Here is a 72,089-nt window from a genome sequence, read left to right as displayed (position 1 = left end):
CCTGGCAGGGGATTTCAATATTAACATTCTATGTCCAACAAACACCTTAGTATCTGATTATTTATCCGTTTTGCAATCTTATGGTTTCACGTCAACGGTGATTGCCCCGACAAGAGAGGAAACATTGAATGTCCGTTTTGTAACGTCTTGCTTAGACAATATTGCGGTTCGAATGCCTAATCATTCTTATTTGAAGTAGTAGCTTAGCGCAACAAAACACGGGCACAAGGAAGACAGACAAGGACAAGCGCTACTCACAACTGTATAATGGAAGGAATGATAGTGCATATATATATATATATATATATATATCCTCTTGTCACACATGTGCCTACCAAGCAGAAGAGAAGCCGGTACATGCACATCAAAGGCGGTTGCGCAAGAAGTTAAATTCGGCATCCAGTAATGTGATGGAAGGCTCACTCACACATCTATCTCTATTCTTCTTGATAAAGAAGGCCTCAAGAGCGAGCCTGGAAGACGCGTTGCCGCTCCTGCCAAGAATAATTGTCGCAGAAAATCGAGCGTCGCAACCACACGCGGTAACATGAGCCACCAAATGTGCGCCCTTATCCTCTTTTTTCTTTAGTTTTTGCGCATGTTCCCTTAAACGGTCATTCACACAACGCTCAGTTTGACCAATGTAGAGCTGCCCACAAGGGTGCAAGGGAATTGCATAAACAACCCCTCTGGAGCACTCAACAAAGGGCTTCTCATGCCTCGTGCGGCAGCCCCGCCTGCTCTTACAGCAAACTTGAGTACACAGCTTCGAAAGCTTGTTGGGCGCAGAGAAAACCAGAGGAATACCATGATGGTTAGCAACCTTTTTAAGGTTCTGTGACACCTTGTGTACATAGGGAATAACCTCTGGTCTTACCTTCGGTCGTTCGACCTCTGCGCTCGCCCTTCGTGCTCCAAGCTTTACTTTTTGCAGAAGAGACTCTACTATAGCATTGACGACCGTCAAAGGGAAACCAGCTGCCAAAAGGCGTCCAACTTGGTTCGTAAACCTAGACCGCATTTGGTGTGCGCACGATTTCAGCAAAGCCGATTCCAAACAAAGACTACCAACTGCTCGCTTCACCACATTAGAGTGTGCGGAATCGTACGGCAGCAATTGCTTCATGGCTCGCCATTCATAGGACCAGCAGACGTGGCCAACTTCAAAAGACAGTTTTAAATCTAAGAACTGCAGGCCTGTGTCGTCAAGAAGTTCATGGGTAAAAACAAGCCCTTGACCTTGGTTGTTAAGAGCTTCTTGTTGGGCTAGTTGGTCGTCGAAATATGGACGACCAACTAGCCCAACAGTCAACTCTCCTAATCATTCGCTCAATTCTTGTGTTATCACTCGTAGATTATCTGACCACTATGCTGTCGCTTGCCGTGTATACCTAAGTGTATCGTTCATTGGCACGCAGTATTCAAGTGATAAGGTCAGAACCACGTCAGAATGTCAGATTAAGCTTGTGGATCAAAAGAAACTTGACGTCTCATTGTGAATTTTACCTGGTCTTCGTTGAATGACGGTAGGCCCCCAGACCAAGTGTACGATAGCTTTTGTGAGCGTCTAGCACATTTTGAACGGCACTGAATATTTTTCAGGAATAAAAAATGCAGGAAAAGCTATCCCTGGATTAGTTCCGATAATGTGGAAACCATATCTCACAGGGATTGGCTTTGGAAAAATAGTAAACGCACCCGTAACAATAAAGACCTCCAATTAGAATATAAGATTGCAAGAAATAAAGTAGTTGCTCTTCTCCGCCCTGCAAAACGTCGCTTTTTCTCACACAAATTTAATCAATCGTCCAAAAGTGCTAGCAAAACGTGGTCGCTGATAAACCATCTCAGAGGGAAATCCGGGACTGTGAAATCTGTGATAGAACATGTTCTCGGAAACACTGTCGAAACAGCTGACCTGTTCAATCATTTCTTCAGTCAGGCTTCAACACAGGCGTTTGGTGATTCTTTGACAGCATCTGCATTTTTAGCGCGGCTTTCGAAATCTTACCTTGCCCGGATCATTTTCAGTTTTCGAACGAATAAACCACCTGGAGTAGACGGAATATCTGTAAGCTTGCTGAGAAGAAACTTTGAGGCGCTTTCAGATATTGTGCTTTTCATGTTAAATGGCTTCCTAGATACTGCAACTCTTCCGCAAAATCTAAGAACAGCTTTAGTTAAACCACTCCGTAAGGCAGGAAAGAAATGTATTATTGAAAACTACCGCCCTATATCCATTTTGCCCGTATTATCTCAGGTTATAGAAAAATTTTTGCTTGAGGTCATGACTTCTTTCATTCAAAAGTTTTCAATTTTGTCTGACCGACAATTTGGTTTCGTGCAAGGCCGGGGTACATTTTCGCTCCTGGAATAATTTGCAGATGATTTGTATTCTGCTTTTGAGCACTATCTTTTTAGCTGTGCTTTGTCTCTCGACGTATCCAAAGCCTTTGATTCAGTTTGCCATGACATATTACTTTGCAAATTATATCTTACTGGTTTTAGGGGCCCCTTCTATGCTCTACTTCAAAACTATCCATGGTAGAGTGTATAAGCGCGACTGTACGAGGACGTAGAAAGAAACAGATACACGGACACAGCGCTTCACACAAGAGGCGCTGTGTCTGTATAACTGTTTCTTTCTACGTCCTCGTACAGTCGCGCTTATACACTCTACCATGGATTCTAACCAACTAGCCCGCCAACGTGTTTTAACCACGTTCAAAACTGTCTCACCGACAGGTTAGAAATGGTTGTTATAGGTACCAAATACTATAGCAAGAAATTATCCCTTGGTGCTGGTGTCCCTCAAGGGTCAATTTTATCGCCTCTTCTCGTTAACATATTTGTGAACGATTTCATTTCAGTAATCCCAAATGGTAAATTGTATCAGTATGCGGACGATATCGTCCTTCTAACAAAGCATGTTGATTACAAAAAGGCGGTTGAATATCCGCAGCAATCGGTGCATGAAGCTATGGCCTGATTTTTTAAAAACAAACTTTCCGTCAATCAAAGAAAGACAAAAATTATATGCTTTAAAAATCCCCTGAAGATTGGAACCACGCTCATTCCAGTGTATCTTCGTACCCAAGACTGCTTATGCTGTAAGTGTACTCCTGTCTAAAATACAAACTCAATTAAGTATCTTGGCATTCATTTCGATAGTGACTTACGTGGTATAATCACGGGGCGCATGTACGCTCCAAACGAAGATCTGTTGCATGCTCACTCTTTAACATTAAAAGCTTGGTGCCGTTTCAGACTAAAAAAATGATAGTGCATTCCCTTGCTTACAGCACCTTAAGGTATGGTATAACGATTTTCGCTTTCTGCTCCCAAAGTTGGCAGGAAAGATTTGATAACCTCTTAATAAATACATTAAAAAGTGTGGCGTATAATCGCGTGACACCGTGAAACAAAGATAATTTTCATGATCTCGCTTTCCCGCCCTTTCAATCTTTATTGATTTCTACGGTTGTGCTGCACCATTTCTGGACGGGTGAATTTAAGCAACCGCACGACTCCCTGCGACCGCTGCGCGAAGAAGTGCGCTTCGTTGTACCGCGCGTATCTACTAGATACGGAGCAGCAGGACGGTGTGTGTATGTCCCCAAGGTGTTTAATAATTTGTCACACGACTATTTTTCTGTGGACTCTCGGTGTAAATTGAAAAGTCTATTGAACATATAATACAGATGTATGTACTTATTTTCCTGTTGTTTGTCGCAGTTTAGCTGTGATTACTCTATGCTTTTGCTTCGATGCCTTGGACACCTGATCTACGTTTATCACTCTCATTTGCTTCCCCTTTCTTTGTTGGGTTTAAATTTGTACACGTATACTGCAATCACATCGCTTAGCTGACGATGCCGGGCCACGTCACACCATTGGCTTAGATTGGTTTTGCTGTACTGATTATCTTAATGCTTAATGCTTAGTGCTTAATGAAGATTATTATTATTATTATTATTATTATTATTATTATTATTATTATTATTATTATTATTATTATTATTATTATTATTATTAGGGAAACAACAAAACTTTCTTGAAACGTGTGCTGTTGTGAACACCAACACATATGTTCACTTTGTGATTAATCTGCAATTCTGTTTTCAGCAAAAGCTGGGCTTTAAGGAAAAGTTGAGCGCACGCAAGACGAACAAGAACGTCGAAAAGACAACACAGCTCAGATGTCAATCCTTCTGAAGCTAGGCTTTGTTTGCATCACTTAGTTTAATCCCGTGAGGGGACGCATGGTCGTATCCAAAACATTCTTTATTAAAATTCAAGCATCAGACTGCAGTAATCTTTATACACGTTACTGTATAAATATGCAATATATATATATATATATATATATATATATATATACAACACTTAAGGCAATACAAACAGCATAAAATGCAGTAGTACACATATGAAAATTACCAACTGTAATTTCAAAACTGTTGTCTATAGGGAGCGCTGTCAACTAAATCAGCTATAAGCGATTGCCATCGGAATAAAGGTCAGTTCCGTGGTTCCCCGTCAATGCATAGTCTTGTCTTATCATTGGGCGCTTCGCGTCACTACAAAAACATTATTTGAACATATTTTCGTTAAAGGTAAGACAAGCAAGGATGACACCAAATAAACGTGGCACTATCAAAAGCAACAAAAATACAGTTCTTTATAAGCACGCTAAATATCACAAGAAGAACAAACAAGAGACGAACGAAGATTTCCATATCTTGAATTACACTGCTCAGCGTTTCATTTGCAACGTGGTGGCTGGGAGGCGACACAACGAACTTATTGGAACTGTTCATGTATAGCGCAAACAGTGCTCTTTTAAAATGGCATCTCTCGCGCCTTCGCTTTGGCGAAATCAAATATTGTCTGTTCGAAGGATAGATCGCGGACGAGGTCACTTTCCATGGACATGATAGCAAGCGACTTCACCTTGTCGTCAAAGAGGCTCGAACGAAGGCGATTTTTTATCAACGACAACTTGGGAAAGAATCGTTTGGTCTCACAGTTTGCCACGGGTATACTTAAGTACATTCGCAAAGCAATAGAAAGGTTCGGAAACACATCAATGAGCTTTCTTTCGTGCAGCAACTTCATTATTCCCAGGGGAGTCGTGTCCTGGCACACAGAGTTGGGCAGAAAGTTCGTAAACAACGGTTTCAGCGGAAAATGCAGGCTCCAAGACATTTTTGTAGGTTTTCACCAACTTCTCAGCCTGCTGTGCCAGAGAGGCCTCGCTCCCAACTTCCGTTAGCAATTTTAAAAATCCGAACCTTTCGCAAAGTTCAGTGTTACTCAAGATGATGCGTTTGCCCTGATGCTGATAACATTGATTGGTACTTAGCGTGCGTGCTCTGTCTTCGAAGGTATCAAAGAGAGGTCGCAAATAATTAACAAAACCTTCTAGAGAGCTCAGCAGGTCTACAGCAGTTGAAACGTCTAGACCTGGTTTCTGAAGAGCTATGCTCGTTTTGTCAAAGCGCTCCAAGATTTCACTCCAGAAAATCGCCATGAATGCAGCCTCTAGTTTTGTCATTTTCTTGAAGAGAGAGTGCGCTTCGTTCCTAGTGTCACCGTTTTCTTTCTCGTTCTTTGCTGTAGCTTCAAGGCAACACAAGGCTGCATTGAAATTTTTCACAAGGGCCTTACATGATAAGAAGAAAGGGGGTTAACCGAGGGGCCCAATTTTATTAGTCACATCATGGGAAGCCAGCAAACATTGACACCAAGGACAATATTGGCGAAATTACTTTTGCTTAATAAATGAAATAAAGAAACGATAAATTATTGTAAATTAAAGTGGATGAAAAAACAACTTGCTGCAGGTGGGAACCGAACCCACAACCTTCGCAGTTCGCAGTGCGATATTCTACCAATTGAGCTACCGTGGCGCTGTTTCCCCATCCACTTTCTTGGGCATTTACGTGCTCTAGTAGAACCCTGGAAGTGTTAGCCAGCGCCACCACTCACCGACCTTAGGGCGGACGTGGAACGTCCTTCTTGGAAGGACGTTCCACGTCCGCTACATCTTTGGCTACATTGCCGAGATTGTAACTGCACGCCAGAGTTTGATGAATGCCCGATATTGTACAGGCATAAGAATGAAGATACGCGTCTTATAGTAGAGGCATGGCATATCTATAATAGTGGAAGTGCGTGCGTCAGTCAGCCTTCGATTACTTTACATAGGAAAGAGATTAAGGGCCTTAACAGTTATCTCTCACGTAGACCGGCACGTGTACCCGACTGATACCTGATGTTACCATGCCTGAGCGTGCGCAGATGAGTTTTGTGTCTTTCTTTTTTCGCCACAGCGCACCCTTCAGTTGATAGCCGGCGTTCGTGTTGTCCACTTCCCTACTCTTGTGTCCTGTCTGCACGCCTAACTTCTTTTTTTGCATAATGAGCCCTTACCAACTAGCTCATCTTTCGGTCGTTCCAACTTCTTCCAGTGACAACATTGGCTGCAGCGCATTTAAGTCACCATATGCGTCCACCGCGCTGGGGCACGACACCTTTTCGGACATGGAGTGCTCAGCCGTGCTTACGTTTCAGGTGTCCCTTCTTCTGGCATTGCCTGCTGCCTTGTGCGCAGCTGATCCGTTTATCTGGATGCAGCCACCGGACCGCTTCACGAATTGGACGCAACTGCCAGCCTTGGATGATACTGACTTCATCTGCTGGCAACCGGGATCATCAAAGCCAACTTCTTCGACCGACAACATTGGCTGCACTGCATTTAAGTCACCATCTGCGTCCGCCGCGCTAGGGCGCGACACCCTTCCGGACACGGAGTGGTCAGCCGGGCTCATGTTTAAGGTGTCCCTTCTTCTGGCGTTGCCTGCTGCCTTGTTGCCAACTGACCCGTTTATCTGGATGCAGCCAACGGACCACTTCACGATTTGGAAGCAACTGCCAGCCTTGGATGATACTCACTTCATCTGCTGGCAACCGTGATAATCAAAGCCAACTTCTTCGACTGACAACACTGGCTACACCGCATTTAGGTGACCATCTGCGGCCGCCGCGCTTGGGCACGTCACCTTTTCGGACATGGAGCGCTCAGCCGTGCTTACGTTTCAGGTGTCCCTTCGTCTGGCGTTGCCTGCTGCCTTGTGCGCAACTGATCCGTTTATCTGGATGCAGCCACCGGACCGCTTCACGAATTGGACGCAACTGTCAGTCTTGGATGATACTGACTTCATCTGCTGGCAACCGGGATCATCAAAGCCAACTTCTTCGACCGACAACATTGGCTGCACTGCATTTAAGTCACCATCTGCGTATCTGCGTCCGCCGCGCTAAGGCCCGACACCCTTCCGGACACGGAGTGGTCAGCCGGGCTCATGTTTAAGGTGTCCCTTCTTCTGGCGTTGCCTGCTGCCTTGTTGCCAACTGACCCGTTTATCTGGATGCAGCCAACGGACCACTTCACGATTTGGAAGCAACTGCCAGCCTTGGATGATACTCACTTCATCTGTTAACCGGGATCATCAAAACCAACTCCTTCGACTGAGAACATTGGCTGCACCGCATTTAAGCGACCATCTGCATGCGCCGCGTTGGGGGCACGACACCGTTTCGGACATGGAGTGCGGAGCCGTGCTCACGTTTCAGGTGTCCCTTCTTCTGGCGTTGCCTGCTGCCCTGTGCGTAACTGACCCGTTTATCTGGATTCAGCCGACGGACCACTTCACGATTTGGAAGTAACTGCCAGCCTTGGATGATACTCACTTCATCTGCTGGCAACCGGGATCATCAAAGCCAACTTCTTCGACCGACAACATTGGCTGCACTGCATTTAAGTCACCATCTGCGTATCTGCGTCCGCCGCGCTAAGGCCCGACACCCTTCCGGACACGGAGTGGTCAGCCGGGCTCATGTTTAAGGTGTCCCTTCTTCTGGCGTTGCCTGCTGCCTTGTTGCCAACTGACCCGTTTATCTGGATGCAGCCACCGGACCGCTTCACGAATTGGACGCAACTGTCAGTCTTGGATGATACTGACTTCATCTGCTGGCAACCGGGATCATCAAAGCCAACTTCTTCGACCGACAACATTGGCTGCACTGCATTTAAGTCACCATCTGCGTACAGAGGCTAGAAGGTTTTCCTAGTGTCGTGAACGGCCGCCATTACAAAGGGCCCCAGTGAAACCAGTTTGGATGCACTGCGTAGGTGGCGCTGCAGCTACCAGGCGAGTGGCTTTGGCCGCGCTGTTCTATGCGCGCCGTTCGCCCAGCCAGTCGGCAAGTGCGCGCCGGCTGGGATTTGTGCGTGATTTGTTTGTGCCTCTCGATGCACGTGTGATAATGAGGACAAAAAAGGTCGCACGTGTTTCGTGCCGCTCTGCAAAGGTGGCTACTAGACGTCGAAAGAAAAAGTGTCGTTCCGCGACCCGTCCGACTCTCATCGGTTGCAAGAATGGGCTCGAAACATAACGCGAGATGACAAGGCTCTCGACGAAACCTGTGGCGTGTGCTCAAGGCATTTCGACGAATGCTACGTTCAAAGGACGAGATAAATTGCTACTTTGTCCCGGCTGTTCGATTGAGCCTCTCTCACCTGGCCAACATACACAGTATGGAAAAGCGTACTTCTCGAAAACCTGCACTGTGACGACGTCCGATATGCAATACTTGCCTACGACGCAAATACTCAAGAAAGCTTATCTTGAACCAGTTCAGCAGGCAGCATAAGAAACGACTAGCGACTTTGAAACAAATAAATGCAAGGAAGCGAAAATCCCTAGACTTACTCCGCCCTCCCCCCCCCCCCCCCCCAAAAAAAAAAACTTTCAATAACACCGTCAAAGACCTCTGGGCACTCACGCAGTCCATGCCAACTATTCTGCTGCTTTCCGAAACCAGGCAAAGAGATTTTTCTTAAATCGTGTATAAACCAGTTAGAAATTTGTTTACTTTGTTCTTTTTTGTCAAGTGAACATATTTGTCATGTGAACATTTTTTTTTATTGTCGTATAGGAGATCCAGTTAGGATTCCTTGCTTTGTTTTTTCTTTTCTTGGTCAAGTGAATATGTTTGTAGGTATTTTACATAATTAATCAGATTGATTTGAATGCACAGTCTATGTATATTGCTGTATGTGAATTGTTATAATCTTCCTGTAAAAAAATATTGTACTTCGCAACTTACCATGTCGACACTGTGCCTGCGTGAATTCAGGGTGTCTAGGGCCTAGTCAGGTGACCACGTGTGTCACCTTTAGCCCTCTTCACCCGGACAACTGTATATTGTCTAAATTTCAATAAAGTCAAAGGAGAAAATCGGAGGCCTTCTTCCAAAGCAGCGCCTTGGTGTGAACGCATGTTTCGAGGCAGCTTCCAGAAAGTCAACCCAGGGCATGCGGTTCGATCAGCTGTGGGTGTTGGAATGTATCCTCATGCGGATGAGGAGCCCACAGCTCCTGATCCGCATTTGCAAAGGGACAACGTCAGAAACATCGACATGACAGAACGGTTTGTAAAACTAATGGAAAGACTAATTTTTATAATGTCGTCTAGAATCCCATCAAAAGGCCTTCGTGCTGATTCAAGGAAGTGCACAGTTTTTGATTGAGTTTATTGTTTTTCTCAACGAATGAGAGGAATATGCTGCACAGCATGGTGACGGCTTTTTAAGTGCAGGAACTGCCCTTGGGCTGCGTGTAAGGCTGCAAAGCACCCTGCCGCTTGTAAAATACCTGACCACGTCCCTGCAGTACAAGTACTTGTTGACCGCAAACCTAAACCAAGACAGGATGGAGAATGTATTTGGTATTGCGTGCCAGTGCTTCGGTTGCAATCATCATCCAATAGTGGGGCAGTTTTTGATAATTATCAACAACCTGGCTTTCTACAGCCTCTCAAAGCCTCCAAAAGGAGCAAAGGTACCTGCAGTAGTAGTTATTGCCCTCTTGCAACCATCTTACGTCCCCAAAGAAAAAAAATGCTCGAATAACTGAACTTGTCGGTAATTTACTGGATGGCGGAAACTTGGCTTCTGCAGCATGCACAGCTGCTCGAGGAGCACAGCAGCCTGAGCGATCCTCAGGGCTGTGTAGACAAAAAAAAAACTGACAGCAGACTAATTTTTTTTATGTAGCTGGGTATGTTGTCAGAAAAATCCTTAAAAGATTTCCTTGCCCTGAATGTGCAACTTGTTTCAGCACTTTTTCTTTGCAAGCCGAGTTAAACAACAATGCCTCGCTTACTCGAAATTTTGACCATGGAGGCTTAGTTTATCCATTAAGGCCAATTGAACAGCTCATAGCAAAGCTTGAGGACGCATTTACGGTGTTTTTCAGTCACAATAAGCTACATGCAGATAGCATGGTCAGCTTTCTGCATTTTCTTCAGGGATGTGAGCTTCAAGGTGTGAGCTGCGAGGAGCATGGACGTCGAATTATGACAGAAGTGATAAAGTTTTACGCCTTGACTAGGATGCATTTTCTTGTAAAGTCAGTAAACAAAGAGCGCAGCGATAAAAGAAAAAAGCTGCTGAAAATGAGGCGCTGTCGGTAGCCTCGCACAGGGCACTTCGCACAAGGAAAGGCATTAGTATATTGTTGCCATGGAACCTTGTGTAATAAAGACATTCCACCCTGCAATTTGTCCCGCTTCATTTTCTCGTTTCAGTATCATGTACAAGCTGTGTTTTTACGCTTCTTTACGGCGCAGTAGGTCGGGCCCGACGTGACGCTTGCATTTGCTCCTGCCGCCGCACGCTGTCGGTGTTACAGCTAGTCCGGGTCGAATCTAAATGACAAGAGAACCTGTGCCAGAGTTTGCACTGTCTTCAGCACTTTAAAGCCTTGTCAAGGCAGTGACAGCAGCACACACACGATCAACCGACTGAACCAGGGAGCACTACCCCCATAAGGGCTTCTTGCGCCCGCCCGCGCGCCAGCGGGCGGTAGCGCCATCTGCCTTGCGCATAGCAAATTATTTCAGCTGCGCCGGCTCGGTCGTGACACTAGGAAAACCTTCTAGCCTCTATAATCTGCGTCCGCCGCGCTAAGGCCCGACACCCTTCCGGACACGGAGTGGTCAGCCGGGCTCATGTTTAAGGTGTCCCTTCTTCTGGCGTTGCCTGCTGCCTTGTTGCCAACTGACCCGTTTATCTGGATGCAGCCAACGGGCCACTTCACGATTTGGAAGCAACTGCCAGCCTTGGATGATACTCACTTCATCTGTTAACCGGGATCATCAAAACCAACTCCTTCGACTGAGAACATTGGCTGCACCGCATTTAAGCGACCATCTGCATGCGCCGCGTTGGGGCACGACACCGTTTCGGACACGAAGTGCTCAGCCGTGCTCACGTTTAAGGTGTCCCTTCTACTCGAGTTGCCTGCTGCCCTGTGCGAAACTGACCCGTTTATCTGGCCGCAGCCACCGGACCGCTTCACGAATTGGACACAACTGCCACCCTTGGATGATACTCACTTCATCGGCTGGCGAACAGGATCATCAAAGCCAACTTCTTCGATTGGCAACATTCGCTGCACGACATTTAAGTGACCATCTGCATCCGCCGCGCTGGGGCACCACACCTTTTCGGACATGGAGCGCTCAGCCGAGCTTACAGTTCAGGTGTCCTTTCCTCTGGCGTAGCCTGCTGCCCCGCGCGCAAGTGACCCTTTTAACTAGAAGCAGCCACCGGGTCGGTTCAGGAATTTGACGCAACTACCAGCCTTGGATGATTCTCACTTAATCTGCTGGCAGCCGGGATCGTGAAAGCCAACTTCTTCGACTGACAACATTGGCTGCAGCGAATTTAAGTGATCATCTGCATCCGCCGCGCTGGGGCACGACACCTTTTCTGACATGGAGGGCTCAGCCGTACTCACGTTTGAGGTGTCCCTTCTTCTGGCGTTGCCTGCTGCCATGTGCGCAACTGACCCGTTTATCTGGAAGCAGCCACCGGACCGCTTCACCTGTCTCATTAGCAACGGCGCGCGGTCGATTTTTTCGCCCTCTGTGGCCATTTCTCTAACATGAGAGTGCGCGGGGCCAGGTAACACGAGTAGCGAAGTACATTTCGGCTACATTTCTTTTGCGCTCTGCGCACACGCAGAGCGATCTTGCGGCAAACAAAGAAGACCCCCTCCTCGCAATGTACAGCACTGCCCCGACACGTGGCGGACCACTCGCCCCATGATTAAGGTCCCTCTGTAATTTTCAAGGTAGCGACATTAGAATCACTGGAAAAAATTTTTTCCTGTGACTCTAAGTGACATTAAAGTCCCTTGATGATTTGAAAGTAGCGACACTCTTTGAACTCTGCCGCCGCCGCGCGACCTCCTCGCCTCCTCCTCGCCCCATGTGCGTTCCCCCGCGGTAACCAATTTTGCCCCCGTTTTTCTGCACGACGATTGGTCTCCCTGCCGTTGCCCTTGGAAACGCGCGGATCTTGAGTTTTGCTTGTGTTTTTCTTTTTCGTTCGCGCCATTTTCCTCCTCAGCACGGCTGGCTCGGCGCTTTAGCTCGGCGTAGCGAACGTTGTACGCCGTGTTTCCTGCTATATGTGCTAGCGCTATGCAGGGCTGTTGCATATATAACTGCAGCAAGAAGCCTGAAGATGGTTATGCCGTTTTTATGATACCACAAGGAAAGCGTGACGGCTTGCGCAGGAAGCAGTGGCTGCATGACAATGGCCGAAAGAACTTTGTTCCGACAAAGAACAGCGTTGTTTGCGAGCTGAGGCGTCTTTCTTATAGCTCGTAGCAAAGCATCCCGTAATGCTGCATTTTTTTTTCATTCTTCCGCTCACCACGCTCACCACGCTCATAAACGCTCACCAGCGTTTATGTTGCGGTTGTCCTCAGTATGCTTAATATTCCCCTCACACGTCGCGAACTGTTGTTATTCACTCGGAAGTGCAGCCTTATAGATTGTGCTTTGCGCCCTGAAAAAATTAGTAGCAAGTATACCCGTTTTATTGCAGGTGATGAGCGTTAGCTAGTCAACATTGAGTTTTTTTGAAGTTTTAAGGCGAGAGCCTTGAGATCTCTGTTTCAAGGTCGCCTTGTAAACTGGAGGTATCACGTGACCCAAGGAAGGCCAGAGGTGACCCAAATCATGTCCGCGCCTGCATAAGAGAATGATGGCCCAAGTTAATTAATGAATCATTAGTGATTGACATAAAATGGATTAGGGAGGATTAATGATTAGCGTGTATTAAAGAAGATTAAGGTGTATTAGAGTGCCTTAAGAAGGATTAAGATGCATGAATAAGGATTAAGGTGGATGGAGGAGTATTAAGGCCGATTAATGTGGATTAAGGTGAATTATGGTTGCTAAAGGAGAATTAAGACCGATTAAGGTGGATTAGGGACCATAGAGCTGGATTAGGTTTGATAGAGGTGGATTAGGGTGTATTAAGGTACATTGGGACTATTAAGCAGGATTAAGGAGGAGGATGGAGGATTAAGACGGATTATAATGGATCGCGGTTGATAAAGGAGGATTAAGAACGTATATGGTAGGTAAGGTGCATTAGGGGCGATGTAGATTGATTAGGTTGTATTAAGGTGGATTGGGAGTATTAGGCTGGATTAAGGTTGATGAAGGAGCGTTAAGGTGGATTAGGGTGGACTAAGGTGAATAAGGGTTCATTGAGTATTAAGCCCGATTAGTCTACCATAATCCCCCTAATGCACATTAATCCACCGAATCCACATTCATCGACCTTAATCCTCCTTCATTCACTTTAATCCACCATAATCCACGAGTCCGCCCTAATGAACCCTAATCCAATGTCATCGACCTTAATCTGCTCTAACTCTCCTTAATGCACTTTAATCCTCCTTAACCAACGCTACTACTTCCTCATCCACTTTAATCCACCCTAATCCGCTATAATCGTCCTTAATTCACCTTAATCCACATTCATCTACTTTAGTCCACCCTTATCCTCTTTAATTCACTTTAGCCCACCATAATCCTCCTTAATGCACCTTAATCCTTCCTAATCCATCCTCATCCTTCTTCATGCACTTTAATCCACCCTAATCCACTATAATCGTCCTTAATGCACCTCAACACATCTTCATCCAGCCTAACCCACCTTCATCGAATTTAATCCAACCTTGTCCTCCTTTATGCACCGTAATCCACTTTCATCAACTTTAATCCACCTTAACCCTCCTTAATACACCGGAATTCATCTTAATCCAATCCTAATCAATCATTACTTTGCTAATCATTAATCATCTCCTATGCGCGGCTGCACATGCTTTGGTTCGCTTCCCGCCTTCCTTCGGTCACGTGATATTTTCTGTAGCCCACAACGGGACCTTGATACAGAGGTCTAAGGCTTTCGCTTAATAAGCCACACACAAAGGGATGTGTCACAAGCAATACTATATCAGACGCACGAAATAAAGCATCTCATCATGCGGCAGAAAAATTGTCTGGAGTATAGAACTCGCCTCAAAAGCTCCTTTTACATCGGTATACCCCGTTCATGCGGCTTTAGGAAAAAACCAACCTCGTCATAAATGTTGCCTCTAGCATTATTGATGCTGCTGTTAGCATCTCTCAAAATTTTCAACCCCACTGGGGCGCGCAACTGGCCCAAAATAACACGCCTCCATAGAATTCTGCGGCCCGTCCGCGGTAGCCAAGGAGGAATAGCGTGCCGTGCGCAGCCGGCGGGCGAGGAGAATCGAGGAGGAAAGCGCCGTGAGGAGGAGAGTGTCGCTACTTTCAAACATCAAGGGGCTTTAAGCGACATCTGCCGCGCGCGCCACCTAGGAAATTCCTGTAGCAGACGTCGCCCACGCCTAACTGCGGCGCCGCGGCATTCGTGAGGTGAAAAAAATATCTCCACACGGGCGGAAAATAAAACCTCCCTGTGCCTGACTGTGGTGAAAAACGAAGCAAGGGCCCGAATTGCTGAATCTAGTCCTTTAATTTCAAATGAGCGCTGAAAGAAAAACGCTCAAGAGAGCGGAATGAGGGCTTGATCGCCTCGATTCCGCATATTTACATTTCGTTCGTTTGCGCTCAATCACGGGGCGAGCCTTGGCGATTGCTTGCGCTTAATCCCGCTTGCCCTGTTAATTATTTTGCTTGTAAGTGTGCTGCGTGCATAGCGGTTACTTTGAACGAAGAATTCGTGTAAAAAAGAAGGCTGACAGCCGCTTGGACCGAAAAACTTTCTTCATAATGTCGCTGAAACGTTCGACCCCCACGGTAACTAAACATCTTGTGTATGTGTGCGCGGAAACGAGTGCGCCAACAGTCTTCTTGACGCTGAGTGTGTCTGTCGTGTACCGATTACATGACGACTGTTGTGTCTTGCGGTTCAATGCTACGAGGCAGTGCAACTGTCGTGACATTCTGAAGCGGTGGTATCGTGTCAGCGAGTCTCTTCGATCGTGTTCGGGCTGCCAGAGCGATCTAATCTCGCGGCACACCAACGTCGAGCGTAGTGTGTGAGCGTGTGTGAATGCGGTTGACTGTTCTCGTGAACCGTGCGACGTCGCCACGTAAACTCGAATCATGACGCGCATTGTTGTGTTTATGCCTGTTCGCCTCCGTGCACCGCTAAAGCCCCGTAAGAATTAGGGCGCCCTTATACGAAACGCAAGCGAATTGGCCTAGCTATTACCGCACTGTCTGTTGCTGGCAATCCGTGTATCGGTTCTGGCGTTTTTCGGATGTTAATTTGCAGTTGTGTGTTTTTTCATCAGTAAATGGCTTCGCCGATTATTGAAACATCTTCGAGTGTAAGTGAAACTTGGAAGGAACGAGCTCGCAGCTGTATGTAATCTACCTTGATATATTGTATTACACATTGTTATTTGATGGCCGATAGCAGTGGATATGCAGAATTTGTTTTCAAAAGTAGAGTAATGCAGGCACTTAGGAATATATTTATTCACATATGCAATGCACCTTAAAATATACAGAATTGGAAATGACTTTTTGGACATATTGTGAAGCGCAGTTAATAACGCGTGCACAAACAAAGGAAAGTACAAAGGTAGAATTCGCTACTGAAATTTTCTGAAATTGCGCACGTAACGCAATGCGGATATTAATCAGCGAGTTAATGCGCTTCTGGCCCGCTATTTACTTGCATGCTAGGTCATCCTGCACTTGCTAAGTCAACGGGATCATAATTCACTAAAATCAATAATCTCCACAAACTGCGGCCGTCAATATTCATGCGCGAAAATAAAATACTATCGCAGCTCTGCACACACACGTGTATAGTTTCTCTCGCACCTTCGTATCGCTCTACGTTACTTTCCTAGCATAGTCGATGAGTTACCGACAGTTCAGTCTTTCCGTCCAATTCTATGCGACCACATTTATCTTCTGGTTAGGCTTTGTTTGCCGCGCGGGATGCAAAATAACTTCTTACCGTCCTCCGTCTGATCTCGGCACCCACCCGCACAGCAACAAGGCATTTCGCTCCTTCGCATCCTAGCTCATACTGAGCTATTCAGCGGGCTCATAACGAACTAAAATAAATATTCACCACAAACTTCGGCCATCAACATTCATGCACAGAGTGAAATGCTATCACAGCTCGACACACGCACGTGTATACTTTCTATCGCACCTTCGTATCGCTCTACGTTACTTGCCACTCGCATAGTCGTGCAGTTAGCGACGGTTCAAAGTCCTTCCGTTAAATTCTGTTCAACCATACTTTTCTTTTGGTTAGGTTCTGGTTGCAACGCGGGATGCAAAATAACTTCTTGCCATCCTTCGTCCGGTTTCGGCACCCAACCGCACAGCAACAAGGCATTTCGGCCCTCCCGGAACGAAATTATCGCAGCAATGTGCTTAGCACAATGCGCGAAACGCCCATTGTGCAACTCGCGGCGCGCAGGAACTTTCATGGCGGCAAAGGGGCGGAGCAAGTTCACATGTCACCGTTCAGCCTATCTCTGGCGTCGTCGGCTGGATCGGCTGGCCTGTCGATACTTTGAAATTATTAAGGGACTTTACCCATGATCGCGTCCGCCTTCATGGCGCGTCGCGGCCCGGCTGTCCGTGCCGATCCCGACGATTGTCTCGCGTAGATTGTTTTGAGTGGGTGGTACGAACGCAGTGCGATAACGCTATCGCGTTCCACTCTTGAAGGCGAAACTTAAGCGTCCTCCAATTTTTCTTTCGGAACGGGGCAGCCTGCGGCTATTCAGAAGAACGTTCAGTTTGGTTCGGCATATTAATGAATCTTCAACGTGTGCACGTCACTTTGATGCGGCGAGTTTTTGTGGTTTTGTGACACCGCGTGACAGGCAGGTGAGGTGGGTGCAGCCCGAAAACTTTTGACCAATAGCCAAGGGCTAATGGAGAAAAGCGTCGAATCAGATATAACTATTTTTCTTTTGCTCAGTAAAATCGTGCATAATCAGCGTGTACACGTCAAATCAGATGGGGAGCTATCGCAGTTTTCGTGACATCGCGTGACACACAGGGGAAATGGGGGTGGTCCAAAAACGTTTTTGACCAATCGGGGAGGGCTGATTGCAGAATTGGAATAGAAAGGTTTGTAATAGTTTTACGATATAGAGCCCTACTGTTCGATGGCTTATCGTGAAGCCGGCGGGGTCGTAGTGTCTGGAAATCTCTTGCCTTCATTGCAAGTATGTTGCCGAACGCGAAAGCTACGCTCGCATGCCACCCAATGTATCGCGCTCCACTGCAAGGCTTCGCTTGCTTCCCTTCCAAACACCCTACATCGTGCCGTGGAGGTGCGAAGAATCGACAAAGCTTTAGGTAGAAAACCAAAAGCACAGGGCAGGGAGGGGCCTATGTATGACGCCGTACCTGTATACGATGTGGCGGTGGTTCTCGTGCTTCTGGCGCCATGACGACTCCGGGCTGAGGAGCGTATACACAAAGCTGACACAGGTGTATGTGTGGGATGGGGAGATGCAGTGACCTTTAGTATGCAGTGTATATCCGAAGGGAGCTCACTCAGACTTGTTCACAATATTTATTTTAAAGCGAAGCTTTCTTTGCGTCTTCTCCCGACTTTGCCGGCGCTGCTGCTGTGGTCCTGCTGCCGCCGGGTTTCTCGCAACGCCACCAGATCGGGCTCCCCTCCGCGAATCCCGGGTGGTGCTGGCGCGGCAGCACTTCACAGTTTCTGTTTATGGCACGTGCTGTGCTTGCGTTCCTATGCGGCAAAAAATGCAATTGCGAGGCTGTGGAGGTCCCGTGCAGGGATGTGATAGTGTAAACATTACACTCCTCCATAGCCTGAAGAGAGCACGTGGACATGGCGTCTCCACAGCATGCTGACCACGTCTGCCGAAGGAGCATGTAAACGCGCGCCAGTTAAATGGCGCCAAACCGTTCACTGCAGCGTCGTGGACACCCAGGCCGGAAAGAAGCGCCGAGCGAAGCAGGAGTGTCTTCGCTACGCAGCGAAACGTGGTGCAAACCACGAATGTATCTGTACAATGTATATATACAATTATAATGCTTCATTGAATTACCTACAGCCCCGTAATTCAATTAAAGTTGAACAGTTACGCCATGATGCAATTAGCCACGTGGGGCAATGATAATGCTCAACCCTGTCAGAGAACATGAACAATGACGCACAACAATGCCTCAAACAGACCGCTGTGAACCACGCAAACAAACCGCAGTGGTGCGTGAAAGATAACTCCCGACTCCCGATAACTCCCGACTCTCCCATTGGACAGAACCGTAAAAACATTACGCGTTGGCCACCAACATCCCTAATAATTATCGTCAATCAAAGCAAACAGCGTACAAAGGTTCGCTCACATGGATTCCCTGAGTACATGGGATCCGCCAATCCACCGACTCAGACTCACAATAATTATATTCAGCAGGGCCCTTCTCACTTGGACTCAGACTCACCAAATTTGTACTCAATCGGCCTCATTCGGACTCTTACTCACAGGTCAGTTATTCCGAGTGATTCTGAATAATTCAACTCATTAATGAGTTTGCGGACCCATGGTCTCGAATGAGATATGTTTTAACACATAAGGGTGTGTACACAATTTAGCAAAATAACAAATAAATACCTCTTGAACAACAAAGAAGCAAGAAATGGGCCAAGAGTAAAATACACAGGAGTCTGGTTATCTCAAGAAGGTTCTAGGTCAGAACAGATTAGCAACTATAGTCCGATTATTTTAAAGCCCCAGTTAGACAATCTGTAAAGAGGTAAATGAATTCGCGTATGAACCGTATCTATTGCCCGTATTATAATCCACAAGTCCTCTCTGGGAACCTTTTCAAAGTGTATATATTAGCGCTCTTGAAAGTATGCAACCTGCCATTGCAAGTTTTGCGCTGGGGAAACACCACCTGTATTCAAGAAAATAAAGGAAAATCTCTGCTAGGTTTCTCTAGCACAGCAGCCCAGAAATCTGTGCCTTAAGCTTTTAATTCAAAACGCCGCAATCAATCGGGAATTCCTTCCAGGAGCCCCATAACGTAAAAATTTTCCATTGTGATTTTGTTCTAGTCTCCTGTCTTCAAATCTACGTAACCACAGATGCCAGCATAGGGCGGTCACGCGCAGTGTTGTTTGAACAGGTCAATAATGCACTAGCCTCGTTTATAGGTGGCCACTTTCGTTTGCTTTCAAAGAGAATAGCAATGCCTACCTTCAAAGCTTTTTCTTATATAATTAGCTGACAAAAGTTTAGAAGCCCGCAGGCGTGTAGAAGGCTTCGCTGGGACCAATCTAGCGCAGTGAAAGTTGGCAACCGGAGGAGGAGGGTGGTGCTGGCTTCTGCTATTAGTTCGTTTCCCCTTGCATAGAATGTGGTGGCTGGTCAACAATTGTGGTGGCCTGCAGCGGAAGGGTAAAAATGCCGCTAAAAGGACTCTTTGAGAGAGCTGGTAGATGGATGTCGTATGCGTGCGTAAAGAGCTCCGCAACGATACACTGCCATACAAAAAAAAAATAGTATGCGTCCATTCCATTCTCCCCAGCAGCTTCGAGTAGCCAGTGCCCGAGAAATCGGTGGGCGGTGCAGTCTTTTATTGCTTTCTGAACGAGGACAGTCTCTGGCTACTCCGAAAACGTCAGAGTTTCACCAGAAAGGAGAAGCATTGATTGCGATAGCAAATTAGTAGACAGCTATACGAACTAAGGATAGTAGCTTGATCGGCCGTTACAACTCGCTAATATTAGCTGAATTATTTAATTACCAAGCATGGTGTCACGCGCGCATATGCTAACATTTTCATTTCATTTCATTTCATTTCATTTATTGAAGCCTTAAAGGCCCGGAGGCATTACAAAAGGCGGGGGCAAACAAAGTGTGAGGAACGCTTCATCACGCAAAGGAGGAATAAGAGGAAGAAAAGATAGACGAAGAATAGAAAAGGAAACAACACTCAGGAGGGAACCGAGCAAGCGGTGCTATCATCAAAATCACCGTAAAAAACTATAAAATACAACAAAATACATACTATGCATGAGAACGAATCACTGTAAATAATTACTTAAAAGGGGTCAAGTAGCAAATGCATTTTTAACAAACCATTCTAAGTGCAGTGGATTGTTAGTTTCTTACGGAAAGTCGTGTGTTCGGCGGAAGAGACAATACAGTCAGACAGACAGACAACACATCTCGCTGTCAATACGCTGGCACGAGGAATAGCGGCAGCAGCAGAGAGCAAATTTACCTTCGTGCTGCCTCTCGCTCCAACGTAAAAGTAAGCCGCGAGAACACAGCGCCCACAAAGCTCCCGCCGATCATACACTCTGCACTCATTGCAGATTGCTTTGAAGACGGGGCCAGTGCGGCCGTGCCATACGCAGCAGCCGCTGAAATATAACGGTCCCCCAATTCGGTGGCTTCCGCGCAACGTAAGACGGCGTGCTTCCTCCCGCCTTTAGGGCGAGCCACCACGGTCGCCTCGCCCTCGAAAACGTTCACTCGCATATAGAACATACGGCGCGCGGCGATGCTGTTATATCGCCCTTGGACTTTATACAGAACATATCGGCGACGGCAGAAATGCAGCTTAGAACGACAGAAAGCTGAGCTAGTTGGTAAGGATTCATTATGCAAAAAAGGTCAGGCATGCAGACAGGATGCAAGAGAGGAGAAGTGGACCACACGAACGTCGGGCAAGACACGAGAAGTGGACAACACGTTCGTGTTGTCCACTTCTCGTGTCTTGTCCGCACGCCTCACATTTTTTGGCAGAAATGCGCCTGGAGTACCCACATCATTGCTATTGCAATAAAAAGTTTAATTTCGCTCGCAATATTATTGAATCTTTAGTGCGTGGTGACCTTAAGCAGATTTGTCACGTCACCTGAGAGACAAGCAAAGGGAGGTTGGCCCAAAATATTTATGACCTATTGAGGAAAGTTACTTGCACAAATAGAACAGAAGCAGATTAGAATAGCGCCGAACGTACCCGACCCGCATAATGTTTCATCCCGCAAAGCTCATGCATGTAAAGTTAGGCCTTATCACTCCAGGAGAGATCCGTTTCATATTATTACGATATGATTATTACGATTAAGATTTTGCAGCAATTGTTAGACCCCTCATTAAACTTTTGAAGAAAGGCGTACAATTCTCTTGGTGCACTTGAGAAGCTACCGCCTTCTCTCGTCTCGCCACTCTTTTAACCTCACCACCCATTCTCGCCCACTTCGACTCTGATGCCCCTACAGAGTTGCGTACATATGCCAGCTGTGATGGCGTGTCTTAGCACAGCATCAACGGGGCCAGGTTCGCGTTATTGCTTATGCGAGCCGCCTCCTAGCACCATCGGAGCGTAACTATTCCATTACGCAACGAGAATTCCTTGCTGTTGTCTGGGCGGTTGCGAAGTTCTGTCGTTATCTTTACGGTCGCCCTTTTTCAGTAGTCACTGACCATTGTGCTCTCTGCTGGCTCTAATCGCTAAAAGATCCTACAGGCAGGCTTGGTCGATGGGCTTTGAGGCTACAAGAATTTTCATATTCCGTGGTATACAAGTCTGGCCGCCTGCACCAAGACGCTAATAGCGTGTCGCATTAGCCTGTTGACGACTCTGACTCCTCCAATATTGCCAGTGCTGCTTGCGTATTCTCTTTATCACATATGCTTTATTTCGCCGGCGCGCAACGTCGTGACGCCTATATCAGAGCACTCATAGACCGTTTTCAACGCTGTGCGGCTGATGCTAGTCTACGCCTCTTCGTCCTCCGCGACGGTACTCTATATCGTCGTAACCTTCATCCGGACGGCTCTGAGTTCCTGCTTGTAATACCTAAACACCTCCTTCCACCGTTCTTGAAGAGCTTCACGATGCACCAATGGTAGGACACCTTCACGTATCTCGAACCTATGACCATGTACGTCGCCGTTGTTTTCTGGCTGGGTCTTGCCCGTTCTGTACGACGTTACCTCGCCACTTGCGAACATTGCCAACGACGCAAGAAGCCTTCCCAGCTCCCTGCAGCCACCCGAAATCCCTGGCGAGCCCTTCCATCGTGTTGGCTTAGACCTTTTCGGCCCATTTCCGGAATTTACATCAGGAAACAAGTGGGTTGCAGTCGCGGTGGACTACGTGACCCGCTACGCTGTAAGCCGCGCTCTTCCAAGCAGTTGCGCAATGGATGTTGCGGACTTCCTTCTACATAATATCATTTGGTGCATGGTGGTCCGCGTGAATAGCTAACAGACTGTAGCCGTACGTTTTGGCCAAAGTCATTGACGACAACAAGCGTGCCTGCTCAATGCAGCATAAATTTACCACCTCCTACCACCCTCAAGCGTACGGTTTCACTGAGCGTTTGACCCGCGACCTTACAGACATGCTATCCAAATACTTCAGGACAACTTCCATTTGGGCTAGATGGTGCATACTTGAATTACGAAGAAACAGCGCCAACGAAGACGATCACAAGTGGGGAGAACGACACAGGACAAGCGCCAACTTCATCCATCTTTATTCACCGAAAAATCAGCAAATATAAGGAAAATCACAGACATGCGCACAGTGACCGAAATGCATCATCTTCGAAACCGTTCAAGATATAGGACATTTCGCTTTTCAAGAGGGTCACGGAAGTATCACTAACACAGTTTTTTCCTCTTTTCTTTATACGAAGGCTTCCAAAACCTCACGTGCCTTTGTTTCCCTGCTTCTGCCAAGAATCTTTATCTCTCCGAACCGTTGTTCACACTTCTTGCAGTACTGGCATTGTTTTCGTGGCGAATGTTCTGCGGCTCGGTCACACGCAGTGCAAGTTGCGCAATGCTGCGAAAGATGGGAAAGATGCGCACCTCCTTCTTTCAGCGACCGCACATGTTCAGCTGCACGATCATTCACGCATCTGCCTGTTTGGCCCACATAGGTTTTCTTGCAGGTCAAAGGTATTTCATATACCACACCGGTGCAGCACTTTACAAACTGCTTTCCATGTTTTTTGGTGCAGTTTCCATGTTCCATGTTTTGGTGCAGTCTCCCCACTTGTGATCGTCTTCGTTGGCGCTGTTCCTTCGTAATTCAAGTATCCAAATACATTTCAGACGACCACCATGACTGGGACCTGGCTCTACCTTACATTAGTTTTGCGTACAACTCTTCCCGTCTCGAAACTCCTGGTTTTTGCCCATTATGCAACAAACAGGTGAGGCGTGCAGACAGGACACAAGAGAAGTGGACAAGACGAATGGCGTTCGTGTTGTCCACTTCTTTTGTGTCCTGTCTGCACGCCTAACCTTTTTTTGCATAATGAATCCTTACCAACTACCTCAGCTTTCTGTCGTACTAAGCTTCTTTTCCCCGTTATACCTCTTGAATGGCCGAGAACCGACGCTTCCACTAGACATTGTGCTTCCGTCCACAACAGCTTCAACTAGCGATTACGCCCGTGATGCAATCGCCCGTGCTGACCATGCTCGCCAACTTGTGTGCGCTCGTCTACAAGTGTCTCAAAACAAACGGAAGCAACGCTACGACCTCCGTTACCGTGATGTCCATTTTGTGCCCGGCACCCGCGTGTTGCTTTTGTCACCATCACGTAAAGTTGCTCTTTGTGAAAAACTGCTTTCCTGGTCATCATCATCATCATCAGCAGCAGCAGCAGCATCCTGGTTACGCCCACTGCAGGGCAAAGACATCACCCATACTTCTCCGACTACCCCGGTCATGCACTAATTGTGGCCATGTTTTCTCTGCAAACGTTTTAATCTCATCCGCCCACCTAGCTTTCTGCCGCCGCTTTTCCTTTCGTTTCTGCCGCCGCCTTCTGCTTACTTGTTACAAAGGCTCATATCGCGGGCTCCACTAAGTGACCGATGTCACCTATGAAATCGTTCTAGCCACGCCCACTACTTTCTCCGCTGTGACAACCAGTGACATTGGCCACGTCGCCCGACTCAAGCCCTAAAACTCAACGCCTCAAGCCCTTAGTCAAACTCAACTCAAACTCAACGACTCAAGCCCTTAGTTGGTCCTGGGGGGGCTTGAGTAAATATCGCCGCCCCCCTGGCGGCGATATTGCCGCCAGGGGGGCGGCGTAGTATATGATATTATCGAGAGATGAGCAAGAGACGAGACGACGCGAGAACGACGATGAAGTTGGTCTGTGCTTTGACGCGAGCGAGTGTTGGCCTGGCTGTCTGGCTTCAGTGTAAATAGCCTGTAAATTGCCTCTTTCGTCTGTGTCTTTCCATATGTAACAATATTATTACAGGACCATCAAAGTGTGAGATAACTTGTCAGTGCAATTGCTGGACTCAAGAATGTTGACTTATTTTATAAGCAGTGCCCCCCCCCCCCCCCGCAATAAACATGGCCCCCGCCTCACTGCCATTGGGGAACCCTCTGAAAATAGAAAAAAAATGAAGTCCTAATTTCTTGCCATCTTTTCAACAATCTGAAGGAGACAGTCGTCCCAATATTATAGACTCAACTCGAAAGTCGCCATTTTGGCACGAAAGCCGCAGTCAAGCTAGAACGGTGCTGGACTCCTTCAGAAAAGAAGACCTCGAGGGCATATTCACAAATTGGTAGGGACGATAGGAGCATTGTGTTGCTGTGAAATGGGACAATTTAAAGGTTGCAGTGTTTGAATGCACACAATTAAATTACTTTTTTCATAACATAGACAGTCTCGGAATGTTTTGACACAACCATGTGAATCTTGTGCAGCGTGCTAATGCTGTACAGTCAACCTGATCACCAGCGCCTGCAAAACCAGCCGGCCATACACTCTGCGAGGCAGACAAGTGCCGCCAGTGCCAGCAGCGTGTAGTACTGCCTGAAGAAAGTGAGCAGCTCGACATCCTGCGTGGTGGGTGAGGGGGGATCCCGGTACTTGCAGTCGGGGGCAGCCTCGGTGTCCAGGGCAGCTTCATCCACGCGAAGCAGGAGGTCTCTGGGGTTACATAGTGATGTGAAACGTTAGATAGCATCATCGATAGTTCATTCATTATCCGGCTATCGACAGCACAAAAGCTACCGGTAGTACCATGGATAGCGCACTAGTCATGTAAATACTGTGGATAGTTGTTTAAAGTCTGACGTGAAACTCATCAGGCGAGGGTGACACATGGTCGTAATAATACACACATGCGACGGGGATAATGGTAGGCAAAATTAAAGGGAATATGTATTTATATATTGTATACAGAGAGTAGTTGCAGCTAAGACAGTGGAACAATCACACGAGCGCTTCTTCTACCGTCGTCTTCATCCCCTTGCTGACACCTTCTACATTGTAAGGGAATGACTTGTAACATATGGCCCCCGGTGGTGGGAGAGCTGCCTGGGCACTTAGGGTCGGAAACGGTTGTTGTAAGAGATGTAGATAAGTAGTGCTTCAGACGGCAGACGTGCACGACATTCCTAGGTGGTAGGCAAGATGGCGCGCTAGCGCCCACTAGGGCGAATTTGTATGACTTCAGTGAGCTCGCGCGGAACCTTGCCATGGCCGGAGTAGCGAGACAGGAGCTGCGATGACAGGCCCACGTGGTGGGAAAGCGTATAAAGAAGTATCGGAGAGGAGTGGTTTGATGCGAAAGGAAAGGTTAGCGCTATCTTCTGCTGCGCTTGAGAGAGCACGGCTCAGCACCTGGAGAGAAACGAACAGTTTTGTGTTAGGTGTTGTAGCCGGCCTTGTGGGATATCTGCAAGGTAGAGAGACAACCCTGTGCGATTTGACTAGTTTGAGCCCGAGCAGCAGTACCGAGGGCGTACTCCATAGCAGAGTGTCTCATCGCAGGATAACTTCAAAGGACAACGTTGGGAGGCTGCCAAACAACAGGTGAAGGGGAGAAAATCTGGTGGTGTCATGCCTGTATCAGTTGTACACGAGCGTCTCATAAGGCAAGAATTATTAGTAAAGCCAAGGCGCAGAAGACCAGGACTGAAGAAGAAGAACACGAACGACAAGACCGGCGACAGGATGGCGCCGGTCCTGTCGTTTGTGTGCTTCTTCTTGAGTCCTTGTCTTCTGCGCCTTGCCTTTCCTAATTCAAGCATGAACCAACTAGCCCAAGCAAGAGTTTTACTTAATCATAAGGCAAAGTGCTGTCCCAATCACGATGGTCTCCGGAAACGTACACAGACATCATTATGGTCAGCGTGCGGCTAAGGCTCTCGGCAAGTCAATTTGTTTGCAGATAGGAGTCCTTGCTACTCAACTGAGAAGAAAATGCTCAACGACAAGCCATCGGTCTCACCATAACCGCCGCCGCGTCCCAAGTTATCCCGGCCGACAGTTAGGGAGGATGAGTGTGGGTTTAGGCTGAAGCCTCTACCCTGTCATCCATTTGACGGGTGCAAATAAAGTCACTTTTCTCTCTCTGTCTTTTTCTTGCGGATGGTGGCTGTGGTTTGCTTGTTATGTGCGGAAGACGAACCAAGAATGTCGCCGACGACCTTTGAAAGCAATCAACGACTGCAAATGGTCAGAAGCTGTCGCGGCGTGCCGTGTGGGAAGTGACATCGTTAAGCAGGAAACCCGCGACATCAGTAGATCACCTCGTCGGCAATGCCCAGATGATGGCATATCGTGTGGTGTGGTAGGTAGTTACGTCAATTCACTTGTTCCCCATAAAATAAGTCGGATATTTTCCAACGAGATCGAGACCGACGCAGTACAACGGGTCAGTTGGAATTTCAATAGGCTCAAGTGGACCGGCTGGCAACAAGGAAGAACCCTTGCGGCGCTGGCAGGACTCACAAGCAGCAATAAACCGGTGCACCGAACGGTAAAGGCCTGGCCAGAAGAAGCGATGCCGCACCCGGTCGTATGTTCGGGGCACTCCAAGATGTCCAGTGGCGGGGACATTGTGTAGCTGTTTGACAACAGGGGAACGGATAGCCATAGGAAATACAAGCAAAAACCCTGAGCCGTCGTATTTGGTATTGCGTTGTTAGAGAATGCTATCACAGATGTAAAACATGTGGATGTATGGATTGGAGTGGTGAGCGTGTAGAGGATGGATTGAAGCTCGCAGGTCTGCATTTATTATTGGTGCCTTGTGAATATCGGACTCGCCAGGGGGCGCCGAGTAGTGCAGACGCGCAAACATCGGCTCCTGCTTCTTCAAATGATTTTGGTGAATGTTTTTGACAAATCCTGGAAAGTTGTGCATCATTCTACGCAGTATGTAGCAAGGAACCAGCCCATACCGGACTCTTGTCGACAGCCCAGCGTCGGCGCGGCGTCCGTGGCAAGCCACGGCCTACTCGGCGTTGTGGGGCGAAATGCCTGAAGTTGAGATGGTGGAAGGGGTCGAGATCGACCACGCCGAAGCAAATTGCCCAGGCTGGACCACAGCAGTGGGCAGAAACAAGAAGGCTCGACCGGAGACGCCGAAGTCGACGGCCAGCACGGAGACGCACAATGGCGGGAAAGGTGGCCGCCGCACGGCCACCCGACAGAGCGCGATGAAGCAGCTCGTGAACGCCTCAAGACTCCCGAAAATGCCTCGGGATCATATACGCATCATCGTCAGACCAAGAGGAGGCCTCGACGTTAAGAAAGTCAGTACGATTCGACTAGCCCAAGCTTTGGCCATGGCGGCGGCCTTAGCTCCGGACGAAGTGGGTGAAGATATCATTTGCCCCAACGCTGCTCAGAACATTCTGGTCGTTTCTACGCCGGTGAGAAAGAACGCGTGTGCCTACGCGTCTGTTCAGCAGATACACCTCAGGGAAGGCAAGTACGACGTGGCAGCTTATTTAGCCGCCTCGGACAACACATGCAAGGGAGTCGTTCGCGGGGTCGACGCCGACTTCAGCGATACTCAGCTGCGGACCATGATTGTCAACCAACGGAACCCGAAAGCGCTCGAGGTGAGACGCATCAAGAGTACTACGACGGTGGTGGTGCTCTTCGAAGGTATGAGAGTGCCGAACTACGTCATGTGTGGCGCGGGCATGCTGCCCTGCACGCTATACAGAAGACAAATGGAAGTGTGTTACAACTGTGGCGATTTGGGACATCGAGCTGATGTGTGCCCGAACCCAAGCAGAAAGAAATGCAGGGGATGCGGTGTAGCCTCCCCAGCCGAGGATCATCAGTGCACGCCAAAGTGTTTCATCTGCGGGGGTCCTCACCTCACTGCGGACCGCAAGTGCAAGCAGCGATTCCAGCTGCCCTACATAGTACGACAAAGACGACGACGGCGCAGGCGCGCCAAGATGTCACAGGTGGCCCAGGAAGTTCGTTCACGTGACTTCAGTTTGACAAGCGCGCCTGGACGTGCGCGTTCGCTGACTCCAGCGGATCGTCAACGCAGCCTCTCCAGAGGGCTCCCCCGGTCTCGCTTCAGGGACCGCTCCCACTCCAGAGGACCTTCCCACTCCAAGGGGCGTTCCCAATTCCGGGCGCGCATCCAGGAAGGACCTGGACCCTCATGGGCGGACCGAGTCAAGCCCAAGACTGACAAGGCGCCAATAAAGGTAACGCAGGTAACATTGCCAGAGCATAGGGAAGACCCCCGAGAAACACAGCTCTTGCAAGAAAACGCTAACCTGAAGGCAGAAATTCAAAAGATGAAGGCCGATTTCGAGGCCTTTCGGCAAGCAAACCTACAGCAAAGGCAAGAGTCCTCTTCGGCAAACGGAGAAGCGCAGGCGCGTACTGCTAAACGTAGGGCCACGTCCTCGCAGGAGGCAGCCGAAGAAACCGCCACGACGGAGGCAGCGATGCAACGCTCGCTGGACCGTTTACAAAAATCAGTGAATGAATTGATCAAGGGCAATCAAATGCTGCTCTTCAGAGTACAAGTTTTAGAAAACGTGCAAGCTAAGAGCGCTGAACCAGTGAGTATGGAAGTCGCTCCAGCGGCAGCTAGAGAAGCTACAGGTAGCGTCCTAGAGGCCCTCTCGAGCCTTAACAATGGCGGGCCACGCTAAAGAATTTATCATATGGCAGTGGAACTGCGCCAGTTTTCAGAGGCGAAAGGCCCCACTGCAGCAACTTATCGCGACACAGTCGAACAAACCACATGTTATCTTACTACAGGAAACTAGAACTGAAATTTCGTCATTTCCAGGTTACCGAGCTATCTCGGCAACCGGAGAGGGCAAACTCGGCCTGGCGGTCCTAGTTGCAAAGAAGTGTTCCTTTCAAGAGCACAAATTGCAGTTGGGCAACACGAGGGCGGAGGTAATGCTTATCGAAATCATTCCCAGCAGCTGGCTTAAAAACAGCGTTTTCATTTTAAACATTTACAGTTCCCCGAGGGACCGTCACCAGGCATTCTTGTCGATTATAGCCAAGGCGGCGGCGAAAGCGAGGGATGCTCCACTTGTGGTAGCTGGAGACTTCAACGCGGTGCATCAGGCGTGGGGTTATGTGAGACACTCCCCTAAAGGAATAAATCTACTTCAAGCGGTTACAAACTGCTCATTAGAGCTGGTTACGGACCCACAGTTTCCCACGCGCATCGGTAATTCAGTCTCGCGGGACACCACGCCGGATCTGGCCTTTGTTAAGAATGCCATCTCTGTTAGTTGGCACAATAAGCAAGAAAACCTGGGAAGTGACCATTTTATTGTGGAGATTTCTCTGGAAGTTGCCGCAGCCCCCCTTAGGGCGTTCACCGTAGTAGACTGGGACGCCTTCCGTAAACGCCGGGGAGAGGACTTGGAGGATAACGAGTCCTTCGAAGACCACTTAAGGAGAATCAAAGAGGACGTCAAGGCTGTTACTAAAACAGTCGAAACTGATTTAAAAGTAAACAGGATGGATGCGCACTTGGCGCACCTGGTAGAGGCCAAAGACTCATTACTCGCCAGATGGCAAACACCAATCGGAGGCTGCGTAAGAAAGTAGCGATGATAAATCGTGAAATCGAAGCGTATTGCCAAGAATTGAGCAAGCAGCAATGGAACGAGGTTTTCTCGGCAGTCGACAGACAGATGCGTACGGGAGGCGAATGGAACCTCCTGAAGCAACTGTTAGATGACTCCCAATCCAAAAGCAATCAGGCCCTAGCTGTTGATAGAATAATTCATAATCTTAAAGGAAAGGGGCTAACAGATGCAGACATACTTCAGAGCCTAAAGGACAGGTATCTCCCCCTAGGCCCCACGGGGAACGAGGACTACCCAGAGTATACAGGCGAAACCATGGAGGAGCTTGATGCCCCGGTGACTAAAGCGGAAGTCAGAAAGGTGCTACACGAGCTAAACGGCCGCTCGGCGCCCGGGCCGGATGGCATCTCCAACAGACTCCTGCGTAACCTCGATGAGAAATCAATTGAGAAGCTTACGGAACAGATAAACCGCACGTGGGAAACTGGCTGGGTGCCACAGGACTGGAAAACGGCCTCTGTTGTCCTTATCCCGAAAGCAGGTAAAACACTGACACCCGAGAACCTTAGGCCAATCTCGCTCACGTCCTGCGTGGGCAAGGTGGCTGAGCACGTCTTCCATGAGAGAGTAACGAGATACATCGAGGAACGAGAACTGTTCCCGTGTAACATGGTAGGCTTCAGGCCCTCTCTATCCGCGCAAGACATCATGCTTCTCATCAAAAGGCAGATTATCGACGTGAACACCAGGGATGTTAGAGGCATTTTAGCGTTAGATCTCGCCAAAGCCTTTGACACCATCACACACAGATTCATTCTGGAATCCATCTCGCACCTGAACTTAGGGAAACGCCTTCACGCTTACGTCAGCTCTTTCTTAAGGGACCGTAAAGCCACTATTAAAATCGGTCAACTAAGATCCGACGAGTTCAAGTTAGGGGCTAAGGGCACTCCGCAGGGTGCAGTAATATCACCCCTCCTTTTCAATATAGCGATGAAAGGCCTCTCGTAAAGACTGGCTAGGGTCGAGGGCACGAATCATGCGCTCTATGCGGACGACATCACCGTTTGGACCGGGGGGGGGGGGGGGGTCCGAGGGGGCCGTGGAGCGTGCCCTTCAGGAGGCCTTGGATATTACGGAAGAGTACTTAAAAGGGACGGGACTCTGTCTATCACCCTCAAAGTCAGAACTACTGCTTTATAGACCGGATCGCAGGGGCAAGAGGCACTCTACCCCTCTCGAACAGATTCCTATTAACCTATACGCAGAATCTGGTCAGATGATTCCTAGAGTCGAATCGGTCAGGATTCTAGGTCTGATCCTAAATGCAAAGGGAAGCAGCAATGAAACTGTTGTCCGCGTCAAGGCAAAAACGGAAAACATGCTCCGATTAATCACAAGAGTCTCGAACCACAGAGGCGGCCTCAGTGAGAGCAATCTTCTTAGGCTGTATCATGCGTTCCTGGTGAGTCACATAAACTACGTAGCATCGGCACTCAATTGGTCCCGCTCGGAGGAGGCCAAAATTGATGCGCTGATGAGAAAAAGCATTAAACACATACTGGGAATTCCCACTAGCACCAGCACGGAGAAGCTCCTACAATTAGGGGTTCACAATACCCTGACGGAGGTAGTCGAAGCACAAAGAACGGCACAAACCGTCCGCCTCTCGTCTTCGAAGGCAGGCAGAAGCATATTAACGTCCGCAGGTCTAGCCCCCTTGGCAGTCGACGAGAATGCCATCATGCTCTCTCACACCGTTAGAGCAACCTTTCAAGTTAGCCCTTTCCCTCGGAATGTACACCCCCAATACAATGCAGTTAGACGCAAGGCACGAGCGCGCTCTCTCATTGACTTTACGCACAAAAACCTGCAATTAACCTCCTATGTAGATGCTGCCCAGTATGGGCGCACGGATTCATTTGTAGCTGTTGTAGCTGATCCTCATGGGAAAATTCTTAATGCAGCTTCGGTAAGACACACCACGGTAGCGGCGGCTGAACAGGCTGCCATCGCGCTAGCTATGAATGACCCCTCGCGGCCTTACATCTACACTGACTCGAGATCAGCCATACGAGCGTTTCTATCTGGCCTAATCTCATAAGAGGCGGCGGCTATAATCAAGCAAAGACCGCCTGATGCTGTTCATACTATCGCATGGTTCCCGTCGCACATGGGATCCAATGTACATTCCAGCAAACCCAACCCGAATGAGCTAGTTCATGACCAGGCGCGAGGTCTAACATTCCGCAATGGTCCTGATACGCTAAGCAGTCGGGATTGTGAGCATAACTCTGATCCTCTACTCTCTTTTAATGAAATAGTTAAACACTATCAGCTTGGGCACAGGCAATTCCCGCTGCCACACCCACAGCTAACCAGACCTCAATCTTCCACATTGAGAATGTTACAAACGGGATCTTTCCCTTCGAGAGGAAAGTTTAGCCGCTTTGCTCCGGACATCGACCCACACTGCCCCGAGTGCAATGAAGAGTATTGCTCGTTAGCACACATGCTCTGGCAATGCCCTGCGTTACAAAACGCATCTTTTAATCAACAAGAGGACTGGGAAGAGGCCCTTAAAAGCGGCGATCCCCAGGACCAACTAAGGGCTGTCCAAAGGGCCCGCGAACGGGCGGAGGACCATGGTCTTCCGGCTCCAACGTGGGAGCGGCCCGCAACTACGACTTAGTAGTTCCTTAGGACCTTAATAAAGTTTGTTGACTGACTGACTGACTTGTGAATATCGATAAAATCAGAGATGGCGAAGACGCTCGTGTCGGAATCATGCGCAGCGGACTCGGGAGGATCCATGAAATTACGCTAAAGGCAGTCAGCGTACAGGTGCGTTCGGCGAGTCTTGTATATGACATCGTAGGCGTATTCCTGAAGCTTCTATGCCCAGTGAACAAGTGATCCAGTCGGTTCTTTAAGGGAGGACAACCAGCTTATTGTATTGTGGTCTGTGATGACCGAAATCTTGTGCCCAAACAATTTTATTCTAATTTTGTGACCGCCCAAAGTAGAGCAGAGGCTTTCCCGTTCAGTGATGGAAAAATTGCGCCTTAAAGGGGAGAAGAGTCGACTGGCATAGGTGATGACGTGATCATGTCCTTATTGCTTCTGGGCGAGAACAGCGACGACGCCATGTTCGCTGGCGTCGTGAACATGGCGAACTTTGGTGTGAACTTCGGTGCCCGCGGGCGCGTCAGAATAGGCAAAGGTGGGTGGGGCGATAAGTAATCTAGTTAGTGTGCCAAAAGCACCAGCTCTTTCAGGACCTCATAAAGAGGTATGTGCTTCTTGAGTAGTTCTGTTAAGCCACGGACAATACCAGCAGAATTCTCGATGAAGCATCGGAAACAAGAACATATGCTGACGAAGCACCGCAACTCTTTGTCTAAACATGGCTAAACGAGACTGACAATATGGCCAAGCCCAATGATTTCGCTGCGGTCAAAACTGAATTTTAAAACTTCAGCTGAAAAACTGGTCTTCCGAACACATCAAAAACTGCCAACAGGCCTGTGAGGGGGCTCTGAAATGTCGATGAACACAAGATGACATCGGTAGATAGCAAAGGCATGGGAACCATTTGTATCCCCGAAGGAGAGAGCCCATCCTGCTTTCAAACGTTGCTGGGGCATTGCACAAGTCTAAGGGCGTCACTTTACATTGAAACAGTCCATGCGGGTGTTATTGTTATGTATACGGTGTCTTTGTACTCCATATAATCTGTAGAAATCTGTCACTATCCTGACCGTAGGTCAACGGAGCAGTAGGTGGACCCGTCAAGGGCATCGTCGCTTTGCGGCAGACGGTACAGCGATGCCCTTTCGCCTGAGTTTTTTATAGTGACGTTAATCTACAATGAAGCAGCAGCTGCCATCCGTCTTGACTAGCACGACCGGCGACGCCCAGGGATTGCAGGAAGGCTCAAGGATACTTTCGTGGGCATTGTTTTGACCTCGCACTGTACCATTTGACGTTTAGCATGGGTCCCACGACAAGGACGTCGTCTGATGGGGAAGGGTGTAGGATAGAGCTTGTTGATGAAACATGCTTTGAAGTTTGAATAACAGTGCAAGGGCAGCAGAGGGGACCGAGGCGAGAACAGAGCCGCTAACTTCCAACAGTTTATTTTGCTTCCAGAAAGCATAGCAAGTTGTATAGTTGCACACCAGCCACGCGCAGGACGCCACGACAAAGCCATACAAAATTCAACGTGGCATCAATAGCCCGAGGTATCTGACCTCATTTTTCAGTGGAGGTGGGAAAAATTCTTTGTTTAAAAGATCGGTGCATGAGCACCCCCTCTGTAGCGCTAAGGGACAATGAGGTCAGATACCTTGGGCTTTCGTTGTCGCGTTGAATTGTGTATGGCTTTTCCGTTGCGGTATGGGATTTCTGGAAGTGTAGGTAGCAAAGTGCAAAACCATTGATCACACTGTGAAAATGGAACTATCGCAATATTGACGTGTACAGTACAGTACTCAGTATACAGTGTACGCCGTGTACAGTACACGCGTACTTATTTATATTTTTTTCAGAGACTGCATTCCACTCGCTAACACCTTAAGTTCTCGCTCAGCGCAAGACGCGCCTCCATGATTCCGAACTTACTTGAATGTTATCGTTGATTCTATCTGCAGTATATGTTCTCGCCAAACATGTTATAACCAGATTCACGAATAATCAGAGTAATCACGAATAGTGTAGTAGTTTCTTGAAGGCATGCGGCCACCAGCGATTACCCTGGAACTTTCGACAAGTGATGTATAAAAGGCGGCACATTTACGCCGCAGTCAAGATTTTGAGGATCGCCGACTGTATTCGCCGCTATCGTGGTTCCTGTTTTGTGCACAGATCGTGTTTTTGTGGGCAGTGGTTAGACCAGTAAAAAGTTTGTTTAGTGATACACAGTACCGCCATACTGCGTTCTTCAGCGTCACTACAACATAACATCTGGTGGAGGTGACAGTAAGCCCGGAACCCGAGGACAACACCATGGGTTTTGCGGCGGGCACGATGAGCACATGGTTCAAACTTGTAAGCACTGTCTTTCATATTGCTGCTTGCACTGAATCCACATGTCTTCAGAAACGTGCTTCCTCTGCGCATGATCCATTTGGCCCATCCTTCAATACGTTACTCGGAAGCGCCAGATCGGATGCAGTGATACAACCATTGCATCATCGTTGGATTCAAACACCAGATCTGCGTGGTTTGACATTTAGCGAGCCCTTCTGCGCATGGAGCACTTCCACAGCGTCACCTGGTCGTTTCTACAGTGCTATAAAGCCGAGGACGGACGCTAAGCTCTTCGGTGGGTCTTGCGGCGGTACGATGAGTACATGGTTCAAGCTTGTCTGCGCTGTCTTTCAGGTAGGCCAGAAGTACGATTTTCCCAGTTATAGAAGTGATGATCGATGTGTAGCGCTGCTGCCTGGCCCGCTGATGACAGCAATGTCTGTTTTTTTTTCTGCCCGTGGAATTTTGTTGATGAGCTTGGTGGCGTCTAGACCAATCCTGGTTCCGATATGTTACAATAGATGCTATCGCAATTGCTCGCAGGGCAGGAAAAAAACTCGTTCTGAAATATCTTCTTGGACAGCCAAGTTTGCTTCCATCGAAGAAAGGCTAAATAGGCTTGCGACGTCAGTACTACCAGTCACAGAAGTGATTCCGCGCGTTCAGGAACTTGAAGAAACTGTCGCTCATGTTACAAATCTGGTATTGAAGCTGGACAGTCGGTCTGACGATCTTGAAAAAAGGTTCCGCAGAAATAACCTTGTTGTCTACGGTCTACCTGAACCCCATCATGAGCCCTCCGGGCAACTACTTGATGTGTTCACAAACTTAATACTTGATAAACTTGGTGTTCCGTGTGCAGACATTGAACGTTGGTACAGGCTTGTGGCGCGTAGAGGTCATAAACCACGTCCTGCTATCTTCAAATTTTTGGACTACAGGTCACAACTTAGAATATTAAAGAATGCCCGAAAGCTTAAAAGTACAGAAATATATATAAATGAGGACTTCTCTGAACGGGTTGGAAAGATACGTAAAACTCTCTGGAGGCTTTCTGTAAATCAAGGGAAAAATTCCTCTACGGTTCGTCTGTAATGATTCCTTGCTGGTAGACAATGTGCGCTATGTGCTGAATGAAGCAGAAAATTCAATCATTAAAACCAAAACGCGAACCTCTGCAGTACATCAAACTTGACTGAATTCCGATACTAATTTCTCCCTGGTAAATATTAATGCCCGCAGTCTTCTTAACAAAATTCAAGACTTTAAGCACTTCGTTGCATTTTATTATCCTTCTGTGATTTGCGAGACTGAAACGTGGCTTGGTGAGCACATCTTAAATTCTGAACTTTTATCACCAGGTTACAGTGTCCTCAGGAAAGATAAAAGTGGCTGGCGCGGCGGCGGTGTGGCACTCTTTTTGAACCAAGACATTGAGTTTACAGTATAGCCTGACGTTCCTAACTGCGAATGTGTGGCGCAATATGACGCTTTGTCACTTTGGCTGTAGGGGCTGTTTATCGACCCCCTGACACGTATGTTAGTGTCTTTTCTCATCTTACCGATTATATAACCAAACATGAACTTAACTGTTGCAAAGTCTTGATTCATTGGTGTGTAAGCTTAATCACGACGCGGCAAATATTGTAACCTATTGCCAACTAAACAGACTACACATTAATACTGCCAAATCTAACTTCGTCATTTTCTCAGCTAAACAAGAACATATCTCAGTGTATCCATCGCTAACCTTTGCTTCCAGTGTACTTTATTCTACTGATAGTGCACTGTTTCTTGGCGTCATATTAGATAAACACCTAAAATTTGACGAGCATGTTTTATCCTTAACAAAGAAGGCAGCATATGGAATTAGAATATTAATTAAGGTTCGCAATTTCTTTGATATGAAGACACTCATCTCCCTCTACTACGCTTTTATTCACGCGCATATTAATTATTGCATATCATCATGGGGAAACACGTATCCCACACATTTATCTCCACTACAGGATAACCAAAATCAAGCAATTCGCATCATTGCATGTAGCAGCTACACATCGGAAGCATCTCCATTGCTCAGATCTAACGGCATTTTATCGTCACAGAAGCTAAATGAATACTCACTTGGAATACTTGTTTATAAATCTGTTAACGGAAAGCTCCCGTTCCCTATAATTACTACCAGCCAGTATCCATATTCCACGTCTACCCGTTTCGCTTCTACCAACAGCTATTTACTACCAAAACCTAGAACTAATTATGGTAAATTTACTACTAATTTTTCATCCACACTACTTTGGAACTCATTACCATGCCATATTAAGATATTCTCTCATTTTTACACATCCAAATCAAACCTTCGTAAATTTTTGCACTCAATATAACAATTTGATCGTTATCATTATATTAATAAGTGCTTTGTGTCGTTAAATATTTTACAGCGTAAGCTAGTGACTAACTTAATATGGTGTCTTTTGTGTTCGCATATAGCTGCTTTGTTTTTATATATCCTACTCATTTGTAATGGCAGGTCCCCTGTACAGTCTGTTGACTATGGGACCTCCCTCTCTATGTATGTATAATCCCCATTTGTAACCTGATTATTATGCAAATAAAGAAGAGAAAAATAAAGAAAAAAATGTTACTTGCTGGTGATTTCAGCGCCCCTGGCATAGATTGACCAACGCTATCTGCAAGTGGTCGTCACAAAATAATTTGTGATTACCTGATTAACATGACTATTTATTTCGATCTGACGCAAATTGTGCCTTCCGCAACCTACGAAAACTCAATTTTAGATCTTTATTTTCATAGATGAGCAACTTAGACAAAATGGTTACGATTGTAATATTGTTGAAGACGTGTCGGACCATAAGGGGGTCATTGTTTATTTGAATTTAGCAACTATGCCTAAGCTACCTTTACATCAGACAGTATTAAATTTAGAGCGTGCCGATGACAGCTCCATAACTGAGTTACTCGCATGCTCTTTTGATGAGTTTTCGAGCTGCGCGAACCATTTCCTCTGTTAACACCCGCCGCGGTTCCTCAGTGGCTATGGTGTTAGGCTGCTGAGCACGAGGTCGCGGGATCGAATCCCGGCCACGGCGGCCGCATTTCGATGGGGGCGAAATGCGAAAACACCCGTGTACTTAGATTTAGGTGCACGTTAAAGAACCCCAGGTGGTCAAAATTTCCGGCGTCCCCCACTACGGCGTGCCTCATAATCAGAAAGTGGTTTTGGCACGTAAAACACCATATATTATTATAATTATTCCTCTGTTAACATGTTCGTGAACTGTTGTTCCTCAATTGTCAATTTATAACTGATTATATTCCAACCAAGTGTGCAAAGCACAATCCCAAGCACCCGTGGTACGCACGTGAAATTATACACCTAATTCGTCGCATCAGGCGTCTCCGCAAACAACCCTATGCAAACAATCCAATGAAAGCTCCAGTATTGTCCACACTTAAAAACAACTTAAAATCTGCTATGTCAAATGCGAAAACTTTCTCTTTTAATAGCACTTTGTCATACTTCATTAAAAACAAACCATCAAAGTTCTGGCGAACCATCAGTCCACCAAGTTCAAGTCAGAGCTAACATTATCCATTATTGCCAATCAACCATGCTCAGATAAACTAAGCATCACTGAAGCCTTTAATATATACTTTAAATCTGTGTTCACCTGTGATAATGGACGCACTCCCACATTTTGCACTGTTCTTTGGTCACCACCTTTTCTTAGTATGGTAATCACTTCAGCTGGTGTACACACTCTTATACTCAAGATTGATACTACGAGAAGTACTAGGACAGACAATATACCAGATATGGTTTTACGGCGATATTGTGAATGGAGCTATCGGTATTTATCCCTAATTCGTTCAAAGTCTGTAGGGTCATCTACTGTTACAATACTCTGGAAATGTGCTTAGATTATTCCCATTCCCAAAAACGGCAATAAGCAGGTAATGTCTAACTACAGACCTATTTCTTTAATATCAACATCTTGCAAACTATTGGAACACATTATTCATAAATATATCATTGAGTACTTATCTGAACATAATGTTCTTTCGCATGCTCAACATGGCTTCCATTCTGGATTCTCGACGGTAACACAACTTCTAGAATTCTCCCATAATATTGCATCCACGCTTAACCTTAGAGGACAGCTTGATGTCATTTTTATTGAATACAGTAAAGCTTTTGATACAGTGTGTCATAAAAAAGCTTCTCATTAAACTCGCGGCAATAATTCATGATTGTAACTACTAGGTTGACTACAGGGCTATCTAAGTACAAGAACCCAGTTTGTTGCATTTAACCATATTCACTCATCTCGTGTCAATTTTACATCGGGTGTACCACAGGGGTCTGTCTTGGGTCCTTTGCTGTTTGTTGTCGATGTAAATGATGTCGTTGAAGTAATTGCGAGCACTTCTGTGAAAATAAGACTCTATGCTGATGACTGCGTCATTATTATACTATAAGTAGTAATCATGATCAATTGGAGCTGAATGAAGTCTTCACTCGTTTTTGCGAATGGAGACGAAAATGGCAAATGTCACTTAACTTTAAAAATACCGTATCAATGACTTTTTGAATAAAAAAACAACCATTTCAATTTACATATTTTATTGAAGCGCACAAGCTTGCAAGCGTCCACACGTTCAAATACCTTGGTGTTACTTTCTCCCCTGACCCTAAATGGCATGCTCACATTAAATGTATAGCCAACAAAGCGTTGAGAAAATCGGGTTTTCTTAAAAGAAACTTACGAGATTCAACTAAGGAATGTAAAGTAACGGCACACAGATCACTAATAAGGCCTCTAATTGAATACGCGTCGGTAATGTGGTCGCCACATCATTCCAAAGACATAGACATGCTTGAGTTTATTCCGAAAAAGCCATAAGGGTTGTATATAACCGTTATGACCGCGATTTCTCGCCGACCTCACATACTAGTAAGCTGATATTAAAGCCTCCGGCTAAGTATCAGCTTACTTGTCATCGTGTTGTTCTGCTACGTAAAGTTGCTGATGGGGAAAGTTATGTCAATGCACCTATTCTTTTCATTAACCCTTCTGCTTGGCCCACCCAAAGAAGTCATCGTCTTATCATTTAGATGCTTCGATTGATTGTTTTAGGTTTTCTTTTTTTCCACATATAATTGGGATTTGGAATGGCCTTGAGGGGTAATTGCGCGAATTATCGAGCGATAAATTCGCCGACCTACTGCGTAATTATGTTAATTAATCAACTAGCTCTTCTTGATATAGTTTTTTATATTATTACGATATCATCGAGCGATGCTCAAGAGACGAGCCGAAGCGAGAACGACGACGAAGTTGGTCGGTGCCCTTGGCACGAGCGAGTGTCAGCCTGGCTGCCTGGCTCCTGTGTAAATAGCGTGTAAATAGCATCTCTCGTCTGTGTCTTTCTACACGTAACATTCTGGTGGAGCTGAATGATCCCTGTCCTCGCCACGGAACTCCGGAGTGGCCGGTACATCGAGCTTGTCACCGTGCCTACCGTTGACGAGCCCACCTCTGCAACGGCTTCGGCTGGTTCGACTGCTCCAATCGTAACGGTTGCCCCACATCGTGACCCTGGTGTGTTCTCTGGCCTAGAGGCACATGATGTTGAAAAATGGATCAAGCTATATGAACATGCCAGCGCTAATAACAGGTGGGACCCAACCATTATGCTCGCCAGTGTCATCTTTTATCTCGGCGGCACCCCACGCGTGTGGCACCAAACGCATGACGACGAGATAACCAGTTGGGACAGATTCAAAGAAAAGCTACGGGAACTGTTTGGCGACCCCATTGGGCGCAAGGTTGCCGCGAGAAAAGTTCTTGCGCCTCGTGTTCAGACACCTACAGAGCCATACGTTTCATATATCCTCGACGTCTTGGCTCTATGCCGCAAAGCTAACCATGCCTGAAGCAGATAAAGTGGCGCATGTGCTGAAAGGCATCGCCGATGACGCTTTCAATTTGCTTGTTTGCGGCAACGTCTCAACTATCGACGCCATCATAAATGAATGCCGTGGCCTTGAACAAGCTAAGAGCCGGCTCGTACCACATCACGCGGCTACCCAACACTGCTGCTACGTCGACATGTGAGGGTCGACCACGTCAAACCACTACCTGTGACGACGTCACCCGTATTGTTCGCCGTGAACTCGAGGCCGCCTGTTCGCCAGCCTTCTCCACGACGCCTCCCGATCCGCCAGCAACCACCATTCCGATTATTCAGGCCGTAGTCAGACAGGAATTTGAAAACATGGGCCTGAACACCGTGTGCTCCACGTCTCAACCCAGCGTTCTCCAGTTATCTAGCGGCCCTCCTCGTCCCCGGCAGTCCTTTTCTGCCCCATCTCGCCGCATCCCGTCCGTATGGCGTACCCCTGATGATAGGCCGATCTGCTTCCACTGCTGTCGCACCGGCCACGTCGCCCGTCACTGCAGCAACCGATGGCCGCCACCTCGTCGGACTTACGCCGCCGCTTATTCCCGCACCTTTGGACCTTCTTTACCTTATGCCACCCGCCATGAACCCACTACCGCTGATGCCCCTGCTCCGAACTTTCGCTACAGCCGCTTGCCCTCACCTCGACGCCACCAGTTTCATGCGCCCCAACCCCGCCGCTTCTCTTCGCCGCCTATCGCCTCCCGAACGCAGTCGGAAAACTAGGCACTGCAGCTTCTGGAGGTGAAGGCGCGTTGTGGACCCTGCCCTCAAATCCTCTGCTCACGTTACCTACTAACCGAAACCTTCTTGACGTTGACGGCTGTCCTGTCACGGCACTCATCGATACAGGAGCACATGTTAATATTATGAATGCTGCCTTCCGACGACGACTGAACAAGCTCCTCACCCCAGCGTCGGCACGCGTCGTCCGCGTTGCGGACGGCGGTACTGTGCCTAACATCGGCATGTGTACGGCACGTGTCAGCATCGCCGGCCGCCACACCCCTGTGCTCTTCACCGTAATTGCTCATTGCCCCCACGACCTCATTCTCGGCCTCAATTTTTTCTCCGCCCATTCTGCTCTTATTGACTGCTCTTCCAGTACCCTTCGCCTTGAGTTGCCGATGCTCGCAGAACCTTCTGATGCACCCCACTGCCGCTTACGCTCCACCGGCTTTCTTCGCCTGCCGCCAAAGTCCATAGCCTACATTCAACTGTCGTCTCTCCCACCAGTTCCTGATGGCGAGTACCTCGTCACTCCTTTGCCCGACACCTCAATACAGTATGACGCCACCGTGCCTCACAGTATACTTACTATTACTGCGAACCACACTCGCATGCCTGTCTGTAACTTCGGATTGGCAAAGCAAATTCTATCGCAAGGTATTTGCCTTGCCAACTTTGATTGCCTCGGCAATCATCACGTGGCAGCGTTATCGACCGATGGTTCTTGCGAGCTCAGCAGGCCCCCCGCGCCAGCCTGGGGCGCCGATCCCAACATAAAGAAAATGGTTGTGACGGACCTGTACTCCGCGCAGATTGAATACCTTTGGCAAGTATTATAGTCCTACCGAGATATTTTCGACTTTGACGATCGCTCTTTAGGCCAGACGCTCGTGGTCAAGCATCACATTCTTACTGGCGATGCTGCGCCTCTTCACCGACGACCGTATCGAGTTTGTGTATCGGAACGCCGAGTAATTCAAGATGAAGTGAACAAAATGCTCGATGAAAACATCATTGAGCCTTCATCGAGTCCCTCGGCGTCCCCTGTGGTGTTGGTTAAGAAGAAGCACGGCACGTGGCGCTTCTGTGTAGACTACCGTCACCTGAACAGCATTACAAAGAAGGACGTCTACCCGCTCCCACGTATAGACGACGCCCTTGACTGCCTGCACGGTTCCAGCTATTTCTCATCTATTGATCTTCGTTCGGGATATTGGCAGATTGCTGCTGACGATGTAGACAGAGAAAAAACCGCGTTCATCACACCTAATGGCCTCTGCCAATTTAAGGTAATGCCGTTTGGATTATGCAACGCCCCTGCCACCTTTGAGTGTATGATGGACTCCTTGCTCCAAGGTTTTCAAATGGTCCACGTGCCTCTGCTACCTCGATGACGTCATCGTCTTCTCGCCAACGTTCGACACTCACCTTGAGCATCTCACGACTCTAGTTGATGTATTTCGAAAGGCGAAGCTGCAACTTAACTCGTCCAAATGTCGTTTTGGCCACCGACAAATTACTCTTCTGGGTCATCTCGTTGACGCTTCCAGAGTACAGCCTGATCTCGACAAAACTCGCACTGTCCGAGAGTTTCTGGTTCCGAAGACAGCCGCAGACGTTCGAATTTTTATAGGGCTGTGCTCGTATTCTCGTCGTTTTGCTCCAGATGTTGCGACAATTGCTAGGCCCCTAACTAATCTTTCGAAGAAAGGCGTACAATTCTCGTGGGGTACTGCAGAAGCCGCCGCCTTCTCTCGTATCGTCACTCTTCTAACCTCACCACAGATTCTCGCCCACTTCGACCCTGATGCCCCTACAGAAATACGTACAGAAGCCAGCGGTCATGGCGTAGGTGCCGCCTTAGCCCAGCGTCAACGTGGCAAGGATCGCGTTATTGCTTATGCGAGCCGCCTCCTAGCACCATCGGAGCGCAACTATTCCATTACCGAACGCGAATGCCTTGCTGTTGTCTGGGCGGTTGCGAAGTTCCATCCTTACCTTTACGGTCGCCCTTTTTCCGCAGTCACTGACCATCATGCCCTTTGCTGGCTCTCATCGCTAAATGATCCTACAGGCTGGTTTGGTCGACGGGCTTTGAGGCTACAAGAATTGTCATATTCCGTGGTGTACAAGTCTGGCCACCTGCACTAAGACACTGACAGTTTGTCGCGTTACCCTGTTGACGACTCTGACTCCTCCAATATTGCCAGTCCTTCTTGCGTATTCTCTGTATCGCAGCTGCTTCATTTCGCCGACGAGCAACGCAGTGACGCCTACATCAGAGCACTCATCGACCGTTTTAAACACTCTCCGGCCGATGATGCTCTACACCTCTTCGTCCTCCGCGACGGTACTCTATATCGTCGTAACCTTCATCCGGATGGCTCTGAGTTCCTGCTTGTAATACCTAAACACCTCCGCTCCACCGTTCTAGAAGAGCTTCACGACGCACTAATGGCAGGACACCTCGGCGTATCTCGAACCTATGACCGTGTACGCCGCCGTTTTTCCTGGCCGGGCCTTGCCCGTTTCGTACGACGTTACGTCGCCGCTTGTGAACTTTGCCAACGACGCAAGAAGCCTTCCCACCTCCCCGCTGGTTACCAGCAGCCGCTCGACATCCCCGCCGATCTCTTCCATCGTGTCGGCTTGGACCTTCTCGGCCCATTTCCGGAATCTACATAAGGAAACAAGTGGGTTGCAGTCGCGGCGGACTACCCGACCCGCTACGCCGTAACCCGTACTCTTCCGACCAGTTGCGCAACTGATGTTGCGGACTTCCTCCTACATGATATCAGTTTGATGCATGGTGCTCCGCGTCAATTGCTTACAGACCGCGGCCGCACCTTTTTAGCCAAAGTCATTGACGACATCATGCGTGCCCGCTCAATACAGCATAAATTTACCACCTCCTGCCACCCCCAAACGAACGGCCTCACTGAGCGTTTGAACCGCACTCTTACAGACATGCTACCCAAATACGTTTCAGACGACCACCGTGACTGGGACCTGGCTCTACCTTACATTGCCTTTGCGTACAACTCTTCCCGTCTCGAAACTGCTGGCTTTTCCCCGTTTTCCCCGTTTTGGCCGCAAACCGACGCTATCACTGGAAACTGTGCTTCCGTCCGCCACAGCTTCAACTAGCCTTTATGCCCATGAATCCATCGCCCATGCTTACCATGCTCGCCAACCCCAAGTGTGAATGAGCGAAGAGAACTGTCGGCGAGTGACGATTCCAGGCGGTCATTGATGATACGCAAGGACGAGTAACGGCGCTGCTCGTCGGCGACGTGGAGCAGTGGGAAAACAGAGAGAACACAGGTGTTGGTGTCAGTATCAGACGTAGAGGTTGCATCTTCGTCTGTGTGCGAGAGAGAGATTCTGCGCCCTGGTGTTGGCGTCCCGACTTGTAAGTCACTGTGTAGGGATAATCTTTAGTCGAAGGGCCCAATGACTGAGCTGGCCAGTAGGATTCTTGAACGACGAAAGGCAACAAAGTGCATGATGGTCTGTGATTGCTGAGAAGGGCTTGCCATATAAATACGGGCAGAACATTGAAACAGCCCAGACGAGAGCAAGGCATTCGCTTTTGGTCATGGAATAGTTGCGCTCTGCAGTTGTCAGGAGCAGCGTAGGCTGCAACGCGGTCGTGTCCGTGTTGGCGTAGCGATAAGACGGCGCCGATCCCATAACCACTGACATCGGTTCCGACCTCTGCAGGTGCGAACGGGTCAAAATGGGCCAGACCAGTGGATTGGGGAGAATCGTGATAAGGCGTGAATTCGTGGCAGCCTGAGGGAAACCCCACGTAAAAGGCAACGTATTTCTACAAAAGTTCTGTGAGTGGTCGAGCGGTTGCTGCGAAATTTTTCACGAACCTTCGGAAATAAGAACAGAGCCTCGCAAAACTCTGACGTCTTTGGCAGACTGAGGTACAGGAAAAGCCGTTATTGTTCGAACCTTTTCTGAGTTGGGTTGTACTCCGGAAGCATCGACGAGATCGCCTGGCACTGTAATCTGTCGGCGGCCGAAGTGGCACTTCGATGAGTTCAATTGCAGCCCAGCCTCGCGGAAGGCGTTAAGGATAGCTGCGACGCGCTCAAGGTGTGTCTCAAATGTAGGAGAAAACACAAGGACGTTGTCGAGGTTACAAAGGCAAGTTGATCATTTGAAACCTTGAAGCAGAGTTTCGATCATCGGTTCGAACGTGGCGGGGGCATTGCATAAAGCGAACGGCATAACCTTGAATTGGTAGAGGCCATTTGTAGTGATGAAAGCGGTCTTTTCTTGGTCTTGCTCATCGACAGAAATTTGCCAATAACCAGATCGAAGGTCGCTGGACGAAAAGTATTTGGCACCGTGAAGACAATCAAAAGCGTCGTTCATTCGTGGTAAAGGGTAAACGTCCTTTTTAGTAATTCGGTTTAGGTGGCGGTAATCAACGCAAGAACGCCACATGCCATCTTTCTTTTTGATGAGAACGATCAGCGACGCCCAAGGACTCGACGAGGGCTCAACAATGCCTCTGGCAAGCATCTTGTTGACTTCCTGCTGAATAACTTGCCGCTCTGCCGTGGGCACGCGATACGACATCTGACCAAGTGGTCAATTGTCAGTGCCAGATATGTCGAGGTAGGAAAGCAAAAGGCGATATAGGGCAGGTGCTTGTTCAGGTGCGAACTCCGGGGCGACCATAGGACGTAATGGGCCGTCGAGGTTCAAGTCATCCTGCGGGTAATCAGGAGGATCTGCAGACGCGTCGGCTGCAAAAGCAGTGACATGGTCGTCTGTCACTGACCGGAGCGTGGCCACCGCTTTGCCTTGAGGTAGCACTTGCTTCGTCAAGCCAAAATTGATAACGGGGAGGCACATCCAATTAGCGGCAAGGGTTACGACGGAGTGTTGCACAGAAATGTCGCTCGCCAGGAGGACATCGTGAATAGGTGCGACGACATATTCGCCATCGGGCACGGTTGTCGTTGAGGCCAATTCGACAGAGGTTAGGGCTTTTGGAGGTAAGCGAACAAACGCTGTAGTGCAGAGCATGTTCGGTTGTTACGGGCGAACGTCTTAAAGAATAGGAAGCTCTAGGCACCACGTACCAGTGGCAGAGTCGATGAGGAGAGAATGCGTCGTCAGTAACTCGAGCCCGATGATTAGGTAATGAGGGCAACTAGTCAGCAGGGTGAACAGGACTGGAACTTGGCGGCCAGCAATTCTTATGCGAGCAGTACACAGTACCCAGTACCCATGATGGAAACAGTGGTGCCATTGGCGACGCGTACGGCTCGAGTGATGGCAGGCGTAAGAACGTTTTTGAGGCGACGACATAGGTCAGTGCTCATTATGGACACTTGGGCTCCAATATCAATTAATGCCGTCAATGGCAGACCATCTACATCTACTTCAATTATGTTTCGTGTTGGTGAGGAGCGTCGACGGAGGATTTGGACAGGACGAACGTGACGCCCTCCAAGAGGTGCATGGCCTAGTTTTCCGGGAAAGCTGTGAGGTTGGGGTGACGGGGAGCGACCGCGTTGAAGCGACGGCGATCGCACGGAGGAGCCGCTGTCAGGGGCATCAGATGTAGGGTACAGACGGCGAGCGTCGGCGTATGAGCGAGGAGCAGGGAATGAGCTCCAGTATGGCGGCATCCAGGTGGGGTAGCAGTGGCGGGATACATGACCAACGCGGTGGCAGCGAAAGTTGTCGTCCGGGGTTCACCATTCAGCAGGATTCCCTGGCCTGGGAGCAAAATGCTGGTCATTACAAATTATGGGAATGGGTGTCGAATCAGGTCGGGAGATAGAGCAGGTGGTGGGGATGCCAAGGTTTGCACTTTCTTGCCGCACAACTGCTTGGATAACGGAAATAATGGGGGCCGCTTGGTCAAAGGTACCTTGAGGGGGTCGTGGATGAAGAGGGGCCAGACTCGCCGCTCGAATCTCACGGCGAACTATACGGGGGACGTTTTCTTGAAATGGTCGTGTGGCGGTAAGAGCGGAGCAAGAGGACGTGGCAGGGGCGTTTGGGAACCGGAAAAAGTGTTGAAAAGGAGTATTCAGCTTCTGTGTGCACTAAAGCGCTGACGTCGTGGCCTGACGTCGCTGACGTCGAGCTAATGAACTCTTGGACTTTATTTCTTTGTTTGTTGGCTATTTTTCTTTCATTCGTGTCTTTTTGCTCTCTTGTTTGTAGCATCAGGACAATGCTTTTTAAGAGGGGGCATTGACAGGCGTATCCTTTTCTCGGAACTGCATTTCACCTGCTACCAACTTATCAGGTTGTCGTTCAGCGCAAAACGCGCCTGCATGATTTCGAACTTAGTCGGATGTTATTATTATTATGTATGTATTGTTTATGCTGCTATTTATTCATCAATGAAAGTTAGTTTCGTGACACAAAATTTCGCTATACTTTGACGTCAGTAGAACGTGACAATACCATCGATACTACTACTATTTAAAGCTTTTTGTTTCACTGCGAGTATTTTCATAACGAATTACGGCTATAATGCATCGACACAATTGCAACATCCTTTTTGGATAACTTTCATATTCCAAACGTAAATTAACGAACACAACATCTAGTCAAAAAATTCGTATTCCAAAAGGTATGTTACAAGGGTAAGAGAACATGTGCTTTTTTGCGCCATTTTAATACACTAGGTAAACTGTGAACACAGCAATAACAGCAATACAATCAATTATGACATACTGAAGACCATGGGTTACAGAAAACAGCTAACACAGGCTTGTACCTTGGCTTCAACGCTATGCACCATTCTATATTACATCATTTGCTCTTTGATTTGTTATTGTTCTCATTTACGTGTATTCCCGCCATGTTATGTTTGATAATTTTCAGTTTTCTTTCGTTCTTTACACATATGGCACGATTGAGATGTTTAAAGGCTTAGGTATCGTGCCTCTGAATTCCTTTACTGCTCAGCCACGCGAAAAACTACTTGCACTGCCTGCTCCTTATGTGGTCTCATTGTTACTTTGCACAAACGAATGTCATGGGAAACAGCAAAGTTTAAACACTAAAATTCAAACTTGAGAAAAGACGGGGAATGCGGGAGATGGCAATTCAAGACGATGAGCAAAACGTGAACAAGATGAGTGCAGGAGCCAACGTTTCGACAAGTGGACTTGTCTTCAAGGCGACATATGCTTTCCTCGCCACAGTGTATATAGGCGGGGTTCTTCTAAAGGGGAGAGGGTGTGAGGCGGGAGGGCGCGGAAACGAGGGAAAGTGTGTTAGCGTGTCGAATTAGTAAAGGAACGCTGTGTACAAGGTCAAAGCCAGGACCCCCCCTCCCCTCACCCTAGTCTGTCAACACACGCGCGTTAGCCGGCGTGTCAAGGGCATCTGACACGCCGGCTGACAAAAAAAAAATACAAGAAGGGAAGAAAAAGGAAAAGGGGGGGGGGGCATACGCTTTTTTTTCAAACTAAGTGTTGTTGCCTATAGCTTGAGGTTTAGCATAGCGAATAGATTCTAAAGCTCCCTTTGAAACGTTTATGCTTATTGGTTGCAATGTCTTGAACTCATGGATAAGTTATGATTCTCTGTATTTTGTTTCTCGTTCAGAACGGAAATTTGACTCTAACATGTAGAGTTTAAGTTCATCAAAGTTATGACCTGGTTGGTTGAAATGCTCGGCGACGGCTTTGGGAAGCTTTTTAGCTGTGTCCGCGCGATGTCCGTTTAATCTGACGTTCATTGATTGTCCTGTTTCACCGATATATTGTTTCTTACAGAAGGAACATTCAAGCATATAAATCACATCCGAACTTGTGCAAGTGAGGTTAGATTTGACTTCATGTGTATAATTATTTGCGGTGCTTTTAAATTTAATGCCACTTTGAAGGTGCCTGCAGGTTTTACACCTAGGACGACAGCATGCTTTTATTACGGGGGAATGCTGCTGGCTGACTTTTGCGTGCACTAATATGTCTTTAATGTTCTTGTTTCGGCAATAGGAAACCCTTACTTTTACTTATAGTTTACTTATCGCTCCTTAGGTTGGGTCACACGCTCAACTATTTCGAATTCGATTCTATACACTACCTGCAAATTTTCGGCACTAGCATCGGTACGCCATTCGCTCCCACGTATGCGAACATTTTCATGGGACAGCTTGAAGCAGACCTGCTGAAATCCTACCCTTTAAAACCCCACACCTATCTTCGTTACATTGACGACATATTTATAATATGGGTACACGGCACAAGCGCCTTAACCGACTTAATTAGCCATTTCAATCGCTTTCACCCGAGTATTAAATTTACTGCTCACCACTCTCCTAGTCAGGTCAACTTCCTGGACACGATGATCTACATGGAAAACGGAAAACTTAGAACGACACTTTACCGGAAGCCTACAGATAGCCAGCAATATTTAGACTACAACAGTCATCACCCGCGACATTGCAAGCAAGGAATTTTTGTCGGACAAGCGAAACGTATTAGAAGAATCTGCAGCGAAGACCACGATTATATCCACCACCTAAATGACCTTAGATCAACACTAGCAGGAAGGAACTATACCCAAGTTGCTCTCGATAGAGCTTATGATACCGCGTCAAGATTGGAGAGACAGTCGGAATTGGCGAAGAGACGGCCCACATTAGAATCTGACAGACCGCCGGCCTTTATAACAAAATATTCTAATGCACTCCCAAACATAAACAGCATCCTAAGAAAATACCACCCAATATTATCAAGTAACGAGCGTCTGCGAAAAGCGTTCCCCGATGTACCCAGGGTTACCTATCGCCGAAACAAGAACGTTAAAGACATGTTAGTGCACGCAAAAGTCAGCCAGCAGCATTCCCCCGTAATAAAAGCATGTTGTCGCCCTAGGTGCAAAACCTGCAGGCATCTTCAAAGTGACATTAAAATTAAAAGCACCGCAAATAATTATACACATGAAGTCAAATCTAGCTTCACTTGCACAAGTTCGGATGTGGTTTATATCCTTGGATGTTCCTTCTGTAAGAAACAATATATCGGTGAAACAGGACAATCAATGAACGTCAGATTAAACGGACATTGCGCGGACACAGCTAACAAGCTTCCCAAAGCCGTCGCCGAGCATTTCAACCAACCAGGTCATAACTTTGATGAACTTAAACTCTACATCTTAGAGTCAAATTTCCGTTCTGAACGAGAAAGAAAATACAGAGACTCATACCTTATCCATAAGTTCAAGACATTGCAACCAATAGGCATAAACGTTTCAAAGGGAGCTTTAGAATCTATTCGCTATGCTAAACCTCAAGCTATAGGCAACAACACTTAGTTTGAAAAAAAGCGTATGCCCCCCCCCCTTTTTCCTTTTTCTTCCCTTCTTGTATTTTTTTTTTGTCAGCCGGCGTGTCAGATGCCCTTGACACGCCGGCTAACGCGCGTGTGTTGACAGACTAGGGTGAGGGGAGGGGGGGTCCTGGCTTTGACCTTGTACACAGCGTTCCTTTGCTAATTCGACACGCTAACACACTTTCCCTCGTTTCCGCGCCCTCCCGCCTCACACCCCCTCCCGTTTAGAAGAACCCCACCTATATACACTGTGGCGAGGAAAGCATATGTCGCCTTGAAGAAGACAAGTCCACTTGTCGAAACGTTGGCTCCTGCACTCATCTTGTTCACGTTTTGCTCATCGTCTAAAATTCAAACTTGAAAGATATCGATAGTAGCACTGCCGATATTCCTTCTTACGCTATCGATAGTCTGTAATCAGCGTACATGGTCAATTCACCAACGGGTCCCCCTACCTGAGGGCCACCTTAAGCGGCGACGCGTGGCGCAGGGGAAGGCCCGACAGGGAGGCTCCCAAGTGCTCCCGGAAGGGCTGCGCCTCGGCGCTCTCTTCGCGCACCACGCACGGCGGCTGCAGCAGAGTGAAGCACACCCGGTCGCTGCGCCGGGTGCAGCGCAGGCAGTGGCGGGTGGACGGCAGCGTCAGCATTTCCTGCCCATGGCGTTTGAATGCGACCTGATAAGCAGGGGCGAACAAAGCAAACCATATCGTACACGCGAGTCTCCCTCGGTGGTAGGTTGCTACAAAGCCACGCGACCACGGCTGCTTGCTTTCTTGTCCAATTTTGCAGCCCAGGACTGTGCACATCATCGCGAGTCGGCTTGTATAACCTGGGTAATTTGAAACCGCCCGTCGACAAAGCCTAAGGTACACTTTGTAGAACAAATTCAGAGTAGTCCAACTTGGACATTGTATGACATCAGCTCCCCTACGGCGTTTCTCATAATCATGCTGCGGCTATTGCACTTAAAAACCCATTTGAAGATTTGAAGATCATTAGAGATATCACATCAGTATATATATATATATATATATATATATATATATATATATATATATATATATATATATATATATATATATATATATATATATATATATATATATATATATCATCAGCGCATTATATGTCCACTGCAGGTAGAAGGCCTCTCGCTGCGTTTTCCAATTACACCTGTGTCCAAGTTATGCTCCCAAATTCGCTAATTTCACTGCAACACCTAGTTTTCTGCAGTCCTCGACGGGGCTTTCCTTCTCTTTGTAGCAATTCTTTACCCAGCGGTACAAGGGTTATCTAACCTGCGCATTACATGGCCTGCCCAGCTCTATTTTTTTCTCTTAATGTCAATTACATTATCGGCTATACCCGTTTGCTGACAAATACAAACCGCTCTCTTTCTGTCTCTTAACGTTACGCCTAGCATTCTTCGTTCCAGCGCTCTCTGCGCGGTCCTTGACTTCTTCTCAAGCTTCTTTGTCTGTCTCTAATGCTCTGCCGCATATGTCAGCACCGATGAAATACACTGAGTGTACACCATCCTTTTCAATGATAATGGTAAGCTTCAAGTCAGAAGCTGACAATGTCTGCCGTATGTGATCCAACCAATTTCTTTTATTCTATTGAGAGGACTGGACAACGTGGACACAACGTTTAAGAGAATAAGTGCAAACTGCCTAGTTTCGTGACCCGCGTTGAGGCAGAAAGGGAGCTATTACGGCTGAATCGTAGGTAGCGTAGCTCCTCGTTTTGTGCTTACCTACGCTGTCGGCTTTCGATCGCTGCACACTTCGTTTTTACGCGACGAGGCACGGCATGTGTAGAATTTTCCAGCCATTTCATAGCCCTGTGTTTACGACTACTTTCACATTCACACCATTAGAAGCCATTTACTGGGTGAACTCGTTGAGATGGGCGGCTGCGCTAGGGACCCGTCGACCAGATCACTTAGCTACATCGATTCTGTGGCCATATACAAAGGAAAGTCTTCGGCTGTGACATTTAATACGGAAATGGTGCGCGAACAACCAAGTCATGAAACCCGACGCATGATTATGCAGAGACCTATGAAAACCCGTAATTTTTTGCTTGAGGTTGAAAAGCAACGCGTGAAACGGCAATGTAGATAAATGTGCTGCGCATTTTAGATTACTACACATGTATGCTGTTGTCTGGCGTTCATTCACTGGATGTGTTTTGTATATTCGATCAAATAAAAGAGCGCTCGTATGCTGTCGTTCAATATTAGACGCAGCGAGAGTGCACGCAACATGACTATTTTGTTTTGTGACAAAAACATACATCCGCATCGTAAACAATTTCTGTCAAAAGCCGAGAATATATGTTCTTGCACAGCAAATGAAAGGGTAATTTCCCTTCTTTCAACAGGCACTCCTGCGGTCACGGCTGCGGTTACGTGCATACAGAAAGAGAGAGGGTCTTGTCCAGAACAACAAAAGGTGGCGAGTGCAGCTAGCAGTTACGAATGCATCACTAAGCACCCGCTCTTTGAATTGTATTGCCTAAACAGGAGCCCTTTGAGCGTCATGCCAAGGCTTTTGAGCACAGCCGGGCTGGCCGCATAATCATCGTCGAAGAAGTGGTCCGCGCAAATGAAGCCACTTTTTAGAAGTCTCCATGCTGGGCACGTATGCAAAGTTTACGCACCTTCTGGTCTTTGGGAAACGTGCGCGACGGCGTGTCACGACCGATAATGCTGTTGTAACAGCCGAGGGCGCAGTAATGTTTGGGCATTTTCTTCAGCTACGAAGAATGCTTCAATACCGATCGACGACCGTGCGAACACGCGTGTAAGATGCACCATCTGCATAAAGCGCTGACGGGGATAATGTTTCAGACAGACCACGTGCGAACATAGCCGACGGCGATAAACAAACGCTGCAAGGGACCGACACTCCGGAAAGACTGCGCCGGCTGTGGCTGACCTTGGCCGCGCGCGCGCGGACACACGGGAGTGTCATGACGTCAAGTTTCAGCTTCTCCCGGCGGCCGCTTGGAGGCAAGGCGCATCAGAAAATCGCAAAAGACAGTCTTTCTCGTTCTTTTTTTCTAAGCAGCTTGTTGTATTCGTCATTTTTAACAGTTCAACTTTCGTTCTGACGCAGAAAACCACCCACCAATTTTTATGTCCGTATCCCTTTAAATATGGTTGTATGGGGCGTGCTTTTTTACACGGCAAAATTACAGTGATGGTGCCCGCGCACCGAACGCGGATACGAAACTGAGCTCCTGCTTGCGCAACATGCAACGAAAGGTTGCATGTCCAGCGTTGCCCTTATTCTATTCGATATTATTTTGGTAACTAATTTATATAATACTGGGAGTAAGCTAATGGGCCCATAATGTTTCAATTCGTTAACGTCCCCCTTTTTGTGGATTAGTATAGTGTTTGCATTCTTCCAGTTTTCTGTAACCCTTGCCGTCGATAGACACTTCCAATAAAAATCCGCCAGTTTTCCAAGCATAATGTCTCCTCTAGCTTTGAATACACCAAGTGTTATTCCAGCTTCTCCTGCCGCTCTTCCTTGTTTCATTGCAAGGCCATTCTCACCTCATCGCCAGTTATAGGAAGATTTTATGCATCTTGTTGATTACTGCTTCGAATGGAGGCGTTCTGAATTTTCGGACTCCTCTGGGTACTGTACTTTAGCGGTCAGTATAGAATTTTTCCGATGCTGTTATTATACCTTCGACATTGTTAATGATAATATTACGATATTATCGCGAGATCCTCAAGAGAGGAGCCGCCGCGAGAACGACGAAGTGAGTCTGTGCCCTTGGCGCGAGTGAATGGCGGCCTGGCACTCTGGCTCCAGTGTAAATAGCCTGTAAATAGTTTCTTCCATCTGTGTCTTTCTACACGTAACATTCTGGTGGAGCTGAATGATCCCTGTCCTCGCCACGGAACTCCGGAGTGGCCGGTACATCGAGCTTGTCACCGTGCCTACCGTTGACGAGCCCGCCTCTGCAACGGCTTCGGCTGGTTCGACTGCTCCAATCGTCACGGTTGCCCCACATCGTGACCCTGGTGTGTTCTCTGGCCTAGAGGCACATGATGTTGAAAAATGGATCAAGCTATATGAACATGCCAGCGCTAATAACAGGTGGGACCCAACCATTATGCTCGCCAGTGTCATCTTTTATCTCGGCGGCACCCCACGCGTGTGGCACCAAACGCATGACGACGAGATAACCAGTTGGGACAGATTCAAAGAAAAGCTACGGGAACTGTTTGGCGACCCCATTGGGCGCAAGGTTGCCGCGAGAAAAGTTCTTGCGCCTCGTGTTCAGACACCTACAGAGCCATACGTTTCATATATCCTCGACGTCTTGGCTCTATGCCGCAAAGCTAACCATGCCTGAAGCAGATAAAGTGGCGCATGTGCTGAAAGGCATCGCCGATGACGCTTTCAATTTGCTTGTTTGCGGCAACGTCTCAACTATCGACGCCATCATAAATGAATGCCGTGGCCTTGAACAAGCTAAGAGCCGGCTCGTACCACATCACGCGGCTACCCAACACTGCTGCTACGTCGACATGTGAGGGTCGACCGCGTCAGACTACCATCTGTGACGACGTCACCCGTATTGTTCGCCGCGAACTCTAGACCACCTGTTCGCCAGCCTTCTCTACGACGCCTTCCGATCCGCCAGCAACCACCATCGCGATGATTCAGGCTGTCGTCAGACAGGAATTTGCAAACACGGGTCTGAGCACCGTGTGTTCCACGTCTCGACACAGCGTTCCTCAGTTATCTAGCGGCCCTCCTCGTCCCCGGCAGTCTTTTTCTGCCACATCCCGCCGCAACCCGTCCGAATGGCGTACCCCTGATGACAGGCCGATCTGCTTCCACTGCTGTCGCATCGGCCACGTTGCTCGTCACTGCCGCAACCGATGGCCACCACCTCCTCGGACATACGCTGCCGCTTATCCCCGCATCTGTCGAACTTCTGTCCCCTATACTACCCGCTATGAAACCACTGCCGCTGATGCTCCTGCTCCGAACATTCGCTACAGCCGCCCGCCCTCCCCTCGACACCATCAGTTTAGTTCTCCCCAACACCATCGCTTCTCTTCGCCGCCTATCGCCTCCCGGATCCAGCCGGAAAACCAGGCACTGCAGCTTCTGGAGGTGAAGTTCCATTGTCGACCTTGCACTCAAATCCTCCGCTCACATTGCCTACGAACGAAAACCTTCTTGACCTTGACGGTGAGGGCTATCCTGTCACGGCACACACCGATACAGGAGCACATCTTTCTATTATGGGTGCTGACTTCCGCGACAACTGAACAAGCTCCTCACCCCAGCGTCGGCACGCGTCGTCCGCGTTGCGGATGGCGGTACTGTGCCTATCATCGGAATGTGTAAGGCACGTGTCAGCATCTGCGGCTGCCACGCTCCTGTGCTCTTCACCGTGATTGCTCATTGCGCCACGACCTAATCCTCGGCCTCGATTTTCTCTCCACGCATTCTGCTCTTATTAACTGCTCCGCCACTACTCTTCGCCACGGGTTATTGATTCTGGCAGGGGCTTCTCACGCACCCCAGTGCTGCTTATGCCCCACCGGCTTTCTTCGTCTGCCGCCAAAGTCAATAGCCTATATTGAACTGTTGTCTTCCCGACCAGTTTCTAATGGTGAGTACCTCGTCGCTCCTCTGCCCGACATTCCACTGCAGTTTAACGTTACTGTGCCTCACCGTATATTCACTATTACTGCGAATCGCACTCGCATGCCTATCTTTAACTTCGGATTGGCAAAGCAAATTCTATCGCAAGGTATTTGCCTTGCCAACGTTGATTGCCTCGGCAATCATCACGTGGCAGCGTTATCGACCGATGGTTCTTGCGAGCTCAGCAGGCCCCCCGCGCCAGCCTGGGGCGCCGATCCCAACATAAAGAAAATGGTTGTGACGGACCTGTACTCCGCGCAGATTGAATACCTTTGCCAAGTATTATAGTCCGACCGAGATATTTTCGACTTTGACGATCGCTCTTTAGGCCAGACGCTCGTGGTCAAGCATCACATTCTTACTGGCGATGCTGCGCCTATTGACCGAAGATGGTATCGAGTTTCTGCGTCGGAACGCCGAGTAATTCAAAGTGAAGGGAACAAAATGCTAGATGAAACATCATTGAGCCTTCTTCGAGTCTCTGGGCGTCACCTGTGGTGCTGGTTAAGAAGAAGGACGGCACGTGGCGCTTCTGCGTAGACTACTGTCATCTGAACAACATTAGTAAGAAAGACGTCTACCCGTTCCCACGTATAGACTGCCTGCACGGTTCCAGCTGTTTCTCTTCCGGTGATCTTCCTTCTGGATACTGGCAGATTGCTGTTGACTATATGATCAGGGAAAAAACCACGTTTATTACATCTGATGGCCTTTATCACATTAAAGTAGTGCCGTTTGTATTATGCAACGCCCCTGCCACCTTCTAGCGTATGATGGACTCCTTGCTCCGAGGTTTCAAATGGTCCACATGCCTCTGTTACCTCGACGACGTCATCGTCTTCTCGCCAACGTTCGACACTCACCTTGAGCGTCTAACAACTCTACTTGAAATATTTCGAAAGGCGATGCTGCAACTTAAAGGGACCCTGAAACGATTTTGGCGATTTTCTACAAACGTACTGAGTCGTTAGTGTAGGTTCTTCTGATCATTAATTGATGCATCTATGTGCTCTGCGTAAAGCGTGTAATTTATTATAAGGTTTTAAAAATACACATCGCTGCCGATCGCAGCGCAATGCTCGGCGGAATTTTAAGCCGCCCCTACCCATATGATGTAAATAACCTATATTACGTCACATGGGCGAGCTATCTGATTGGCTGACCAGAGCGCGTGGTCGATAATTTTTCCAACTTTATGGTGAACAAATGATGCTCGTAATAGTTGGAATGTTAGTTACTTTGTTTTTGTAAAAAGAAAATAACTTAAAGAGAATACACAAGAACAGTTTTTTAGTACACTTCAGCACTTCCGGAACACAGCAAGTGTCGTCTGCTTGTGTTACAACGTAATCCATTTTGACGAGAGCTCCGTGGTCAGAGTCGGTCTCAGTCTTTTCGCGAGCACTATGATTCGACTTTGTTGCCTTGTGGACTGCAAACCTAGCGACCTGCAAACCGCGAGTCCAGTATTAGGGCAAACGCAAGCGCAAGGTGACAGGGTCTGGCCGCTTGACTGTGCCGGGATGAGCCACGAGATGAGCAAAAGGGCTAATGTGAACGGTCTGCACGGTGCAGCCACCTGGTGACAGAGAGCTCAACCATACACAGTAGCAGCAACGAAGTGTATTCTTTGCTGCTGGTGTGTATTTTTCGCAGGAGTGTAATCATCAACACGTTGATTTATAAATGTTTAAAATGCTTTACACTTGGTTAGAGCAATATTAGCGCTTTGTTTGACTGGTTAAGCGCTGCGCCAGCAAATGTCTGGACCGTGCAGACCGATCAGGCTGCTCACGTACGTCTACGCTAAAGTTCCTTCATCAGCTTGTGTTTATGCCTCCAGTCATTTGCCGAAATGACCAGCTTGCCTGTTTTAAGCGGAGTACCGGACACGTTCGGCGCTACGACAGAATGCTCGCAACGCACGCTGCTTCGATAGCTCTCGGTCGACGGCCAAGCGGCTAGCGGAGAGGTCTCGCGCGGGAGGGGGCGTGCTCCTAAACAACCGGAAGTGAGCGATGTGACGTCGCATCGTGACGCTGAACCAGTGAAGGCGGAGCTTAGCGCCGCTCGCTCGGCGAGCGAGTTGAGGAGGAAAAGCATAGCTAGGGAGGAGGGTAAGTTCTAATCGCTTGCAGCTCCATTAATACGTAACGCTTCACTTAAATTGTGGTGCGAATGTTCTACTTAAGCTGTACCCTACGCGCCTACAAAATTTGTCCGAACCATTTCAGGGGCCCTTTAACTCCCCCAAATGTAGTGTTGGCCATCGCCAAATTACTCTTCTGGATCATCTCGTTGATGCATCCGGAGTACAGCCTCATCCCGACAAAACATGCGCTGTCCGAGACTTTCCGGTTACGAAGACGTTACGGTTATTCGAAGTTTTGTAGGGCTATGCTCGTACATTCGCCGTTTTGGTCAAGATTTTGCGGCAATTGCGAGACCCCTCACTAATCTTTTGAAGAAAGCTGTAAAATTCTCGTGGGGTACTTCGGAAGCCACCGCCTTCTCTCTTCTCGTCACTCTTCTAACCTCACCACCCATTCTCGCCCACTTCAACCCTGATGCCCCTACAGAATAGCGTACAGATTGCAACGGTCATGGCGTAGGTGCCATCTTAGCCCAGCATCAGCGTGGCCAAGATCGCGTTATTGCTTATGCGAGCCACCTCCTAGCACCATCGGAGCGCAACTATTCCATTACGGAACGCGAATGCCTTGCTGTTGTCTGGGCGGTTGTGAAGTTCCGTCCTTACCTTTACGGTCGCCCTTTTTCCGTAGTCACTGACCATCATGCTCTTTGCTGGCTCTCATCGCTAAATGATCCTACAGGCCGGTTTGGTCGACGGGCTTTGAGGCTACAACAATTTTCATATTCCGTGGTGTACATGTCTGGCCGCCTGAACCAAGACACTCATGACATCTTGCCGCGTTAGCCTGTTGACGACTCTTACTCCTCCAATATTACGAGTGCTGCTTGCGTATTCTCTGTATCACTGTTGCTTCATTTCGCCGGCGCACAATGTCGTGACGCCTACATAAGAGCACTCATCGAGCGTTTTGAACACTGGGCGGCCGATGCTACTCTACACCTCTCCGTCCTCCGCTATGGTACTTTGTACCGTCGTAACCTTGATCCGGACGGCTCCACCTCAGCTCCACCGTTCTAGAAGAGTTTCACGATGCACGAACGGCAGTCCACTTCGGTATATCTCGAACTCCATGTACATATCTCGGACCGTGTACGTCGCCGTATTTTCTGGCCGGACTTTGCCCGTTCCGCATGACATTACATCGCCGCTTGTGAACTTTGCCAACGACGCAAGAAGCCTTCCCAGCTCTCCGCTGGTTACCTGCAGCCGGTCGACATTCCTGCCAAGCCCTTTCATCGCGTCGGCTTAGACCTTCTCGGCCCCTTTCCGGAATCTACATCAGGGAACAAGTGGGTTGCAGTCGCGGCGGACTACGCGACCCGCTACGCCGTAACCCGTACTCTTCCGACCAGTTGCGCAACTGATTTTGCGGACTTCCTCCTACATGATATCTTTTTGATGCATGGTGCTCCGCGTCAATTGCTTACAGACCGCGGCCGTACGTTTTTGGACAAAGTCATTGACGACGTCATGCGTGCCTACTCACTACAGCATAAGTTTACCACCTCCTACCACCCCCAAACGAACGGCCTCACTGAGCGTTTGAACCGCACCCTTACAGACATGCTATCCAAATACGTTTCAGACGACCACCGTGACTGGGGCCTGGCTCTACCTTACATTACCCTTTGCGTACAACTCTTCCCGTCTCGAAACTGCTGGCTTTTCCCAGTTTTACCTCTTGAATGGCCGCGAACTGGCGCTACCACTGGACACTGTGCTTCCGTCCGCCACAGCTTCAACTACACTCTAAAAACAGTGGCACCCTTTGGGGTGTATATTTGTCCCACAACAATAATCGTCATCTGTCTTGCCCGCGTTTCCTTTCTTTAACGCTGCGAGCCCGGTACTTCCCAGTCACGAACGGCATGCGCGTTATCAGTGTGACGCAGCATTCTCGACAGGAAAGTAGCGAGCGCCGAGTTTTCAAGAAAGGAAACGCAAGCAAGGCAGATGACGATTATCGTTGTCGGACAAATATAGACCCCAAAGGGTGCAAACTGGTTTTAGAGTGTAGCGACTACGCCCGTGATGCAATAGCCCATGCTGGCCATGCTCGCCAAATTGCGCGCGCTCGTCTAGAAGTCTCTCAAGGCAAACAGAAGCAAAGCTATGACCTCGTCACCGTGACGTTCATATTGTGCTCGGTACCCTTGTGTTGCTTTGGTCACCATCGCGTAAAGTTGGCCTTTGTGAAAAACTGCTTTCCTTTTACACAGGCCCATATCGCGTGCTCCGTCGAGTGACCGATATCACCTATGAAATCGCTCTAGCCACGGCCACTTCGTCCCCCGCTTTGACATCCAGTGACATTGTCAACGTCACCCGACTCAAGCCCTACAACTCTGCACGCCCTTGAATCTTTAATAGCCCCATGATGGCGCTTTTGCCACCGGGGGGGGGGGGGGGGTAGTATTACGATATTATCGAGCGATACTCAAGAGACTGGCCGCCGGGAGAACGATGATGAAGTTGGTCGCTGGCCTAAGCACGAGCGAGATTTGGCCGGGCTGTCTGGATCCAGTGCCCGTAAATAGCCTCTGTCGTCTGTGTCTTTTCACACGTAACAATAATATCCTGTTTATCTTTCAATGCATACATCTTGGTTTGTCCTATGCCAAGTTTCCTTGTTACTGATCTCAGGGTGCGTCCATTTTTTATGGCTTCTTCAGTCTTTCGACGTCATAATTTTGAATATCGCTTATTTTCCCCTTATTTATCAGTTTTGACAGTTCCGCGAAGTTTATCTCCTGAGTTGGACTCTTTTTTTCTCTCGTTTCTTTATTAGGTCATTTGTTACTTGGGGGAGCTTGCCCACTGGTTGCCTTGGGGCCTTGCATCGCAATTGCTGCCTCTGAAGTCCCCCTAGTTACTGTTTCATTTATTACCTCTATGTCATTTTCATCTCTCTTTTCTAAGGCTGCATATTTGTTTGCAAGTAACAGCCATAATTTTTCTTCCTTCACGCTTACTACCTCTCGGATGACCTGTTTCTTCTTGACCAATTTTACTCTCTCTCTTCAAATTGAAGTGAATCCTAGCCCTCATTAACCTATGATCACTGCACTTTACGATACCTATTACTTCTACATGCTGCATTATGCTGGGATGGGCAGTAAGTCTGAAATCAACTTCATTTGTTGTTCCACCAATACGGCTTTTCCAGGTCCACTTTCTGTTGCCACACTTCCTGAAAAAGGTGTCCATTATTTGCAGCTTATAACTTTCTTCGAATTATACCAGCATCTCTCATCTCGCATTCCTAGAATCGACGCCGTAGTTGCAAATTGCTTGTTCACCAGCTTGCTTTTTCCCCACTTTTGCACTAAGTCACCCATAACTACATACTGCGTTTGCACGTTTGTCATCGCTATTTCAACAGCTTCATAAAACTGATCTACTTCATCATTATCGCGACCGGATGTTGAAACGTAGGCATGCACTACCTTTAATCTATACCTCTTAAGTTTTACTACTATTACTGCTACCGTCTCATTACTGCTGTAGAATTTGTCAATCTTGCCGCTATGTTCTTATCGATTAGAAGTCCTACCGCAAATTGCTGCTTATCTGGGAGACCTCTATAACAAAGGACAGTCAGCAATGTATAAGCTTCACCACTTCGAATCTCACTAGGGCCAATTATATCCCAAACAATGTCTGATACATGCATACTTTGTTTAGCGCAAAACAACAGACACAAGAAAGACGACCCCCCCCCCCTCCCAGGACAAGGCGCTACTCTCAAGTGACATCATTTTATTGCGTCACTCCTTTAGAGACAGCTGAATCTAGAGGAACATGCGCAGTGAGCACCATGGGGCGGAACCACCAACATCCGATCACAAGAGCGCACTCATACGACAGAATCCAAAAAACCATATTCACCACTGTGCAAGGTCAAGGAAGGCACACTAATGCACTGTGACTCAATATCATGGTATCACGAAACATCGGTTTGCACATGCATATTTTGCAATGTTGAGCCAAATGGAAACCTGTGCCTGTTGGTACGGATCGCTCATGTTCTCGAAGGTGCCCGTTAACACAGCGGCCTGACTGCCCCACATACACTTGGCCACATGACAAGGGAATCTTATATACCACACCGACGCTGCAATCTACAAACTTCGCGTGGTTCTTTTCACAATCTCGTTTTTTACTTTTTTTATAAATACGGCTGCACAACACTGACAGTTTCTGAGGAGCAGAAAACACTACCGGTATTTGGGATCTAGTGGCGACATTCTTTAGATTGTGAGCCATTCTATGGCAATACGGCACAACTTCAGGCCTCTTCTTTTGTGTAATACGGTTACTTTTGTGCCCCTTCCCTTTCATTTTCTGAAGCAATGCCTCCGAGACTGACATCACCACCACACTTTGGTAACCAGCAGCCTGCATCCTATTTAACTGTGCAATGAAACTCAGGTTCGCAGAGTGATGACAAGATTTCATTAACGACGATTCTAGACACATCAAAGCAATGGCGCGTTTCGCAATCTTTGAATGCGCAGACGCGTAAGGTAAACGTACCTTACGTTCACGTGGCGAGTGCATCCAACACTCGTGGCCTCTTTGTAAGGATAGCTGTAAATCTAAAAACTGAAGTTTACCGTCCCTAGATAGCTCATGTGTGAAAGTTAACCCTTTGCCATTGTCACTGCACAGAGTTAAATTGTCAGCTACCGTAACGGAGCATTCGTTGTTGGTCTGTTTTATCACAACAAGAAAATCGTCAACATATCTAAAAATTGGCACCGAGTCATTGTTTAAGGCACTCTTAAGAGCGCGGTGAACGAACGATAAAAAAATATTACAATGAGCAGGCGCCACACATGAACCAGTACACACAACATTTTTCTGGATAAAAATCTTATCTTCGCATCGGATGAAAGTTGCACTTAGATAAAATTCAAGAAGGGACGTGAAATTTTCCAATGACAACCCGGTCACATTGCGAAAATCTACCTCACCACTTTCTTCTATGCACATCATCACACTGCGAAATAGCTCATCATGCGGTATTGAACAGTAAATATTTTCGGCGTCAACAGAAAAAAGTTCGTTTCGTTATTCACGGTATTGGAACTGTGTTCTTTGCCGTGACTACTGCATGACAATACCGACGCGGTTTGTGATCACGCACCAGTTCAAAAAAAGAAACAAAAATAGGACGTCGTCGGCCGCTATGTTCCTACCGCGGCGCTGTTTATGAGGACGACGGACAGCCCACAAACATAGCGTATAACCAATTTTGGCCATTCATACCATGTTTTGCCCTTTTTATAGATGTACACCCAGTTTATGTGGATAAATAGCGTATGCAGCTTGTCATTCTGTTGGCCTCACCACTGCCCGTGTATGTATGTACGCCTAGCACAAGGCACACCATAAAGCAAGACATGCAAGGGTGAAACGTGATATTAGCCCTAAGAACTACACCGCGTGCCCTATTCGAGTCATGTGGTTTTGTGCGTGCTCATTGTTTTATTACTGATTCCCTCTGCGCCACAGGTGCAGCGGTTTCAGGCCAAGGATCAGCTTGTACAGCGTTGCCGAAATCCTCTTCCAACCATTCGTCACGCTGAAGAAATCTCCGGGTACAAAGTGTTTCGTTCTCGTGTGCAACGAACAGACTGGACAGCTGGGTTGTCAAGAAGCAAAATCACCAACGCCTTTATTCTGCATCGTTATTTATAGACGAAGGTGGAAAGGGTTAGTAATAGTGAGGGGCGGGTATATGCACGTGGCAATCGTGCATGTAGATAGCACATGCGCTTTCATCAGATATGATACATCCTCTTTCCAAACAGTAATAATTAATACCGCTGGCTCGTCTGCTGGAACTGCTGGTCATAACCCAGACGCTCTGGCTGCCGCGTCTGTCGTTGACTGCGTCGCAATGGCTGAGGCGACGGCTGTTGACCTACCACGGGCGAGGCTGCAGTAGTAGTTGACGCCACACCTTGAAATGGGGTCTGGTTGTCGGTCTTATCTTCGTCGTCTGTTGAGCCAACCTCATACGATTCCTTCGTCGCCAGAAGATGCCGACGGTTGCGTCTCATCACAGTATTGTTCTCTGTGCGCACATGGAAGGATCGTGGGCCGGCCGATCTGACCACCTTGGCTTTCCTGGCCCACGATGTTCCATTCAAGCGTACCGCGTCATTGTTACTGAGGTCTGGTAAGGTGCGCCTATGATGACTTCTCTGCCGGTGTTTCTTGACGACAGTCGCCGACATCGGATTGAAGTCCGGCAATGGTGTGCGCAGCCGCCTTCCTTGCAGCAGTTCCCCAGGAGACCGGCCATCTTCAACAGGACTCGCCCTGTAATTTAACAAGCCCAACCAAAAACACTCTCCTGCAGCTTTTGTTTTCTTTAGAATACGTTTCACCACTTGTACACCCTTCTCAGCGAGCCCGTTTGATTGAGGATACTGCGGGCTTGATGTCACATGTTTGAAGTCGTAACGCTTTGCAAAAATAATAAGCTCTTGGCTGCTAAACTGTGGGCCCTTGTCTGTACAAACCTGGACTGGGATGCCGTACCTTGAAAATATTTCACTCAGCCTATCGATAACGGCACTGGCTGTTGTCTCGGGCAGTAGCGCTACCTCAGGGAAATTGGACATCGAGTCGTATGCACACAAATAATCCCTTCCCGAGTACTGAAAAAGATCGACGCCGATACGGTACCATGGCTGCGTAGGCGTAGGTTGCATGATTAAAGGCTCCGATGGCTGCTTATAAGCAAATGTCTTGCAGGTTGGACATCTTTCAATCAGGGACTGAATGTCAGAGTTTTTGTTCGGCCAATAGAACATTTGCCTTGCTCTAGCTTTGCACTTAACCTGGCCCAGGTGGCCTGCGTGGATCCGTTTCAATATGTCGCCGCGCATGCTTGTCGGCATGACTACTTTCGTTCCTTTCAATAATATGCCATTTACTACGGACAGCTCTGCGGCCACTGGTTTCAGGGGGCCGTCGACAGGTTGTCCCTTCGCAAGCTTTCTTAACACAGTGCCAAGATGTGGATCGAGAGCCGTTTCCTGTGCAAGTTTCCTAGCTGTCGTTTCACTTACGAGTGCTGATACGACCGTGACGGCATGGATCTCGACGTCACTCATGTCTGGAGCTGCCTTGAGTCCTGTAACAGGTGATCGGGACAGCATATCAGCAAGGGCCATTTGTTTGCCAGGAATATATGTTAGCGTGTAGTCATATTTCATCAATCTCAAGAAAAATCGTTGCACTCTGGGTGGCATATCACTTATGCCTTTCTTTGATATGTTTATCAGTGGACTGTGGTCGCTCTCGAGGATGAGGGGCCGGCCATAAACGAAATGATTGAACTTTTCGCAACCGAAAGCAAAAGCCAACGCCTCTTTTTCAATCTGCGAATATCTTTGCTCCGATTCTGTCAAAGCTCTTGACGCGTAGGCGACCGGCTGCCAGCAGTCCCCATGACGTTGCAGAAGCGCCGTACCAACACCACTCCGAGAGGCATCTGCAGTAACTTTCGTCTCCAGACTCGGATCAAATATAGCAAGCAATGGTGCATTGCTTAAGTCCCGACATATAGCCTGCCATTCCTTTTCGTGGGTTGGTATCCAATCAAAGATGACACCTTGTTTGACGAGGGATCGTAAAGTAGACGTGCGCTGCGAGAGTGACGGTAGGTACTTGCTGAAGTAGTTAACGACTCCCAGCAGTCTTTGTACCGCCAATTTGTCCTGAGGTTTTGGCATTTTTAAAAGACCGTCAACGAGATTTGGATTTGGCCTAATGCCCTTGTCGCTAATGATGTCACCCAGGAAGAGTACTTCTTGCAGGCCAAAGCGACACTTGGATGCATTGAAGGTAAGACCTGCCTTTTCAGCTGCTTCTAATACTCAGCGCAGCCTCTCATCGTGTTCAGCCCTGGTCCCTCCCCAGATTAGCACATCGTCTACGTACACGCGTACACCTGGCAGGCCATCAAAAACCTCGTTAAGGGCTTTTTGAAACACTTCGCTAGCCGAAGCTATACCGAACGGTAGCCGAAGAAAGCGATAGCGGCCGAAGGGCGTCGCGAATGTGCATATCTTCGATGACTGTTCGTCTAATGCGATTTGATGAAATCCCGCATTTGCGTCGAGACGCGAAAAAAACTTCGCGCCTGCTAAGTCTGCCTCAATATCCTCTCTGCGCGGCATTTGGTAGTGCTCCCTCTTGATGTTTTCGTTGATGCGTCTTGGGTCCATGCAGACTCGCAATTTGCCGTCTTTCTTTAGTACAATGACAAGGGGGCTTACCCAATCTGTGGGGCTGCTGACCTTCTGGATGATGCCTTCCTTTTCCATTCTGCCTAGTTCAGTACGGAGAGGCTCTCGCAGGGACAGGGGCACTCTTCTAGCTGGCTGGACGACTGGCACGGCATCCTTGTGCAGCGCAATCTTGTATTCACGCGGAGCGCGCCCTATTCCATGGAAAAGACGTGGGAACTCCTTCACAATTGCTTCGGTGTTGCTCGTCGTCACGCAGTCAACAGCGCGCTGTACGATTCCTAGCTTCTCGCTGGTTTCTAAGCCTAAGATAGCGCTGTGGTCCTTCTTTACCACAAAAAAACTTGCGCACGCCTCGCGGTCGCCAATCTTGATTGGCGCTGAAAACTTCCCAACATGCTTGATCATGTTGCCCCCATAGGATCTCAGAACGGCGCAACTGGGCATCAGACTGGTCTTCTTGAACTTGCGAAATATTGAGAGTGGCAATACGTTTGCCTGCGATCCTGTGTCCACCTTAAAGGAGACGTACTTGCCGTCAATGCATGCGTTCACATGCCAGTCTCGTTCTCTGCTTGCGCTGCTGCTGGCGACATTCAGTACTTCGAAGTCGTCGTTTTGATGCTGTACTTCGTATACGCGCTCTTTCTCACTGCAACAACATGCGAAGTGATTTCGCCCATTACACGAGTAACAGACTTTGCCGTAAGCTGGACAGCGTCTAACGGCATGCTTTCGGTTGCAGCGGCTGCATTTTGGGTCGTGTCTGGACCCTCTAGGAGTGCTCTTGCTGGCAGTGACAGCGTTCATATCGAGTTCTTCCTTTGTTTTCTGCCAGAATTCGTTTTGGCGGGGTGATGTTTCAGCCGCCTTGCATAGGATGACAACCTTTTCCAAGGTCAGGTTTTTGTCCCTGAGCATCTTTTCTCGGAGCCTTGGCGAGTTTGTTCCAAAGACAATTTGGTCTCGTACCATATCGTCTGCCATAGTCCCAAAGTTGCAGTACTGCGCTTGTTTTTTCAACTCGCGTAGAAACTGCTCAAAAGGCTCCGCCTCACCTTGACTGCGAGAGCGGAAAACGTATCGCTCGTGGATTTCATTCTGTTGCTCCGTGCAGTATTCTTCGAACTTGGCAATCACGGTATTGTAGTCTTCCTTGTTCTCTTCTCCGCTGAACACAAAATTGTTGAAAACGTCCAACGCTTCCTCCCCCGCCACGCTGAGGAGCAGGGCCGTCTTCGCCGCTTCCGACCTTGGATTGGCTTTGCATACCGTCGCTTGTAGAAAAAACTCGAACTGCTGACGAAACCGCTTCCAGTTCCTTCCGCCATCCGCTGTCAAGCGTAGCGGTTCAGGTTGCCTCAGGTGCTCCATGTCGATGCTTCTCACGTTCGCCTATCCCAGGTACCATTCGCTTGAGCTGGTAGCCTTGCATCCAACTTCTGACACCATGTTTCGTTCTCGTGTGCAACGAACAGACTGGACAGCTGGGTTGTCAAGAAGCAAAATCACCAACGCCTTTATTCTGCATCGTTATTTATAGACGAAGGTGGAAAGGGTTAGTAATAGTGAGGGGCGGGTATATGCACGTGGCAATCGTGCATGTAGATAGCACATGCGCTTACATCAGATATGTTACACAAAGCATTCACCAGCGGGCTCGATGGCTAGCTGACGATGACAAAATATGACGGCGCGTACACGTTGTATCCGTCTTGTCTCACACACTGCTTGTTCGGTAGCGAGTCTCGCGTAGGGCGGTTGTCGGCGGCGCGCAGTGGCGCATGCCAAATTGTTTCTCGTGGCCACTGCACGATGGCGCCACAATGCATCGCAAAAGGCGGATTGCCATTGCAATAAAACGCTGGTCCATTGCACGGGCTCTGCTGACGAGTAAAAACCCTTAAATTTCGTAAAGTAGAAACACTCTCCTCATCCGCCTTCACTCCTCCTCCTTTCTACTCTCTTTCACGGTCCCTCCTTGACAGTGGTGCCGCCTACAACGCTCGAGCGTAGCAACGGCGCCATGGAGGAACGGCGCCAACAAGCGCTCCTCGCCACTTCGCAGACAGTTCTCGAGCGAAAATGGCGCCGAAGCACCGCGCGAGGGCCCACGTGATGCTATTAAGCCAATGACGACGCGGCGAGGGCCTCCGTGAGAGCGAGTGAGGAGGAGGCGGCATTCTTCAAAGCATAGCATCATCATCATCATCAGCCTGGTTACGCCCACTGCAGGGCAAAGGCCTCTCCCATACTTTTCCAACAACCCCGGTCATGTACTAATTGTGGCCATGTCGTCCCTGCAAACTTCTTAATCTCATCCGCCCACCTAACTTTCTGCCGCCCCCTGCTACGCTTCCCTTCCCTTGGAATCCAGTCCGTAACCCTTAATGACTATCGGTTATCTTCCCTCCTCATTACATGTCCTGCCCATGCCCATTTCTTTTTCTTGATTTCAACTAAGATGTCATTAACTCGCGTTTGTTCCCTCACCCAAGCTGCTCTTTTCTTATCCCTTAACGTTACACCTATCATTCTTCTTTACATAGCTCGTTGCGTCGTCCTCAATTTGAGCAGAACCCTTCTCGTAAGCCTCCAGGTTTCTGCCCCGTAGGTGAGTACTGGTAAGACACAGTTATTATATACTTTTCTCTTGAGGGATAATGGCAACCTGCTGTTCATGATCTGAGAACGCCTGCCAAACGCACCCCAGCCCATTCTTATTCTTCTGATTATTTCCGTCTCATTATCCGGATCCACCGTCACTACCTCTCCTGAGCAGATGTATTCCCTTACGACTTCCAGTGCCTCGCTGCCTATTGTAAATTGCTGTTCTCTTCCGAGACTGTTAAGCATTACTTTAGTTATCTGCAGATTAATTTTTAGACCCACTCTTCTGCTTTGCCTTTCCAGGTCAGTGAGCATGCATTGCAATTGGTCCCCTGAGTTACTAAGCAAGGCAATATTATCAGCGAATCGCAAGTTACTAAGGTATTCTCCATTAACTTTTATCCCCATTTCTTCCCAATCCAGGTCTCTGAATACCTCCTGTAAACACGCTGAGAATAGCATTGGAGATATCGTATCTCCCTGCCTGACGCCTTTCTTTATTGGGATTTTGTTGCTTGCTTTATGGAGGACTATGGTGGCTGTGGAGCCGCTATAGATATCTTTCAGTATTTTTACATACGGCTCGTCTACACTCTGATTCCGTAATGCCTCCATGACTGCTGAGGTTTCGACAGAATCAAACGCTTTCTCGTAATCAATGAAAGCTATATATAAGGCTTGGTTATATTCCGCACATTTTTCTATAACCTGATTGATTACGTATCAAGCGTATAATTTTTTCTGCAAGATACAAAGACAGTAAATGTTAGTTTCGGAGGCCATGCCCCATACTAGACAGCAGTAATTTTAATGACTTATGAATAAAGCGTTGTAAATTAGTATTTTTATGTTGCGTGGAAGATGTTTAAGGCAGTACACTGCGCCTAAATGGGACAGTTTTCCAGACCGGTAATCGTAATGAGTCTTCCACGTAATATGGTCATCGAAGAAGACACCAAGCGTTTTCATTGTTTTTACAATTTCAATTTGGGAGCTCTCTATAAACAAATCTGTTTCTAGTGTACCTTTGTTATTTTAAGCATTGAACAACACTGCTTCAGGTTCGGTAGCATTAATTTGAAGGCCGTTTTCAACAGACTATTCGTACACTTTCCTTATAACGATGTTTGCTGTCGTTATGAGGCTACGTGTATCTTTCGATTTAAATAGTAAAGCTGTGTCGTCAGCACATATAGATAATAAATTTTGTGGTACAATCGACATTAACTAAATAATTTACGTAGAAAATAAACAGGTGTCCTAAGATGCTACCCTGGGGAACGCCAGTCTTGATTGGCCTGACATGTGATACATCATCAATTTGCACTTGCTTTTGCATTTCGAGTACGATGTGATTATTCGCATTATTCCAGCTCTCTAGCGTACTTGATGTCGTGAGCCATTACATATAAAGGGCCGCAAGCTTTTAAAACATCTCTTCCATTTTCATTAAATCGACTGTTGTTCCAACTTCTCCCACTTTTTCCTGTGACATGTCTTGCAACGACCTCCCGACTTCATCGCTCGTTATTGAAGCCTCTGTATCCACTTAATCACTACTTCCAATAAACGTACTGCCTGTACTGACTGTGCACAAATGTCATGGCTGGCACCTTCGCGCCAGTTTCACCTCGCCCACGAACCTTGCGCGAGATGACGACATTGGTTCAAAGCCTCTTCTGCGTGTGCTGCAGCGCTGGCGGCAAGGCACTTGTCAGGGCTTTCGCCGAGCGGGCGCGATATTCCGTTAAGCAAGCGTGCTTCGAATGGCAACATCTTTTTTTTTCTTGTTCCTAACTGCGTCTCTTTTCGCAGCCTGTGCCCCAAAAATAAAACATTGCTTTCGCACAATGGGAAAGTGTCACAAGCAGTGATGCGGGCAATAACGCCGCATTTGCCGTGCTTTGATGAACTGGATGCAAGGAAGTCACGCTCCCAACTAATGCCCACATAGCGGCATCCCGCGGACGGTTTCTGGGCGAACATCAACTTGCGCGAAGGAGCAGCGATTGCACGCTTGCACAC

The 72,089-nt window shown here is 48.0% G+C and overlaps 1 protein-coding gene across 1 annotated transcript; it reads right to left on the bottom strand.

Moving 5' to 3' along the window:
• Positions 1-24,814: 24,814 nt before the first annotated feature.
• LOC135896895 (uncharacterized) lies at positions 24,815-54,246 on the bottom strand. Its single transcript, XM_065425402.2, has 3 exons — positions 54,007-54,246; positions 51,796-52,016; positions 24,815-25,371 (listed from the first exon to the last, which is right to left on the bottom strand). The coding sequence occupies exons 1-3, from the start codon at positions 54,091-54,093 to the stop codon at positions 25,173-25,175; spliced, it is 507 nt and encodes a 168-aa protein (XP_065281474.2). The 5' UTR covers positions 54,094-54,246; the 3' UTR covers positions 24,815-25,172.
• Between the last annotated feature and the right edge of the window lie 17,843 nt (positions 54,247-72,089).

This window comes from Dermacentor albipictus, chromosome 7, assembly GCF_038994185.2.
Source record: "Dermacentor albipictus isolate Rhodes 1998 colony chromosome 7, USDA_Dalb.pri_finalv2, whole genome shotgun sequence".
NCBI lineage: Eukaryota > Metazoa > Arthropoda > Arachnida > Ixodida > Ixodidae > Dermacentor > Dermacentor albipictus.
Note: the sequence above shows the minus strand (reverse complement) of the source record. Positions and strands in the feature narration are given on the sequence as shown.

What these genes read in the sequence shown, in the direction of transcription:
- LOC135896895 (XM_065425402.2), bottom strand. Translation starts at nt 54,093, where the DNA reads ATGCCCAAACATTACTGCGCCCTCGGCTGTTACAACAGCATTATCGGT. An exon ending in CGTTTCCCAAAGACCAGAAG is followed by an intron (nt 52,017 to 54,006) that starts GTGCGTAAACTT and finishes CCTGCTTATCAG; the next exon opens with GTCGCATTCAAACGCCATGG. An exon ending in CCGCTTAAGGTGGCCCTCAG is followed by an intron (nt 25,372 to 51,795) that starts GTAGGGGGACCC and finishes ATGTAACCCCAG; the next exon opens with AGACCTCCTGCTTCGCGTGG.